This window comes from Populus alba, chromosome 11 (genome assembly GCF_005239225.2).
Source record: "Populus alba chromosome 11, ASM523922v2, whole genome shotgun sequence".
NCBI lineage: Eukaryota > Viridiplantae > Streptophyta > Magnoliopsida > Malpighiales > Salicaceae > Populus > Populus alba.
The window spans coordinates 15,450,867-15,522,955 of NC_133294.1; the positions used below are offsets into that span (position 1 = coordinate 15,450,867).

Sequence of the window (72,089 nt, forward strand, 5' to 3'; positions counted from 1 at the left end):
AGGAATAAATCATACAAATCAAAAGTTGAATGAGAATGAAATTGAAAAAATAAATATAATTTCATAAATTATCTCAAATAAAATAAATAATAATCAAAATAATAGAGATCAAATCTAAAAAATAAAAACATTAAAAGATGAAGAAATTAAAATAATAATAATTAACATTTCATAAATTATTTCAAATAAAATAAGTAACAATCAAAAGAATAAGGACCAAATTTGATAAATAAAAAATTTCAATTAAAAAATGATAAGGAAAATCAGATAACAATTATAAAAATAAAGACTAAAATTAATATAAAAATTAAATTCTAAGGGATGAAATTGAAAAGTAAAGCAAATATTCAAAACTATATATATATATATATATAACAAAAGTTTGAGGATCAAATTTGATATAATCAGCAAATAATATGATATTTTAAAATTTTCACAACTTTCAAAAAGTGTTTTCCGCCCAAAATAAAAGGAAAACACTTTCTTAGAAACCAAACCAAATTTTTCTTTGACTGGAAAGTGTTTTCTGTTAACCAGTTTTTCTAATGAAAAATAAATACATGAAAATTTGGAAAGTGATTTTCCAGAAACTAGTTTTTAAAAAATAAACACAACTTTAATCTTCTAATTTCTCTCGTTTTCAATTAAATCTTAATTTATTCAACATAGATGTTTCTCTCCATTATATTATTATAATAATTCAAATCTTATTTCATTTAAAAATACACATAGCTAAAAATCATTAATTAAATCGCTAAGTAATTTAAGCTATTACAGGATATTTCAAAAATGATATTATATTATTCTTAATCTCAGTAACTTGTTCAAGTGAAAAATCCTGTGTTTTATATCACTTAAAATCATTTGCATTAAAACGTCACATGATTACGTGGTATAGCTAAAACAGAGAGTTAGCCAACTGAGAATCAATTAAGGCTACGATGATTGTTTGCTAAAAAAAATATTTTTAAAAAATAAATTATTTTTTTGTTTGGTAATATAATAAAAAAATAAACTGAAAAATAACTTATTAATATTTTATTTTATTTTAAATTTATTAAAATAATAAGAATCAATTAAATCTAACAAATAAAAAACCTAAACGATAATGAAATAAAAAATATTAAATTTTATAAATTATTTTAAATAAAATAAAAAATAATAAAAAAAATAAAGACTAAATCTAAAAGATAAAAAAGTCAAAATATGATGAAATTAAAAAAAATCAATTTCATAAATTATTTCAAATAAATAGTGATTAAAAGAATGAAAATTAAATCTAATAAATAACAAATTTCAACTAACAAAAGGATTAAAAAAATAACGATAAAAAGAATAAGGATCAAAATTAATAAAAAAATAAATTAAATTAAATTTTAAAAAATAAAATTATAAAAAAATCAAAACAAAATATATAGTAATAAAAGTATTGATAATCAAATTTTATATAATCAACAAATAAGAAGATGCTTTTTAATTTCTCACAACTTCTAAAAAAGTATTTTGAACAAAAAAAATTTTTAAAAAATTAAAAGTATTTTTTATTAATTTTTTTAATTTTTTTAATGATAAAAGAAACATAATTTTTTTTTTTTTTCAAATAATCACTCCTCACGAAATAAACGACGGTGCCTAAGTTTTTTTCTTTTAACAACAACAATTAAATAGAGATGATGAAAGAGAATAAATGATGACGGATGATGAGAGGCGTCCACGTGTATAAAAGGAAATTGCGACTCGAAAGAGCTAGCCTACTGAGAATCGACCCTTTTAAGTGAAGTCGGCTTGGAGCCATGCACATGCTGAGGCTCTGTAGCAGAGTCAAATGCTCCAGGCAATACATCAGAACTGACACGTGGCAGTGACAGCCAGAAAGGCCCAAAGATAACGATCTTGTTTTTGTTCTTCTTCGGTTTCACACAACTGTTTTGGAATACGAGACAGCGAGAGAGACTGCTGGAGGGGGACCACTTTGAAAGAGCCAAGCACGTATTTTAAGCAATTTACGCTATGTCAAATCAACCACTGCCACGTCATGACTGAGTTCGCCGGCTCTTATTGGACCCCTTTCTCTCTTTTACCTTTATATGCTTTATTTTTTTTCTTCTCATTTTCCAAAAAATACCATTTTTATATTTGCTCTTATGTTTTAAAAATATTTTTGAAACAAATTAATTTTTTTTTATTTTTTTAGTATTTTTAAATATTTTGATGTACTGATGTTAAAAATAAATTTTAAAAAATAAAAAAATATTACTTTAATGAATTTCCAAACAAAAAATAAAAACAACAACTACCACAATACTAACTAGACTTTATATATTTACAATAAATTATTGTCTTACTCCCTCTATCTTGGTTATTTAACACAAAAATTAATTAATTATTATTTAATTTCCTCTAATCAATAATTACCTCCATTTATATAATTCTTATATGTTCTTAAAAAAATCCCAAAAGATTTCCTTGATGGAAAAATGTTGTAGTGTCTGATAAAAAGGATTGTTTTGTTCACTTGAGGTGATTTGGTAGCTAACAATACCAAAATGTGGAGGAAATGTTTAGAAAAATCTCAATTCAATCTTTATTTGTAAAAGAAATGCAATTTATTTTTAATTTTTAATTAATTGAGAAACATACTGTGAATTTTGATGTAAATCTTGTAAGTTTGAAATGTAGGACGTAAGCAACCAATAGGCACAAACACAGAATGTAAAAAGTCGATTTTTTTTTCCTTGCCATTGGAAGGACTATTAGCTTTAAAACTAGAAGTGAATTAACGTTTTTTTTTTTTTTTTTTTGAGATATTTATTCATAACAAGACACGTACATTCTATGCTGTAGAAAGACGGTACCGAATCCTTTTGACTTCTACAGCTGCTTTTGCTTCTCTTGCCTGAATTCTCTACTCTATATATTTACGCCCATGATTCTCTAACGGAGGAGGGCACTTGCATCACCTCTCCTTCTCCTCCCCCTCTTCCTCCCTCACACGCGAAATAGGCATTAATTCAGGGATTTGTGAGTTTACATGGGAAAATCTCCTTCTTGTGACAAAAATGGACTCAAGAAAGGTCCATGGACTGCAGAGGAAGATCAAAAATTGACCACTTACATTCAGAAACATGGGCATGGAAGATGGCGAATCCTACCCAAAAACGCAGGTATACAAGCTGATTCTCTGTTTTATTCAAGTAATGTTAGAACTACTTAGAACTATCTTCTTTTTTCTTCATCGCACTTCTGTTTTATATAACCTGTCTGATGTTTTTGCGATATTGTTTTCCATGTATAGGACTCAAAAGATGTGGAAAGAGTTGCCGTCTCCGGTGGACTAATTACCTGAGACCTGACATCAAGAGAGGAAAATTCTCGCATGAAGAAGAAGAGACAATAATTCAACTGCATGGTATTTTGGGAAATAAGTGAGTATATTTATTTTTTTCCGGGTTGTGCCCACTTTTTTGTTTTATCATTACTTTACTCCTGGCCATCTATTTGATAGTCAGCGTTCGATAGTTGGAAGTATTATAGTCGTTGTAATTGAAAATATTTTTTATTTAAAAATATATTAAAATAATTTTTTTTAAAAAAATTTTTTTTAATATTAAAATATCAAAATAACCTAAAAACATAATAAAATTAATTTTAATTTTTTTAAAATTATGATTTTTAACGTGTTTAAACACTACCTTTTTACGCTACAAAATATCGTGTACAATTTCTAAGTTGTCTTGTTTCTCTGGGACTCGTGTCCAAGTCAATTAACGTCACAATTTCTGCACTAATTGTTTGGTGACTCAGGTGGTCTACAATTGCTACTCGCTTGCCCGGAAGAACTGATAATGAAATCAAAAACTACTGGAACACCCACATCAAGAAAAGGCTATTGATGATGGGGATTGATCCTGCAACTCACCAGCCACGCCTCGATCTTCTTCAAGACTGCTCCGCTCTCAGTTCGTGCCTCCACAGCTCATCCCAGCTTAGTATTCCAAGTTTGCTTGGCATCGGACCCATTTTGAACCCAAATCTCTTAAATCTAGCCACTTCCTTCTTGTCTTGCCAAGGCAATATCAGCCAAGATGTTAGTCAAAGACATTTTCAAGAAACCCATCGTAGAAATAACCAAGTCAATGATCAATTTCAATGCTTACAGCCAAACGAGCTCCAAAACCAACAAGCCCAAGCTTGCACGAACACATCGGGTGCTCAATCTCTAAATGAAACCCAGATTAGTGAAGCCAATTTGGAGCAACTTATTTCTAGTGATCCCACCAACTTTAGCTGCCAAGATTCTTTACAAAGTTCGTGGCATACCATTGAAGAGACTCCCAACGTTAGTGGAAGTTTGATGTCAAACTATGTTTACCATGACTGTAATAATAAACCCATCATCAACGATATTTCCTTTGAGACACTACCAAGTCTGAGTTTTGGTTCGCTTCTATCTATGCCTTCATACAACACAACTCCCTTGCATTCTTCATCGACAACTTATGTCAATGTTAGCGATGAAGACGAAAAGAATATTTATTGCAGTGATATGTTGTCTTTTGATATCCCCAGTTGCTTGGATGGCAACAGGCTTGTATGAGCATAAATATTAGGGCATTGTTGATACCCAAAATAAATAAAAGGATGTTTGTATATTATTATCATGGTAAAATGTGGTGATGGGATTTTTGAAAAAGACTTATGTTGTGATCGAAGCAGATCTAAGGCTGGTGTTTTAGACAATGTAGTAGCTAGGGCTAGAACAACCAAAATCCTGAGGATGCTTGCTTGGGCTTAGAAGAAGACATCATAGACACTTGTTTTTCCTGAGTGTCCTTGTGGATAACCATTGGGAGTTTTTCCTGTCTAGGAATTATAGTCTTTCAAGCATTGGACACTTGTTTCCTAAGATGGAGTAAGAGTTAATGCTCAAATGAATGATTTTCTTGTTTAAGACTGACTCTGGATTGTTATTTTTTCTACCTAGTGGGAAAAAAATTAGATCTAAGAAATAGTTTAAAAGGATGTATTTATTATAATTCTTTGACCTACCCTTTACACAATTTCAATGTAATATATCTCTCTTGCAACTTAGCTTTCTTGTAATGTACTTTGTGAATTATTTACAACTTTATGTTTTATCTCTTATGTCATTTATTTCTTGATCTTATTGTTTTCTTTACAATTTATGTTTTTATTTATATATTATTTATTTACATGCTTTAAAATTATGTATTGCTCTTACTTTCAAAGCTATCTAATATTTATTCTTAGTCTTAGATATTATCACCTTGATGTAAACCTATAAAGTTTCTCGTAATAGATTTTTTTGGTTTATTACCATGTGAACCAACCAATAAATAGTTTGTTTCCAATATGTCAATTGAACCTATAACTTATATGTGAACTCTTCTAGTTTCACTATGATTAATTTGCATGATACTCAGTAAACCTTTTGGTTTCTTTTATTAATTAGTATATCTTAGTACTAGAGTAAACAATATTTAGTTTTGGGTTTGAATAATGCTTAAGAAATTGATCATTAATTTAAACATAATTGTTTAAGATTTAATAAAAACTTTTGATGCATAATCGATATGGGATTCATGATCAATTATTTGGTTAAACCCTATTATTCATTATTTAAACTTATATGAATTGATAATTATGGTTATTTCATACCTAATATGTATAACAATTGTTTAGGAATTGTAATAAACTTTTAATTCATGCTTATGCAAACCTATTTGGTACTAGTTTCCTGTAAAATCAACATCATATACCTTTTCACATGTAAAATTCTAAGTTTTTTTTTTTTTCTGACCTTAAAAGGAAAGAAGATATTTTATTGACAATATATAAATTGACATGCTTGGTAGGACATAGACATGGAGCTAAATTTGAAACCTGAAAAAGATACTCAACCCTACAAGCCAAAAACTAAGAATAACATCATGGATAAAATTGTCGTGGATTTTGTCCTTGAGTATCCAATTACTTTAAATGCATTAGTTAACATCAATATGGATGAAAATGTTGGAGAACTTAAACCTTTATATTCTCATCATTTCATCAAATCATTCTTGTAGGGGTGTTTGGGTTCAACTTACACTCCGGGCACACCAATACCATTATCGACAAGGATTTCCTATGGTCTTTATGGGTTCATTTAGCCAAAAGCAAACATGCTTAAAAAACAAAATATCAACTAGGAATTAGGGGTAGATTTAGTACTCCAGTTAGACAGTTATAACCTCTCAAGTAGTGGTTACTCAACTAGTTATGAGTAGTGCCTTTGACCGGTTACATCCATATTAGTTCCAGCTCTAGCTTAATATGAGACCATTAAACTTGAACTTGTGCTGATGATCGCTGGATATAGCCAATATGTAGGACATATTCCTATCCATAACAACTAAAAATAATATGCATATTTTCCTCACAATATGATGCATTAGCATACCACACCTTAACTTCTTCCATAGACTTATTTGTATGATTAGTACCTTTCAATATTACACCTAATGTTTAGGACTAGGCCAGATTTTAGCCACTCATGAAAAAGTGCACGATAACATAATTGGTAGGGTTATCATTTACAGGCGATGCGTATCAAAGTTAACGATGCTTTTAAAATAAAATACAACAAACCTTATCCTAATTAGATTGACTTAGCATTTTCTTTACCATGAGACATCAAGGTGAATGACCTTAAGCAATCTTTTAATGAGGACAATAAGGGCATAAAATAACATTTGGCCAAGTTTTTGGCTTAATATGTTAATGTTTCCCATAAACCATATTTAATATCATGAATGGTCGTGTTATCTTTAAGCAAGACCATTTTCCACTGGTATTTAATATTGCCATCAAACTCAATCCATAGTTGAAAAGAGATAAAAAAAAAAAAAAAGAATTTCATTAAGTATTTCTATCAAACAGAGCCAAAGCTAACCATTGCTAACATGGTTAACATTGTCCAACAACCTAGCAAAATGGTAGATGCATATGCATAAAGATTCAAATGAGAATTCACCTTTGACACCTTTATAATTAAAGACCTAATAACCATTCCTACTTGATGTCTATGTGTGAATGTGTTCTCTTTTTTAATTTATTGCATATGAACCAATGTTGGAAGTTAGACTACAATTCATAAAGTTCGAAACTTGGATTGAACTTTTGTATCATTAAGTTTTTCAAAATAATTGAGTTGGGTTGTCTTTAGGCTAGTCTTTAAAGTGTGCAACACTATTGATTTGTAAATTAAAATGATAATATAGTATTGTTGATTTGAAAATTAAAGTAGAAAAAGAAAAATACTATTTAATTTTCCTACCTTTTTATTTATACATTCTTTTCTTTGGAAATTACAAATGAAAAACCTTGAAAATCCTGATGCATCATCCATTAGCACTACCCCAACATTAACCAATGCCCCAACTTCAAACATTAATCCAACTTCAACCATTATAGGACCCACATTGGTAGTAAAGGTAAATAGTCTTAAGTCTTTACATCAAGGAAAAAACTGCTCATGATAGAAAAAAAAAATCATATATTTAAGACCACTTTATAGAACTTGATGTTGATCTTGAAGCCTATAAAGTTGAATGTAATTATTGTGGAAAATATTATGCATGTCATATTATCTTTAATGATTTAAGTAATATGTGGAGTCATTTAAGAGCATACAAAAAGTTTTCTTTTGTGGTTGATGAGAGCAAAAGTTTTGGTATTAGAACCTAAAAAAGAGAAAGATGAAATAGGAGACCAAAATATAAGAACTCTTAAGACAATAGATTATAATTATGATGAGTGTAGATAAGTACGAGCAAAATTATTATAATTAATTGGTTGCCTTTTTAATTTTATAGAGGGTTAAGGATTCAAATTATTTTCTAAAATTATGCAACTTAGATTTAATGTTCTTTCTATTATGAAAGATTGTTCAAAAGTTTAATTGGAAAATAAGGAAAAATTAAGTACTACTCTTAGGGGTTAATGATTGTACTGAACAACTAATATATGGACATCAATCCAAAACATTAACTATACGTGTTTGACAACTAATTGGATTGATAATGAGTGAAATATGTATAAAAAAATTCTTAATTTTTGTCTAGTTTCTAATCATATAGGTGAGATAATTGGTCAAGTTATTAAGAATTATTTTTTAGAATGGAGGATTGATATATTTTTTACTATTACAGTAGACAATACAAGTTCTAATAATATGACAATTTCATATTTAAATAATGTGGTGAAAGATTGGACAACTATTATATGTCAAATACGTATTTGCATGTTAGATGTTGTGCACACATTGTAAACCTCATTATTTGTGTGATGGATTGAAAGAAATTTAGTGTTTCAGTGGTTAAGATTCAAAATGCAATTAGGTTTGTGAGATTGTCATCTTCTAGGTAACTTGCATTTAAGAAATGTGTAGAGATTGTATACAAGATGTAAAAAATCAATGTGTTTGGATGTTACAACTTGATAGAATTTAACTAATCTTATGTTAGAAATTACTGAAAATTTTGAGGTCTTTACAAGGTTAAGTGAAAGCAAATCTAAATATATAAGTTACTTTATAGGGGTTGATTCAAAGAGGGGAAAAAAAATCATAGGGTCACCTAGTTTGGAGGATTGGGAAAATGCTTAATCTTTCGTAAAGTTCTTAAAGATCTTTTAAATTATTACATTGAGATTTTATGACACATTGAATGTTACATCAAATTTTTTCTTCCATAAATTGATTTACGTGCATATAAACTTGTTGTGACTATGTAAAAGTAAATATATTCTTTTAAGTGAAATGGTGATGAATATGATGTTAAAGTTTGAGAAGTAATAAGGTTATGATAAAAATAGATATAAAAAATTATTATATATGGTTATTGTCTTAAATCCACGCTTTAAGTTGAAATATGTGAAATTTTATTTTAGTAATTTATATGATGATGATAAAGCATAATTACTAACAAAGAAGGTGAAAAATACGTTGATGATCTTTTATGAATTTTATTTGTAAGTTAATGAAGTAGAGCATGATAATAGACATCAACATGATGTTAATGCTATTGATACCATAGAGGTAGATGATAAGTCAAACACTTTGACTTGATTCAAAATGCATTTATAAGAGGAAGCTAGTGTAGAGAGTAGAAATGAGACTGAGAGGTATTTAGTTTATGGTTGTAAGGATTCTACTAATAATAAGTTAGATATATTAAATTTGTGGAAGCATAATGCTTTGAAATATATATAGGAATAATTAAAAGTCACTATAGATATAGAAATAATTAACCCATGTTGTAAGATCCTCAAAAGTATCTTTTATATATATATATATATATATATATATATATATATATATATATATATATATAAAAGATACTTTTGAGGATCTTACAACATGGGTTAATTATTTCTATATCTATAGTGGCTTTTGAATCATGCTTTAGCATTGACGGGTCATATATACTTGACCAGTTCTAAAAAAATTTTATCTCTAGCATCAGCTTAAGTATTTATTTATTGTCAAAATTAGTTTGCATCATAAACCAATTACAATCGATATTAAAACCTTGATAGATGATATTAAAATTAGATGATTTTGAAGAAATAAAAAAAAATATAGGAGCGAAATTCTTTTCTAGAACATACGATAATTTGAAAAGTCAAAGTTAAATTACGTTGTCCATATAAACAAAACAAATTGACTGGCCATTATTGATAACTTTCGGAGATTATTCGGATGTTCAATGAATCAAATAATACGTAAAAACTCCCTGAGCCATGATATTGCCTTGTAATTTTTTTCTGCCGTAGTTGAATTGCATTATAATTTTTTTTTCCTAAGAGTGATGCCAAATGGGACTTTTAATTAGTAGTATGAATTATTTTTTAGTATAAGCTGTTAATAAAATGAAGTACACTGCCAAGATAATTATTTTTTACCCTCCGGTTCCTTTGATCCTTCTCAACACTAGTAAAAAAAATTGGACAATTAGAATAGACTTTTTACATCAATTACAAGGCTTTTAAAAACCCTTAAAAATCACTAAGAGCCTCGAAATAAAATGTGTTTTCCTGGTTTTTTATATAAACTAACGTAATCAAACTGGTTTTGATTCAGTTTTTATTTTAAATTTTAAAAAAATCAGATTTGTTTTTTAAGCAAAAATCAAACCAAACCAAACTGAAAATATTCACCCTCAAACACTGTTGAAAAATATTGCAACCCAAGTAAAAAAAGATATAACAAAAAACAAATATTGTCTAGATTATAGCCAAGCCAAGCCAATTTAGCTAAAAATATTATTGCCGCCACTCTTGACGATTCCCTTCGTCTTTCAAAGCAAAAACGTGAATTGGACAGTGGTTCTTCCCATTGCTTTCATGTAATCCAAAAGCATGGTCATCTTGAAGCTATCCAGCCTCAATCATATACCATATATAAACCCAATTATAAAAAGTAGGATGGGCTTGATTGTTAAAAGGCAAGCGAGTATACATCCTCAATGAGACAACACCTAGCTGCAGGAATAAAATGGACAGCAAATCTCCAGGTGGATTTGCAACAGACAGACAGTGTTCATCCTAAAATCGAACCCAAGAAAACAAAAATAAAGGAATGGGCTTCTTTCAAAATTCGTTTAAAACATTTACTGAATATTAAGAGCTTAAAAGGGTCAATTAGAAAATGTATTCTCTCTGTGAATTGCATAAAGTAGGGAGGCAGTATCAGTAAATAACAACAAAATAAAGTCTTTTTTGTTATCTGAATATGGAGATAACAAAAATCATGGATATTGACAGATAAAGGAGTAAGATGAAGGAGATGGCAGGTCATCACATGTTTCCACATTCAAATTCTAATACTTTTCACCCTCATATGTTCAATGATTTGATTTTTTCATATTATTTTGAAAAGAGGATCAAGTATATCTAGAATTAAAGTCACGTACATATGAAAATTGTTCTGGCCAAGAGGTAAGACTTGCTCCATCAAGCCACAATATGCAAGGCCAAGAACCCATGGATAGTCAACTGTCAGTGATCCAAAAGACTGAAATCTTGTTTCTTCTGCCTCTGAATCTCTCCCCCATCCAATGTCAAACCCCACACAATTCAGCTGTCAAGCCTCTCAAAGAAGTACAAATACCCCATGTCCTTGGGGGGGTTTATGGAGGCCGCAACCTTGTTGTCGTTGAAGATTACCCATCTGCCATCTTTCAGGACGTGAGCAACATAATGTCCACAGTGGGTAGAGGTTCCCATGTGGCTCACTATCCCAAAAAGCCCGTATCCTGCATTAAGGCACATAACCAACTACTTAATGCGAATGTCCAGCCGCTCAAAAGTGCTACCAAGATCAAATGCTAAACAGCTGGTCTTGATCTGAATGATCGATGTTATATGACTCAGATAAAGGAAACGATGCTATGTAGAGAAATGTATAATTTAACAGTTTTTAAGAAAATAACAGCAGATACTGGCAATCCATTGCAGATACATAACATTCCAATCAAATCTAAGCTTCTGAAAACTCTAGGAATAGAAATAAAAGCTCGAAAAGACTTAAGTAGCACAATTTGAAGAGAACACTATTGAACTAAAGAAAGTTGGGTTTTGCCTTGTCCTTCCAATAGTCAAAAGTCTTTTAACATTTCAGTATGGTAACCTATCTTTAAGTTGAACATTAAGTAGAACAGCAAATATTTAAGGGACCTCCATTAACGCCACTATAATGATTTCTAGTTGAAAAGAACGACCACGGAAGGGAAATGCAAATAGAAAATGTACCAGGCCACATAAGATAGATAGCATGTGCATGGGAACAATAAACATTCCATCGAAGCAGCCATGTAAGATTCAAAATATGTGAGCATTACAAAATGCTTATGATCAATGAAGTGAAGACAAGGGTTCAAAACTCACTCCCTCTTCCATCTGGTAATTCAGTGTCATCAGAAGTAGGTTTAGAGCTTGATGTGGAGGTGTCCATGTCAGATGAAACAGAAGCATCAGGATTGTTGAATATCCAATCTGTAGCTTTCTCAATGTCACCACCCTGGAGAGTTCCCACAAAAAATTCATGAAATAGTTTAAGTTTCACAGTTCTTTGTACAGCAATGTTGCCAAATGTAATCCTTAAGCCTAAAAGAACAAGAAGCATGTTGCCAAATGTAATCCTTAAGCCTAAAAGAACAAGAAGCATATCTTTACCGATGCCTTAAGTGCCTTTCGAGCAATTTCTTCTTGAAAACCAAATGATAGTAGAGTATCAACTTTCGATTGATCAACTTCATTACCATGTGCCCCTTGGGAAACAGGAACATCTATATCTGAAAGAAGGCATGTTACCATATCAATTACAGAAACTGTATTACTACCTCCTACATCACATCCGCCGAAGCTGGATCTCAGTAGAAGCTTAGTTCCCAGACAATGAAGCATACATTTTATATACCTGGGTCATCCATGTGAGCAAGCAACCAATTCATAGCCTCTTCTACTCCAACATTTGAGGTATTTATAGCAGCTTTCTGGCAAGGCAGATGATTGAACCCCATTGAGACAAGCTGGGCAACAATATCCTCATTGGCCACAGGGTTATTTGATTCCACCTCTGCCTCAGGGACTGTGCAGTATGAAAGCATGGAAGAAGAATTAAAATAAAACCACTCTAAATCTCTGCCCAAAACAAAAAACTGAGATAGATGACCATATACCACCATTAAATAGTGGTGACAACAACCCAAGAGCATAGGTTTCACAGATCAGAAACACAAGCATCAATCTATACAGCAATGCAACAATTTATTCTCAAAAAGAAAGATCAACAATTTAGTCTCTATGCCCAACAACTTCAATTTTGTTTCTTTTATTTGTTTGCTTGTTTATTTTTTGAGGGGGTTATTCAGCAGCAGAGGGACAAAAAATTGAAAAATAAAATTACTTGAGAAAACTTGTCAGTGGTTTTCTAATAATGGAAGAAATGATACAGGTCACCTTAATTCAGTTTACACATAGTGAGCAACTAACATGCAATCTCCTTGTGAACAGTTGATCAAATGATTAGTCGCACTGTCACCAGTGGAAATGCACCTCATAATTTGGTGGGAATTCTAGATCACTCATTAAGTTCAGCCACTCACCTCTTCCCCACACCTTCTCCCTAATTTGAGAATGGAAAAAAACAATTCAAGGCATAGGGTGACAAGTATGTAACGAGCAGAGCTGTTACAGCGTTGACAAATTGTGGCTCAGTTTGTGGCTCAGTGAGTGTTTGGGAATGCGGTAGCTTCTGTTTTTGGATGTCTTTCAAAAGAGCGTTTCACTTGAAAAAGCATGCAATCATTGATGCTTTTTTAGTACTTTTCAATGATTTTGATGTGATGATGTCAAAAATAAATAAATAAATTGAAAAAAAAAATCATTTTAATGTATTTTCAATTGAAAAACACCTTGCACCACAATACCAAATACCAAATACTTAGCATGTAGGATAACTTGAATGAATTAACCCATTACATATACAAAATTTATCCTAAATTTTCCATAGAAAAAAATCAAATAAAATAAACTTGGAAATTCCAAAGAGTATTGTGTACCCCCATCTGGTAACAACTCCTCCCCTGGTTGAAGGCCTTTGCTTCGCATGTAGCTGATATCTATGATATCAGGAACATCTATGTAGACATCTGAACAGATAAAAACAATCAACAATAATTATAAATCTGTATTTTAGAGACCAACAAAGTAAGAAAAGTGTTGAAGCCATCTAAAATTTACCAAGCTTTTTTGGCACCCAGCCTTCCTCCAATACAAATTTTCGCATGTGCAACACCAAATAATCAGGGAATGAAGTTAGACCAGCAGTCCTGCAGCATATATCCACAAAGGAAAAAAAAAAATAGCTTTGCATCAGGGTGTCTGAACACACTAATGACATCATCATAAACCAGAGAAATATCAAAAAGCTTACTTCAGTGCTGTTGTCTTAGCCTTCAAGGCAGTGCTATAGTAATCTTGTATCTCCTCTGGAGCTGAATAATTAGCAAGGCATGCTGCTAGGGGAACCCTTGGACGCACAATTTCATCACTGGACCTGAAACAACTCACTAAACTAAGACAAAATTTAAAGTAAAAACAGGATTGCTAAACATTTGTACTTACACATCCTTTCCTTCAGAAATCTTTTCTGCTTTCAATTTGTGGAAGGCTTCTAGTTCTTCTGAATTCCCACATACGTACACTGTTAACATATAACTCCAGGTATATGTTTCAGAGGAAGGAGATAGAACAAAGAAAAAACACCTTTATTGGTAGCTTCATGTAGGGGAATATTCAAAGAGAGAATATAGTCAAGCCTTTTATTGAACCCAACTTTTCCAGATGGACACAGGATACGTTCTTCAATTCCAAACTTGAAACTCCTTGAAGGATCCAACGCAGAACTCCCGCCATTAACACGTTCAACTTGATCAAGAAAGTGTAGGAAGAATTCCAATGCATCCTACAAATATGTGGGCATTATATTTCTCAAAATCAGTTCTTGAACAGAAATGGTTGTCTATTAGTCTCCCCACCCAACCGATATTTATTTATTTTTATTTTGCAGCTAAGTCGCAAAAATATTTAGTAAATTGTACCCTCTGCATGATTCTAAATATTTAATCACCAAATTGACTTCCTCTCTCCTAGATTTTTTAACAAGCCTCTTTATGCTAACTATGGCATATTTGGTGAAGGTTGAATGCATTTTTCATGGAAATGTTTCTACATGTATTTTCTTCTTTCCCAAGCATGAAAACCCATTTTTTCAAAACCTATTCTTTCATTTTAGGATCAGACAACAATGCAATGATCTATTTTGGATAGAGGTAGATTACACGAATCCCACACTCTACTCCCCCCCTCCAAAACAAAAAAGCAGCACACAAGAAAATTTATCTTCTTGCACCCAAAGAAAATGGTACAGATTTCTGTCAATTTATAAAATTACTGATGTCAAATATGATATGTACAAAACCCAGTTATACTATAACTAGAGCCTTCTTATTTCTTATTTTTGTCAACCAAAAAGGGGGGAAATTAATTCATAACCTCATAATTCAAGTTGAATGATTTTCAAATAGCTCGAAGGGAAGACTTTAGAAATTTCAGGATTCATATAGCTCCTTTATTATACAATTTAGAATGTTCATCTTCTAAAAGTAATTCATGCATGTGGAAAGCAACAAATTTGCAGTTTCCATTGATTCATACCTGTTGCCTCATGGAAGAAAACTCAGGATGGCTGGCAGCAATAACTGCTTTGAACATACGAGGGGGTATACCTTCCTGTTTCTATTATTAGAAAAAGGATAGAAGAAGATAAATGAGAGAGAAAATATAAGGGAAACAAAGTCATATAAGAAAAACAACTAAGGCATATTTCTAAGCAAAAAGACAATAGGGTGTGACATATACAAGAAAATCATACACATTGAGCTATAATCTGTGTTTTAAAAAAGGTTCCAACTTAACAAGTAGCTTATATAATTAGCTGAAAATTGCATTTGAAATGAAATAATTCAGAATTTGGTAACTATATCCATGACATTCAAAAACTTAAAATTCTATAAGAATTATAACAGATTATTCATCTCAAAATGCAATTTAAGATTTTTAAATCTCCAGCAACAAAATCCAGAGCTAATAAAAGAGGAAAAAGTTAAATAGAAAGCTTACGTTGGTTGTTGAGATAGCAGCATTCTCTTCATCATCCTTCTGGACAACAAATAAGAAAAATGTTTATCGGGAAGAAAAAAAAGTGATCTGTTGTATCAAGCACATCATATTGTCCCATTTTCCATACCTCGGGTGCTGGAACCGAGTATTTGCCGGACAGCATACCATGTGCCAGCTTTGTACTGCCACATAATGAACATTAGAGATGAGTAGCAGGAATTTCGTTTTATAATTATCAAGTGAAAAATTGCATAATATTTAATCTGCTTTATACTTACAGCTGCATATTTAAGTCTACAGTTGGATCAGCAGGAGCCATCTCAAATGCCATTTTTAAGCTTTGGTTAGTGTAGTATCTGATGACATTATTGCACCAAATAATGAACAAATAAGCACAATGTCCGACCTAAAAGTGATTGGTGGATGTTTGTTCACCACATGCATGTGAATGCAGAAACATTTATATACATATAAATATAGCTATCTATGAATATCTGCATTTTTACTCATATTTAATGTGGACTAACCGTGAATTGAAGGAACGTGTTGAGAACACAACTTGCATCGTTGCTGCCATGTAGCAGCTGCCAGGAAAAAGAAAATTAGTGAACATGAAAGCCAAACAAATGCATGGTTCAAGACATCACTTGATGAAGTCCAGGGTTACCTGTTTCCAAGATTCGCAAGTCCTGTATAACCAGGTCCATGAATGAGTTTCGAATCCTGTCCACTTTCCTGAATTCGGTTCCAATCAAAGTTGGTATTCTGGTCAAGTTCCCTCTCAGCAGTAGTCATTTCAGTCTGAAAACAAGAAATTGATACTGGTAGTTGGTCAAAACTGAAGGGTGAATCATTTTTGATGAGACATCATGGTATTAAATTATGTCAAAAACTGGCAACCTCAGCCAAAATGACAAAAAGATGTTGATAAATGAAAAATAATGCCTGCTCCTTAAAAGCAAGTGATGGATTGTGACAAAAATGCAGCAAACACAACGAAACATAAACCAATAGAAACACATTCCAAACCGCATATAAGACAAACCAGAGCTCTTCAGAGTTTAGTTTTACAAAGCTGCTCAAAACTTGACTAAAAATCAAAATCCTCCAACTTTGTTGATGGTTTCCAAACTACAGCTGCGAATGTGAAATATTGATGACCACTAAGACATGATATTGTCAAAACATATCATTGTGGCATAAAATATATAGACCAAAAACCGATCATGTCCCCATAATGCAAATGCATATAGATGGCCATCTTTACACCATTAGTTTTCTTATTCACTGTTATCAAAAACTCTACCAACTATGAATAACAAGAACTTCCCTGTAATACCCATATCAGCATCGAATAAATATAGGTATAAATTTCCTTAAGCTTCCAAATCAAGGTTAATGTCAAAAATAGTTCCATTTCATCCATCATCATAAAAGGATACAGAGAATGGCATGAAAATTGCTTGATAATAACATTAAAAAAAGGGTCAACCTAAATGTCAGATGTACCGCTTAATAGTTCACAGTAAACAGCACAGATGACTAACCTTTTGTAAGGCAGAAAAATCAATGCCGAAAAATGCCAAATGTTGTGCTAAAAGCGGGTCCACAACACTATCATCCTCTGGATATGAGAAAACATCTGAGCTACCACAATATGTACCCATGGTTAGTTCTGAGGTTGTGCAAAACAAATCCTTTAAGAAGAAACTGGAATGCATGGAATGTTCAACCAAAGACACCTTTTCTCTCTCTTCTTCAAATCAACAAGACAACACATCCATACAAGCAGAATTAACTATGGAAAGTCAGCAAAGCCCCAAGATTCCCAGGCTGTCTCTACCAGTCACTTGCACATTTGTGTATTGTCCATCTTAGTCTATGATTTTTATGTGTTCCCTTCAATGTTAAAGTTAGAACTCTTTCCTTTAACTAACCATTGGGCACCATTATAACATCGATTCAATAATAATAAGCCTTAATTTCATCCTTCAAGATTTTCCTAAGCTACTTAATTAAAAATAAAAAATTTGGCGTGGGGAAATTTCTTCCATATTCTTTGCATAATAATGTTTATTGCATTATTTCATTAATGGTTAAGATTTCTAGGTTTTGAAGAGTTTAAGAAGAGTCCAATATGCAATTTGATAAATCAAGCATAACTTTTAATCCATCCGTTGGATCGAGCTGAAATTTTAACAAAAGATTCTGAAGGCCCTGTTTTCTATTAGGTTAAAATTTCTTGATGATCAGAGAATGGAAAGGCATGCAAAAAAGGCTCAGAACTTACTGTCCGGGATTGTCCTTAATTACCTTGTTGTATTTGGATTCTTTTTAATATTTAACTTAGGACTTTTAATTTAATTTAATATTTTACTATTTAGAAATCCTAATTTTACATGGATTCTATTAATTAGGTAAGTTTTAATTAGAAATCTTTTTCTGTAAAGGATTTAGTTTTAATTAAGAATCATTTCCCATAAAGGATTTTAAGACTAATATAAATAGAGATGTCAAGTTTTCTTTAAATTTCTCTACAACGTCAAAATTAATGCTCGGTCGCTTGGCTGCTGCATTCTACAACATCCCATTTTGTTCACTTCTTTCAAATTTCATTAGAGACGTAACTGAGGAATACCTAGCAGCTTTTCATGAAGGCAAATAAATCCTCCAAACATGCTGCAAGTGCATGATTAGCATGTATCATCACAAAAAGTAAACTCCCCAGTTTCTGTTCTTTTAATGCTCCAACTTCCCAGTCTATGATTTCTAACTTTCCGCAGATTGCAATTGCATTTTGTAAATAAGCAATAATGCACCAACTACTTAAGGTAAAAGCTCATAACATCGAATTGTGGCAAAGATTTTACAGATAGATCCTATCATCTTCCCAAGATTACTGGACTAGGACATTTAACTTCTACAGATAAACCTTTTAGAAATCAGAAGCATAGATACACTGTAGAGATTGTGAGGTTTTATTCTAGCAGTACCCTTTGGTGCCTGTTAGAGTTGTCTGACAAAGATTTACGTATCACATACAATAGTGCACAATCATTAATCCACTTCATATTGTTCAATACATGCTATAATTTGTCCTCAGCAACCTTCAAATCACTCATGACACTCAATTAAAGAACATACATCAAGCAAATGGAAGGATGCACAAATTTTCATGTGGGCAGCTATCCTTTCGACCCAGCACCTAACTTCTTCCTCTTTTAGGAATCTACTCCTAGTTGAGAACACTCATCACATTGCTTAACAGTGTAGCATATACAATAACATTAAAAAAAATGGAACAATATAACTGCTTGTAATGGTGCAAGGAGTGAACAGATACAATTTTGACTTTGTACCCTTCATTCAAAAGATGCATGCTTTTGGCATTTATATGCAAGCACATAGCTAAGCAAAGAAAATTATTATATGGGAAATTTCAAACCCTTCACAATGCAAGCTGGCGTTACCTGCTGCTTCAAGATCAGAGGTTATTGTCCCAAGCTTCACAGCAAGAGGGTAGCTTGTCTCCTTGTAATGTTCAATGGCGTGGTTGTTGCCTCCAGTTCCATCAAAATTCTTTCGACCACAAAGAATCATTCCATCAGTAAGATTTAGCCACAAATTATCTTTTTTGTCACACTTGACACATTTCCATCCAGATGGTGGGACAATAACACCATTGTCAATCTGTGGTAGATTCATTGCATATGCACTAACTTGCTTCTTATCAGCTGTCCAGGCAGCGAGTTGCTCTTTCCTCTCTGCACCTTCAGCCATTATGATAGCATCAACAGCCAACCTTACCTGCGGTTTTAGGCAAACACTAGCCACAATAAGGTCTTCTTCTGGGTGGTAAAATTTTATTTATATTAAAAACTAAAAGAAATGACTAATGAACGATAATGCACCTTCTCTGGCAACTCCACTGAAGGGAATGGAAAAGTAACATAATCAGGTAATATAACTATATTGTGAGTTTCTTCATATTGAGGTTCATTGTTGTCAAATCCCCCTTCAACACCTACAAAAAGATAATTTATATATTTGTGAGAAACGTGGGGAAGCTATCTGATGGCAAGCAAAGAGGTGCTTTCAATGCTTGAAATTCTTTTTTTAAGCCAGTTCTTCTTATAAGCAATAGGGGGGTCAAAACAAAAGGATCTATACCAAAGCAGCACCACATCAAACCTGAAAGCTTAAATATTAGATTGTAAGCTTTCATTTCAATATAAATACACCTCTTACAAAATCACTCTCTAAACAATATAACAAATCCAATCAGATGCATGCTCTCGCTCTCGACAAGCTGTAGTCATTGGTGATTGCAACTCATAACCAAGTCTCAATATCGATTCCCACAATCTTCTCTAAGAACACCCCAGTGTATGATCATGAAAGCAGCAATAAAATTACATAAATATTTGATCACCTATAGCCAAAAGAGTTGGTTTCTTGGAAGGCCGATCTTCAGGGACCACCTTCCTGGTTTGCTTTATGTGTAAATAAACAGGGTTTCCAGTCTTCTCATAATTCCAATCCACATAATCTTTCCCAAAAGCAAGAAATGTGGTCATGTCGACAAACAACCCGCCTTCAGACCTCTGAAATTCATCAAAAAAAAAAAAAAAATATATATATATATATAAAGAATTCTAAAATTGCAACGAAATAACATAAAATTAAAAAAAATACAGAATAAAATGGAAATTTATTTCTCACTTTCTCGGGAACCAAATAATGAATGTTTGTTTGGCATTGTGATGCAGAGTGTTTTTTTCTTGAAAATACATTAAAATAATTTTTTTCAGAATTTTTTATCATTTTTCACATTAACACATCAAAATCATCAAAAAGCTTAAAAATTATGATTTTTCAAGGAAAACACACTTTTGAAAATCATCCAAAAATAAAAGCTATTGACGGGGTCTAAGTACATTTGAGTGAACCAAAACAACGTCACAGTAAGCAAGTAATGGGACTCAGTGAGTTATCATCTACATTAAGCAAATTTGCGGTCTTTTCGCTGAAAAATTGCAGTCTCTCGGAAAACAAGCGAAGAACAGATGAAAAGAATACCGGAGTTTCGAAGGAGACGCAGCACTCATGCTTGTAGATGCGATTAGTTGGTTCAGGGATCCGAACCCGAGAGAGATTCGATCGGAGCAGCTCCATAGGGTTTATCTTATCGAAACGTTAATTTTTGAAGAGAATTTCAGAGAGAGCTGTCTGTGTTTTCTATTATTTATGCCTCCATGAGGAGGCGGAGGAGGAGAGAAAAGAGGAGAATTTGTGCTTTGCCCTAAGAAAATGCAAGGTCTAGAGTTGATTTTGATTCTGATTTTGTGAGAGAGAAATAAGTAGTGAGCAGCAAGGAGAAGGGTTTTGTAGAGTTGAGAGCACACAGCACGTCTTTGAGGGTGTGAGAGTACTTGGTGACGTGGCTGTAATTGAATTTGGACGGGTGGGATCTTCGATTGGATTTTAACAATTGGGTCCATGATATTTGGTCCACTGTAACTATTATTATACTATGTCATTAAAACTTTCGGTGGAAACAACACTTTTTCTTTTTCGTTTTCTTTTTTCTTTTTTTTTTTGGTTGGGTACTTCAAACTTTTTTTTTTATCATCTCAATTTTATTTAATTTTTTTTTTGGTCTTTCAAACCTTTTTTCATTTGCTTTTTTTTTTTATCATGCCATTTGCTTCTTATTTAATAATTATTATTTGATTTTATAAAATTAACCCTTAATAAACTATGAAACAGTATTTAAAAATTTTAAATACACGAGTTCAAGTCAATATAAAATAAAAATATATTAAAAAAATAAAAAATATAATGAAGGAGAAAGACTTCATCTATTGTGGATTGCAATAGTTGATTCATAATGCTTTTTTTATAAAAAATTGATTATTTAACTTTTTTTATTTTCAAATTAATCATTTCACATTAAATTAATTTGTAATTGGATTTGATGTTTTATTTTGATTGATTTTACAAAGAGCTCTCACAATGCTATAATAGATTTTGATGTTGAGTTAATGCTCCATTTGGTATGATAAAATTTAATTTTATTGATTCAAATTAATTAAAAATTTAGAGATTTCATTTTAAATTGAAATAAATCTTTAGCATTTTTTCCCTAAAATATAATATTTTTATCTCAGATTCATGGCTTAGATTGAATTTAAAGAATTTATTGTTATTTATTAAAATATATAATTTTCAATTTATTTTATTAAATATATATATATAAACATTTGAGTTTACATTTAAAAAAATTATGATAAAAAGACATGTAAACAGTATCAACATGGTTTTTTTTTTACATTTCAGCTTTTTAATTTTATTATTTTCTTGTTTGTACTTTCACTTTTTATATCTTAAACCATATTTATTTTTTGCATTTCAAAAGTGTTTTTGAACCAATTTAAAAAAATATATTTTTTTAATTTAAATTAATAATTTTTGATATTTTTAGATTATTTTAATATGTTGATATTAAAAATAATTTTTAAAAAATAAAAATAAAAATAAAAATATTATTTTAATATATTTTCATATAAAATACACTTTAAAAAATAATTATAACTTCACTGCCAAGCACCCAAGACTTTCAATCCTGATTTAAGTAAAAGTAACTTGATGAAGCACAAATTTGTTTAAATTTGAGAGACATTTTCTTTTCTTTTTTCCTCAGCGGGGATAGAAACAAAAAGGTGGGCTCATATAGGAAATTTCCCTCTCATTGTACATTGTCTCACTTTTCTTTTCTTTTTTTCAATCTCGGATTTATTTGACCTTGTGGCTCAACATATATTTTTAAAAAATATATAGTTTTAAATTGATTTTTGTATATTTTTAAATCATTTTGCAATATTAATATTAAAAAAATTAAAAATAAACATTATTTTAATATATTTATAAACAACATACACTTTTAAAAAATTCTTTTACCTTTTTCTAATAAATCCTTCTAACTATTAAAAAAAATCCAATCACCTCAAATTTTTAATTCCTCCACTCTATCTTCTCTCACCACAATGTAAAAGTTTACCAGTAAAGTGTTTTAAAATGCTTTTTTTTTTTTTTTTTTTTGAGAAAAACGAGAGAAAAGAAAAGGGATGAAGGAAAAGGACAATCTTGAAATTTTTTTTTTTTTTTTACTCATTTATGAAAAAATGGGATGAAAGTGAAGGGATAAAAATTTTTAAAAAAAATTATTTTCATAAGCCAAAATAATTCGATTATAGAAAATTATTTATTTAATTCACTCTCATCACAAATCAAATAATTGTTTTTAATACACTAATATAAAAAAAATTAATATATTTTTAAATAAAAAATACCTTTTTAAAAGCACTTTATATATAATATCTTACACACTTTTAGTATACAATGAACTCTACTTATTTTAAACTAGTCTAATCACCATGCAGCACAATAATATCAACAATTCTATTGCATAAAGTATATACTTTAGATGGAATCCAATGACAATTTGAATGGGGTCTTAATAGAAAATTGATGAGACACAAACATAGGTTTTAGGTTTGGGAACCCTAAAAAAAATTAATTACTTTCTCTAACTTTATTTTTGTCCATTTCCACTAGAGTAACAAATCTTTTTAAAGCATTCATGATATTTTTTATTTTCCATTTATAGTCTATATGCTTTTTTAAAACAAATAAAATAAAAAATATGTTTGGTTGAATAATTATGTTTATTTTCTCCATGAATGATTTTAAAAAGCTAAAATAGATTTTTGCAAATAGTTTAAAATGGATTTCAATTTCAATTCTTTTTTATGTATAGATATCATGATATCTATATTATCACTACAAAACACTAATGATAACACGAGCACAATCATCAATGACACAAGATGGATTGAATTATTGAGGAGGGAAAATTAATAATATCTCAAGATGGAAACATTGCAAAATATTTTGAAAGATTTTGACAGGTCTAGTAATCATGGTTATCAAATTCGATCGACCCAAGGATTGACGTGGTTAAGAAGTCGGGTTCCATGTTACATGAGTTGACCCAGATCAACTCAAATCAACCCGGAAAAAATAAAATAAAAATTGAAGTTTTAATATTTTATATAAAAAAAAATAAAAAACAATTCATGTGAATACAGGTTATACATGTTATAAATAATTAAGTTTAAAAGATTATTTCAAAAGATTTTTTTATCTCACGTTGAAAAAACATAATTTTTTTCTTGTAAACATAGAGTATATATATTAAAAGGGTTTCAGATCCTACATTAAAAAAATACAATATTCTTCTAATATTTATATAGTGAATTTTGAAAATAGTTAAAAACCAAGCTAAAAAATATATTAAAAAAAAAGGGATCTCTGACTAGGAGAAAAAATACATTTGAAAAAAAAAAACATGTCTCAACAGGTTTTGACAGGTCACTCGGGTCACAGTTCAACTCGATAGGTCAACCAGGTTTTGTTGGGTTTTTGCTTATCACGGTCTTTTTTTTTTACCCAAACTGATCCAACTACCAAATTAATTAGGTCCCGAGTTAATTTGTTAGGTTGACCCAAGTTTAATAACTGTAGTAATAATAATTTTCAAGGATCTAACACAAAGACGTGCCTAAACTTCAAGGAATAAAATAACAAAGATGAAATTGTTTTGTTATGCATTGCTGCAATACCCACTAAAGAACAAACACTATTTATCATGTTAATATGAATGGAGGTTGGTGGGACCTCCGAACAATATATTGTAATTTGATGGAGAATGGTTGTTTTAAGAACATCCATTCTTGAAGGTTGTTTCTTGTTATGTTTTTTGGTTATGAAAGAATACTTATTAAAAGTAAAGAATATGATTGGAATATTTCTTATTTAAATATATATTTGTTGTTTTGTTTTTTTTTTTTTTCATATGCACAAGTAATGAGAGCATTGGGTTGGACAATAGGGTTAGTAATAATGAAATTCAAAGCTAACAATTTTCCAATGAATTACACACTTTTTTGCCTTGAAAAAAAGAAAAAAAAATCCCTAGAAATAGAAGATATGGAAAGAGTGGAAACTAGTGACAATGTTGTTTCAAAAGTACAAGCAATAATGCATAGGGTTTTTGTAAATTAATCATTAAAATGTTATGATTATCATTCATATCCATTATATTTATTTTTAGAATAACATTTTGAATATTTCATATTGCAAGCTTGAGCAAAGTTTTGAAGGAAGTTATTCTTTCTACTTCAAGTAAAATTACGATGCATTGTGATATGAGAAAAAATGTGGAATGTTATATTGGACCTGCTCGTTATACAATAAAATTAACAAAATTTGGTTTATGAGTTGAACCAATATTACATAAGAAAATGATGAGGTTTGAATTGAATGAAAGAAAAATTAGGATATAGAGTGGATATATTCCATGCTTGTAAGAGGAAAACCAATATGTGGAGTAATAAAAAAAAAAGCAGTTGAAGTTGTGTATCTTAAAAAAAAAGAAGAAAGAAGAAGATATGCTGCACATTTCCCTATTTAAAAAAGGCTATAGAAAGAAGAAGGATAATAAATAAAACAACAATAAATTAATAAATCAAATAACTCCAAATCAATTAAATTTGTAGAAACTTCAAAACTTGTTCATTAGTAGGCATCAACTAGTAAGCAAGTGACATATAGATGATAATTAATATGTTGGTAATTGTCAGACTTGCAATTTCTATTATAAAAACTAGAAACCAACAAAAATATTAATTTATGTTTTTTGTCAAGGCATTTTAGTACATGGTTGTAATCAAAATAAAAATCATCTAATGAATGTAATTTCTATAATCTTGAATTATTAAAGTCTTCATTTATATTTACAACATTATAGTATTTGATTATTTCTTGTGTATTGAGTTATATTATAGCATTGCTATAAATCTAGAATAATAAATCTAAAATAGTAGCGGAAAGTCTAGGATTTAAATCTAAAATACAAATTGCACACATTAAACTTAATAACTAACTTTAAAAAAAAAATCCTCTCAATTACGGCATATATAAAAGAACTCAAAATAATTAGCAATTATAATTAGAGTGTCATATTTGTTTTTCTAAAACTATGACACTAAAAAAAATCAAAATTACTAAAAAAGTAGGACAAAAAAAAGAAAAAAAAAAGAATTATTAGACGTCCATATTGAAGAAAAAAAATAGAAAATCAATCATTTAAAAGGAAGAAACATAAAAAAAATGTTTATAATTGTAGAAGAGAGATGTTTACTCTTTGAACGAATAGTGAAAGAAACTAATAAGATACTCAAAAAAAAGGTATAGGCTTCTTTCTAAAAAATATAAAGAGAAACATAAAATCAAAATAAAAATGATTGAAAATCATTACAATAAAATTGTAGGAGTGAATGAAAGATCAAATCGTGACATTCTATAGTCCAATATTATATACAAACATAATAGTAAAAGAAGTTTGGAGCATGAAATAACAAAATTTGAATAAGAAATCTTATAAGGGAATAATTAAGGTTATTAAAGATATCAATGCAAGATTATATGCCAAAAAAAAAAAAGGGAAATGATAAAGTGATATCTAATTTTAATTATACTATGTTAAAGACAATGAATAAGATTTTCAAATAAGTGGTAGTTGAGGTTAAAAACTATGTAGATAGAAAGCAAAAAATAAATCAAATCATAAGAGAAATGATCCTAAACAAAAAAGGAAAGATCCATAATGGCCAAAATAGTTCAATGTTAGGAATAAACCAAGAGCTAACCAAGGGAAGCCTTTAATGAAAAATGAAGCTCAGAGTAGTTTTTTTTTTTTTTTTGTTAATTACAAGAGTTCATCACCAAAAGATATGAACGAGAGAATAATTTCAAATAACCTAAAAATAAATGGACCTCCAAGTAGAGTTAATCTAGAGTACATTCTATGGATAATGAAAAAAACTTATAGATCCAGAATTCAATAAATACATAGGTCAACATATAGAATACCATGTATCCTTATCCTAATAATTTTAAGTTTTCAAACTTTACTTTGTTTAATAGTCGAGGAATTGTCTGTTATAAAACATATAGCAAGATTCATTTACTAATATAAAAAAGCATCTAATTTTAACTTTTCAAAACTAAGATTATTTTTAAATTTATTAACTGAAGATATTTTTACTTGATATATATAAATTTTCTACTTAATTCAATCTAGAGTTGAAATGATTTGTAAACTATATTTTAAGCTCAGTTCTCTGGGACAAAATCATAATTTGTATTGATTGATTCGGTGAAATTAAGCAATATCCTTAAAACTCTAATAGGTAATATGGTTGCCAAGCTATTTTGTTTAAAAATATACAAATAATTTATTATTGCATTATCTGTTTAGTAGTAATTATTTTTTAAAATATTTTTTATTTTTAAAATTTATTTTTAATTGATATTAAAATAATTTAAAAATATTAATTTTATTTTATTTTATTTTATAAAATTTAATTAAAAAAAGCATAGCAACGCCGAAGACAAACACGACCAAGTGTTGTCTTCGTTATGACTTGTGAGAACCGGTAAATCCTTTCTTTCTTGGGCTAAAAAAATGGTTAAAGCCAGAGACCCACTAAAAACCTTTCTCTATCCCCTCAATTTTACCACTTGGAACACCACTCATCCTGCTCTCAACAGCACATCCATTGTAAAAACAATGCTCACCAGACTCTTTCTCAGACCCAACTCAGTCATCCTCTCTCCAACTCACTTCTTTCTCTTCCCCAAACTCTCTCTTACAAAACCCACCATAGCCTCTAATGCCCTCCCATATGGACCCTCCCTTCGAAAGGGTAAAACCTCACTTAACTGCCCTCAACAGAAACAGCGGCGGCGGCAACAACAACAAGAATATCAATCTCTTTCTGGCCCAAAACCCCTTTATCAATGCAAAGAAGACCAGGAAGGTGAAAAAGAAGAGGAACCTGATGATGTTAATGTGATAAACGAGGATGACTTCACTCGGGTTTTTGATATAGCTGCACTTAGAGTTCCTGCAAAGGACTGTTTTTCTCTGGAGAGCAGAATTCGTGGCCATTTATTGAATTGGCCGCGGATTCGAAACATTGCCAGAGTACCTGGAGATGAAATGGAAGAAAGTATGGTTTCTTTGTTGGGAGAGAAAGGAAGTGAAGATGAAGAGAATTTTGATGCTTTTAATAGAAGGATTTATGGGAAAGCAGAAGGAGATGGTGAAGAACTAAGTCCTGTTTTGTTTAGGGAAAAATTGGCGAACGAGTTTAATTCAAGGGGGTTTATAAAGTTTAGGAATTTGGCAAAGATTTCGAGGCCGAAGAGGAAGAAGAAGAAGAAGATGGGAGGAAAAGGAGAAGAGGGGGAGGAAAATGAGAGGGAAAGGAGGGATGGATTTTCTGTCGTGGAGGTTGTGGAAGAGGAGGAAGGAGGGGATTGGAAGGGCTTGTTGGGGGATGAATTCAAGGGGAGGGGGAAATGGATGGGGTCGACGAGGTTGTTGCTTTTGGACGAGAGGTATGCGGAGAAGGGAGTGGATGAGTTGCCCCAAGCTATCAAGGTGGCTAGTCCAAATACTTAGTTGCTCTGTGAGTCAGTTTGAAGGTCTTTCATTTTTCCACACTGCAATATTATTGCTCTTGTTTTGTGTTTATTGTGTCTCGCCATGATTCGGGATTGTGATTTGCTTTTCTTGCGTAACTGACTCTTCAGAAGTACAATTAGCTGCCATGATACTTTGGTTGATGTTGGTTAGCATTTAGTTTTTTCCACTTCATGCTTGTCTTGTTCCGTGTTCTTTCCGTTAGCTCTTTTGATTTTGGCGATTTTGGCAGTCCTCTGATGCCTTCCTTACATTATTAATTGCGTGGCCTGTTCCTTTTCAGTTTCCTTGGCAAGCATAAAAAACAACTAATTGTTTCTCATTAAGATATAATTTGAATATCTTGTACTTAATGTGCTATTCTATGATTAGCTAGGGCATATACATTAGGAGAACAGTTGAACTTTATTAAGTATGATTATTTACCATTGTCACCTGGTCTATGCCCTAATTTTAGGACAGCTGATTCACTGGAGAAAAGTTTTTGCTGGTACTTAATTTGGGAAGCCAGTGAAACATGCTGTTTGATGATGGTTCTTTTTTGCCTTTTGTTAGTGTAGGATCTCAAAATTTTGTAGGATGCCATGTGGAAAAGAAGCAACAAGCGAAGAATTTAGCACAGAACATTCAGAAAATAGGGAAATAAGCATCTTATTTGCATGTATAGAAAAACATGTAACATTTTATGTGGATTGATTTTTGACGAGGCAGAAGAACCATGGTGTGGACTGTGGAGAGACCAATGCACTATGATCAAAGACAAGTAATTATATGTTTAGGCATGTTATCTGATGCCCCTGTCACACTGATTTCCATTTCTATGTGTGAAATGATTTTTGCAACGAAAACTTCTGTGATTGAACTATTGCAAAGAAAGCAATCTGCCATCTTCTCTCCCCATACCCTTTTTAGGAGTGGAAAATACTGCAGATTTATAAAGAAGGTATCTTGGAAAGGAGGAATATAAAACTTGCACCAAAGCAATGATGTGCGGTTGAATTGGTGCAAGAGTTGAGATGTGTCCACTTACATTAAAAGACAATTTTGTTGATTGAAATTGAACTGGTTATCCCACTCCCTGGTTTGTGGACCACTAGCACAGATGTTATTTCTTTTGGTTTTCACATTCAATCAGTAGGAAAGCATTATATTTAGCAACAAAAGTGGCAATCTGTAATGAGATGGTCAGTATTTGTTTTTGGTGAAACCCACACAGCAGATAATCAATCAAAAGCTGTGTTTCAAATCATAGGTTACTGGTTTGACTGACTAGGATCAGTGACGTGTTTCAAGATTGCCTGTATATTTCAACTGCTACAAGAGTTTTGCTTTCTTATTGTGTCGTAACCTACAGAAGTCAAAAGCATGCATCAAGATTCTGAGAATACATCAGAGTTGTCTAATTCTTGTGAAATATCGATAACAATCCCAGTGACCAATCCTGGAAGTTGATCATATTGATTCCAGGTGTGAAATATATGCAGCAGATATGCTGCGCCTTGATTGTTATATCTCCCTAAAATATTCATAGCATTATTGCTTTGGTGGGAGTTGTCTGACTGCTTCTTATGAGATAATTTCCTTTCCTCAGCCATTAGAATTTATGTCCTATCAATCTTCAATTTTCAGCTAACCTTAATGATGTATGCTTTTCATGTCACCTTTTACACAGAGCCCCCTACCTTGCAAATAGACTGTATGTAAATTGACAGTTTTTCTTTATAATTTTATTAGCTTTTCTAAATCAAATTTCTTTCCTTTCCAGCTTAGAAAATGTCTCATGCTTTCCTTTTCTCCCCTTCTTGTTTTATATGTGTACAACCTTGATATGGAAGTTTCAGACTGGAGTGTCTGGTGGCACTCCTTGTTCTGTTGCCTCAAAGGAATTTGCCCTATACAGCTAATTCTGCCAAACTGCAATGTGTCTATTCTTTTATTCATATAACATGCTCTATAGCATGACATAAGATTTATGCTTCAATGCAGTTTCAATTTTTTTTTTCCTCTTTGTTTTTGATTTACACCTAACATTCTCCTTCTTTACACCAGGCTGTGGCACAAGAAGCTATGAGAGGGAACTCAACTTCTACCTTTAATCTTGTTAGATGCAAGCTGACTTTGTTTTATGATTACTGGCAGATGAATGAGGTACAGAAAGGGTACCCACTTTTTTTGATGTGTTTGCTTGCTCTGTTTTGATGGCCAATCTCTTACACTTATATGATGTGAAGTAACTTAAGTGGATTTCCAACTCGGAGGATTTCTAGGTTGATTTTGTGTTTTTCTTTGAAAAAATACATCAGTGGGTATTTGTAAGTTATTCAGCAACCAAAAAAAGAGGTAAATAGCAGGTTTCCAGAAATGCATGTCCCATTGTTATTCAGGAAAAAAAACCAAAAGAAAAAAAGTAAGGAGTCCCTTTTGCAGAGCAGTAAATGGAACTGAGAAGTTTATGAACAACCCTCGCTTGGCTCAGCTTGTTCATTTAAAAGGGGACCAATTTCAAGCCTTATTTTAGAATCATTTAGCCCACATATTTTTATGCCTTATTGATTGGCTTGTGAACAGGTTTGATCAGGACACTGAAGATAGAGTTTTATATGCCATTCTATCTGTTTAATCTCTACACCCACCTTTTTTCTTTCCCTTTAGCTACTTTTATTCATAGTAATTTTGTTTATGTAAAACTATTTGCTTTGGTAATTAATGTTATTTTTAATTAAATAACCAAACTTGAACTTGCATGCTTAAAGAAGTCGAATCAAGCTGAGGTCATGTAGGATCCTAAGCTTGAGCTGAGTTGAAGTTTGACCATTGCTATTCTAATTCCAGCTGGGGTTGCATGCACTTAAACTTGGTTGACTGTGTACTGCCTTTTATAAGCTGTTGCCCATGAACGCACCATTCTCACACTGCACTGGGTTATTGGAGTGTTGCAAAATCATGTTGGTTTATAATAACTATAGTTTTACAGATCTTGGAGGCCTTACTGCCACGGGATATGATAATTCCATCAGCTTTTGAAACAGTTGGACATATTGCACATCTGAACCTGAGAGATGAACATCTGCCATACAAGAAGCTTATAGCGAAGGTTCATTCCAGGAACTTCTAGTCTTGCAATCTTGAAGATTAACCGAGGAATTGAAACGTATTTCCTGAACTACTTTTTTTAATGATTATATCTTCTCCTACAGGTAGTGCTGGATAAAAATAAGCCAAAGATACAAACAGTTGTAAATAAGATTGATGCCATACATAATGACTACAGAACAATGCAGCTTGAAGTTTTAGCAGGAAATCACTCCCTTGTTACCATGGTAGTCGAGAATGGATTACGGTTCCATGTTGATTTAGCAGCAGTGTATGTTCACTTTACTTGCAACATAATTGAGCATTCAACTGAAATATTTAGATGTTTGTTCTTCTCGAGTTTAGCAGAAAACCAACTTAAAAGGCACTTCTTTCTATTCCCTTCTCAGTCAGGAATCTGCATCATTCAGTTTTCTGTATTTATCATCTTATGTTTTTGAGGTCCATGTTTTGAACACCCAGTTGTCAGTATTGAACATTATTTTATAGTTGATACTCCCAAAAAACAGGCCTTAGCTGTATATATTGATAATCAATTAGGCCTGCTACATAATATGGAAGTGGTAAAGCTTTGACCATACAACAATTGTCCAGAAGCTGGTTTACAGGGTCTCAGGGGCTAACCCCCCCCCCCCAAAGCACCCAAATTTCCAAGGTTAAATTTCTCTGGCAGTCATCTAAAGTTTCTTTAACCTATACTGGATCTTATACCTCCCTCTCTCTCTACCTTCCACTGTCTCTCTATCTCTCTCTCAGCAGTTGCTGAATGATCTTTATGTTGTCCTGAGTGGCAGAGTCAGAAGTGGATGTAATTGAAAAACTATCTCCCAGAATTAATTTCAAATTTAATGTAACCAATAAAAGACATAAAGGCAGAAAGGACTTATGTTTTTCCCCCCTTGATGCAGCTATTGGAATTCCAGGCTTGCTAGTGAAAGGCAAAGACTTCTGAATGGCTTTACGCACAATGATGTCCTTTGTATGTTTTAATATTTACCTTTTTTTTTAACATACTTGCAGATTTTTCTTGTATGCTAAGGGTTGAAACTTGAGAGTTTTCAGGTCGTAGTTTTTTACCATTAGTCTGTATTTGAATGTAGCTGCTTGCTTGCTTGTATCTTCAAGTTTTTTGCTGCATCTCCATTGAATATTTTTATCAATGTACTAACCTGTTTCCGGCCATATTTATTACATGATTGATAGGTGATGTTTTTGCTGGAGTTGGGCCAATAGCTCTATCTGCTGCAAAGATAGTGAAACATGTATACGCCAATGATTTGAACCCCTGCGCAGTTCAATATATGGAGAAAAATAGTGTTCTCAACAAGCTTGAGAGGCATATTGAGGTATGATAGCGACTTCCATTTGTGGTTTCTGTAGTTTCCTTTTGCCTATATTATTTAGAGGATCATTCAGCTCCATTATAGCATTACTTCATAATTAACCTCTTGTTGGAAGTTTGAGCTGTTGAACGTAAATTCTCGTGAAATAAAGATGCATTAAGTTCAGTCAATTATGTTGCTCCCTAGTGAGCGAAGATACCATATAAAAAGCGGTTCTCATGCTGTCAAGCAGTGTTTTGTAGTCAGATTGTTTCATAAGTTATCTGACTTCCATATCTTTAATTCTATGGCATTAAGCTTGAGGTTAATTGTTGTAGGTATCTAGCTGCAATTGTTTCTTGTCAACATGCTTCATTATAAGGATATTACATGCCATTTTGTAGATCTTTAACATGGATGGAAGAAGGTTCATTGATGCTATGTATGCCAGTCGGAAAGCTCAGTCCATCACACAGGTGGTCATGAACTTGCCAAACGATGCAGTGGAGTATCTAGGTGTGCAAAGTTTTCCTGGACCAAACATTTAGATTCTAAAAATTGCATGCACAATCTGGTTGTTTCTATGCAATCATAATACATGCCATTAGTTTTCCAGTCACACTTTCTTTGATACAGACTTCTCTAAGAATGCAATAATTTTGTTTGTGGACATACAATAATGGGAAGCTACCCTTAAAAATACACTGCTGATCGAGTATTTCATTTTGTTTGAAGTGTACTTGCTGCTAAGAAACATGTACTTAATTTTCTTGGATAGCCTGTATGTGGCAATTGATGCTGTTGCTTGACAAGCAATTTCGTGCACCGAATTGAATTGAATAACCGGGATAGTTTTAAGCTAGAACCAGATTGTTTCTGAAATTGATGAATTCTGAGAATTACGTGATTCTTTTTATCTATGTTTTTTCCTCCTCTATTCACAGATGCATTCAGGGGGATATGCAAGGATAAACCCAAAGATAAAGAATATGCCTTGCCAATGATCCATGTTTATGGATTCTCCAAAGCTCGTGATCCAGAATTTGATTTCCACGAGGTCTGTAGCTAAAATCTCGAGGAATTGTACCATTTTTTCACCTTTGATAACTATATGCTGGACTTAGAGTGTGCAAGCCTGGTTTTTTACTTTGATTTTTCTTCAATTCCTGATTTTTTTTCACTTTTCCTGAACACTGTAAATGCAGCGGATAAGGATTGCACTGCAAGAGGTGGCAGTTAATGTAGAAATGCGTAGGGTACGGCAAGTTGCGCCTGGAAAATGGATGCTGTGTGCATCATTTAGGCTTCCTATAAGTGTAGCATATGCGCATACTATGTCAAGGATGCAAGCGCATCAAGTTAAATCCTTTTAGTTTTAATTTTCAAATTATTAACATTAAACTAAAAGGATGCTGTTTTTATTGTTCACTACATCACAAAATATTATTCATTTCAATAGATTTTTTTCCCCCAGACCCCCCCCCACCCCTAAATCTATGTTTCTTTCTCAAATTTGTTTCTCGGAGATTTCAACTTATCATTTATTGCAGTTTGCTTTACATGATCGGATTTGATGGATTAACTTGAGTTTTTTTTTAATTTTTTTAATTGATATATATATATATTTAACTCTAAGTTAATTCTGCATCATTTTTCAAGCTTAAAATTTCAAACGAAAGCATTTGCCGTGGATGGAAGTGCCTTGCTATTCACTTTTCTGTTTATTATTATTATTATTATTATTATGTTTGGATAGATTGGAAAATAAAACTGTAGAGTCCTTTTGCTCACCACGACCAGAGTCCAGACATTTCTCTGACATAACTTGCTTTAATGTCTGAGTTTTTGTTTTGTAATGTTCTTCTTTTGGCAGTACCAGCACAACTAACAAACAGGTGATAGCGACCCTTTTTACCTCCCAAAAATCTCCATGCCCCCTGATTTCTGTCCGGCCTCCCGTAAAATCTCAAATATTGTAAGACATGTAATGTACCCTATAACTATATGCTGTAAGGACTGCCCTGACCTGACGTGCTTCTGCTCTGTTCTGCCTCTGTTATATATTTTCATATCGATCCTGTTTATCTTCTGGGACAGAAGGGTCTTTGTGGAGTTGATCATGGGTGATGATGGGAGAGGAAACACAGGGAGGAAAATGGAGGCAAATCTCAGCTCAGTATCGAGATATAAATAATTACATGCATCCTCGTGGTCCCTGTTCAGGACTTTCTTTTCGGTATAGAAAATTGTGAAGAGGGGAAGGGTTTTATCCTGAAATAGTTAGATCGTTCGCAAGCTGCAGAAAGCCAAAACCAAGAGCTGCTCTAGCTTCAGGTTTCCTTATAGCAACCAGCAGGAAACAACAACGCTCACCGCCTACACACTCTGCCCCCAAGCTCCAAGCCCCATGCAATTATGGCGTTGAAGAAAAGAACCCATAAAAGTTCTTAACCACTGTTGTTCCCATGAAACTAGAATTTACCACTTCCTGGTTCGAATACTTTCAAGCTAATAAGGAATCAAAACTAGGGTGCTTGCGAAGACGAGTACAGCTACATGTGCGAAAGGGTTAGAAAAGAGCTCTCGTTTTGGTTTTCTTTGGTCTTCTCTGAACCTGCCGAGCTTACAATTTCTTGCCAAAATCTTATCTACAAGAAAGTTGGCATTATTTTGCTCTTCCTCAAAGTGTTTCTACGTCATGATCATGGTAATTAACAAGGTACGTAATTGAATCTGTATGAATCTTAAATTAGTATGGTTTCTATACAGGAAAAAAGATCTTCATATACGAATATATGATAGGATACCAAACTGATCGAAATTGAGATGACAGCAACCTTCTGTCACGCATGATACTGGTTATGCAATTGCAATTTTTTTCCCTTTTTTTTTAGAGGTTTAGTTCAAACAAGGTGATGCTAAAAGGTCTCTGAGATACATATATAGCAAGTAAATTGTAAAAAGGAGAGACAAAGAAACAGTGAAGACTGTTACAAGTTAGTAATCTGAGTTGATTTTTTCAAACGGAATCTCTTTAACAGCTGATGATCATGTGAAAATATTCTAACCAAGCAAAATCACCACTTTTATGTCTTATAGTAATATGTCAAAAGTATTTTTATTTTTGTGTTTAAAAATTATTTTTTGAAGTTTTTGAGTGTTTTTTTTTTAAATGAATTTTTTATTATGATTTTAAATTGTTTTGATAGGCTGCTATTAAAAATAAATTCTAAAAATATATAAAAAATTTATTTTAATATATTTTTAAATAAAAAATATTTTAAAAAATAATACTTTTCAATATCAAACAGTACCAAACTTTTCAATCTTTCACACCAAATCCAAAAAAAAAAACAAGAGAGATTTGTAAAAACATTAATCATAAACTCAAGGGATATAATTTAATTGGTTAGACTTTAAGTTGATTTAATAAAGATTATTAGTTCTAGTCTCATAAACCTTAAACCCACTAAAAACTTACATGGTCGTTAATTTTAAGGCTTGTGGAACTAGTTAATATATATATATAAATTGATCTGGATACCTATATTAATTAAAAAAACAAAAACATTAACCATAACATGTAATATATAACAAGTGTAATGTGGCACTTATAATACATTATTTTGATATATTAATTTAAAATTTTTTTAGATAAAAAATAATTTTTAAAAGAAAAAAGAATTGAACGGAAGCATGAGTCCTTGTCCTGGCCGTATAACTATCTATCAATCGCACCGGTATAATTTATCTCTTCCCAGCTAGCTACGTACAAAGTACAACCTATACTAGATAGTATAAAAGACCTAGCCAGTTCCAAAAGTGGGGCCATTTGCCACGTGGAATGGGACCATAAGCAAGCAATCTTCCAAGATTCTTCTTCTTTAATAATTTTATGGTCTGATGACGTTCATGTCCATGTGATATCGTGGGCTTGATGGCCTGAAATTGTAGAGATAGCACAAGGTTCCTCTCCGTAAATGGAAAAGGAGAGAGCCCTCCTTACATGGCCAAATAAGGGTGGTTCTTCTCACTTATTAGGGCGGCGCTCCGCCCACCCTATAGCTGAGTTTCTCAAGCTTCACCAGAATCCTATCAACCTTAGGTTGTTGGTTTGGTCATGCGGTTTGGATTCCTTGAAGACATACCTTTATTCATGTTATATGAATGTTTATATCACACCTTAAGAATTGAATCCGTCCTTCCAAAGAGGCTTACGTCTATTTAAGATGGAGTGATTAATCATTATTGTTCAAAATATTTTTTATTTAAAAATATATTAAAATAATAATTATTTTATTTTTTAAAAAATAATTTTTAATAAAAAACAAATTTTAAAATTTGAGGGGACGTGGTTTGTACTGTATTTCCAAATAGACTTTAAGAGCCCGTTTTGACACCCGGTGCAATCAAATTTTCATGAAATTTTAATTTTTTTTTGTTTTAAATTATTTTTTTTAGTTTTTTAAATCGTTTTGATATGCTGATATTAAAAATAAAATTTTAAAAATAAAAAAACATTTTAAAAACTTACAACCACTATTGTCCCGAACACTGTTGTAAATTGTTCTATATCTAAGTTATTAGGTCTTTTTAAAACACGGGGCAAACCGCGTTATTTTAAATTTTAATGTTTTTAGTATAAAATTATTTTTTTAATATTTTCAGATCATTTTGATATGCTGATTTAAAAATATTTTTTTAAAATTAAAAAAAATATTATTTTAATATATTTCTAAATAAAAAACACTTTAAACCGCAAACAGAACTACAAACCCAAAAACACTCATAACCAATATGATCACGTGGGGCGGCGTTACGCTTGTGAACCTGGCTTCATGCGTGATATGTATTTGACATCTTTTTACCGCAACATTTTTGTGTGTCTAGCTAGCAAGATTCTTTAAAGTGGATTTATACAGATGTTTTCATTATGATAAAATTTCTTCATATCCCTTTAATCATAGGGCATGATATATAGGCCTGCTCTTACTTAGATACTTTCAATTAGGAGATGTAAATTATTCATTTACGAAAGATAAACATTCAATATGATTTTAGCATTCAATTGTTGAGATTGGAAGTTTCAATTTATTTTATTTACAATAATGTACATTCATGGAAAAAAACACGGATATGGTCTGTGTTTTGAAGCAATTTCTATGTACTGATCTGGAAGAATAGGGTTTATATATATAAAATAGAAATTAATAGAAAAGGATGATTATAAAAGGAATGAATCTGGCATGGGTTAATTCAGTGAAAGCTGGTCAATTAATTTGTTAATTTTTTATAAAATGATATAATTTTATTTTGTTTTTAATTTATTTTTTTCAAAATTAATTTAAAATGATTTTCTCAATTTATGAATTTATGAATCGAGGTTGGGTTTTATAACCTTAAAAAAGAAGACTAATAAAAAATTGACTTACAATATCAAGTTCTAGGTAAATATAAAGAGTTTTAGGAGAAAATAAATTAAACAAGAAAAATACATAATATTTTCTTTTAAAGAGAAAAGAACTCGTCAATATTTTCTGTACTTGTTGATGTTTCATTTATTTCTCTAGTGAACTTTGGTTTAATTATTATGGATATGATTTTGGATGGATGCAATATAATTAATTCTATTAAAAAAGAAGAAAATATTAATGTTATGTGGCAAATTAATTCATGGCAGTTATTAATTGCAGGGCATGCGTTTCTAACGATGATGATGAGATAGAGACATATTTTTTTTTTTAAAAAAATTAATCTTATAGGCCCTAAAGTATTTTGACTAATCTTATAGGCCCTAAAGTTAACGATAATATAAGCCTTTAATGATCATGAGGTTTGTGAGACTCAAACTAGTGATTTATAGAAAATAAATCTAGAATTTGAATAATTGAATTACATCCCTTAGAGTTTCATAGAGACATATTTTTTTTAATTAATGTGGGTGTTCAGGTTAGTTTGCGCGTATCTCAACTAATCTTATAAGTTTTGAAATTAATAATCAAATAAGTTTCAAATAACTATTATATTAATAATTATATGGCTTGAATTTGAAATTATAGAGAAAAAATAACAATAGATAGAAACATATTCTTCACTAGCTAGCTAGGTGTTCTAGTACTAGTTGAGGCATTTGATTTGGATTTCGATTTTTTTTTTAATTGCTCTCGAACAGTTTCTCCATGAATTTCAAAAGATATATAGGAAAATGTGGTTGATGACATATATAAATTTCATACCTTTATTTATGTTGGTGAATTAAAAAAAAAAAAAACATTGTTAAAGATAATGATTAAATTTTTGTACCATACCTAATGATGAATATTACACAATAAAAAACAAGAAAAATATAAAAAAAATTAACATTGTTCAGTAATATATTTATATTCACAGGAAAAAAAACTTTATTTCATTATATGTCAAATTAGAATTACATAATATATATTTACAATAAACCTTAGTCACCCTCAGAATATTGATATAATATCTGTCTATAAGCTACAAATTACAACATCTTCAGTAATCAAACATGAATTAAAGATACTTAAAGAAGCATTATTAATTGCTATAAAAAGTGATTATTCATTAGTTAAACTTAAACATCATCAGAAGGCAGTAAATATTGATATTTGTTCAAAAGAATATATAGTTTTACGATAATAGAAGCTAGCACATGGAGTCAGCTTTATGATATTTCCAAATATGAAGGAGGCATCATTGCAAGGCTATATCATAGGCAAACTCTGTGTATTCATGACCAAATCAAATCTTACTCTGTATGATTGCCAAAAGACTGCTCCTTTGGTGTTCTTGATCGGTGGACCAAATAAGATTTTTTAAGGACACAGCTCCGTCACCTGGCGAGTCCAAACCCTAGCCAGCTACCCCATGATCAGAAGATCGTGCCCGGTGAAGTGAAGGATAGCAGTGCAAAAACTAAAGGTGACACAAAAACAACGAACCATTTTTTTGTTTTTTCTTACAAAGGCAGTAATGGTGTTTTGCTATTTTTGACAAAACTGACATTTGGGCAGCAGCATCCACCTGTTTTGCTTGTCTTAGCATCTGCTCCACAGGATAAATACCCTTCACCTCCGACCATGCCTGATGCCAATCTGGCCAAGCTTTCTCTTATCTTAACACGTTTCAGTGGGACCATATTATTCACATAACTTTATGTTAATTCCACACTATAAATTCTTGCTTGTACTTTGTATTTTGAAATTGCATGATATATCTATCCTTATATCTTACAATTAATTAACATTTACTACAAGGAAAATCTTTACTGCAGCAATGCAATGAACGGTGAAAGCAAAGTTTTTTTTTTTTTTCTATCTTGGTATTTAAAATTTCAAATATTTTTAAAATTTATTTTTAATTTTATTCTTTAATATTAAATACACTAGATATTGAGCGCAATATTATATAAATATATTTATAAAATATTTAATTTTTTTAATATAATATGATATATATACATATTTTAATATTGATATAAAACTCACATATATAAATAATATTTATTATTTTATTATTTAATATATACATACATACATATATATATATATAAATATATTTCAAATTAATATGTGTATATATATATATATTAACTATTTTATTTTTTATTCATTAATAAATAATAGCAGATATATAATAAAAACTCAAAACTTAATAAATAATTTATAAATATTTAAATTTTGTATGATAAAATATAAACATCAAGAAATACAACTAGCTTGACTAATTTCTAATTTTCCAAGGAGTATGCATCGACTTGGGTGGCTTGTTGGATCAATTAGGGCAATGCTCTCTCTCTCTCTCTCTCTAAAATCACTACACAAATAAGACAAATGACAAACCCAGCAAACACCCATATATTACATAGACATGGCCATGTCCTTTTGGCATTTCACTCTGCTTCATACTGCTACTTCTCTTCTCTCTTGATCACTTCTCTGTAACAAAACAACAAAACACATATCCAACATTCTCTTAAACCCCAAATCCTCTCCATCATCTCCACGAGAAGCTATCTAGCTACCTAGCTCTTACTCTACTCTTTAAAAAACCAGCTTCCTTTCCTTCTCTACAGTACACTTCTCTTTGGTCTAAGCTCTCAATGTAACACGGTGCCTTTTCTCCTTAATTCTTATCTTTTAAAACCCATCATCCATTCCTAAATCTTTTTTCAACTCATTTTTTTTTTTTGCTTTGATCTTTCCTCTCCATGGCTACTCCACTTTCGCTATTTCACATGCCTAACAATGATAACAAACAAGAACCTACCCAGACCATGGCCATAAGCACCAAACCAGCTGAACCGGCAAGAAGAAGTACTGCTACTTATCAGAGCAAAAGGCCTACCACCAGCAAAAGTCAAACTCGCAAGAAACAATGCCAAAGAGGCATGGGAGTAGCTCAACTTGAAAGTTTAAGGATTCAAGAAAGATGGAAGGCTATTACAGAAGCGAACCAGAATATTGGTGCTCTCAATCTCCAACCAACCCAGCAGTTACATGATCACTACCCGTCTAATTATAATACTGATAGTAATAATCAAATGCTGCAGTATGGTACTACAGTTAACTGTGGTGTGCCAATGAGTAGTAATGGTGGTGTTTTTAATGGTTTCTTGGGTTGGGATCACCAGGGTGGTGTGGTGGTTAAGAGGGTTGATGGGTTTAATGAGAATAATAATGATGGGTTTGGGTCGGGTCAGGTTTTCCTTAACCCGTATTTGGTTGGATCAGTTCCGGTTCATCAGGTTGGGGCTCCTGCTCCTGCTCCTGTATTTGAGGCTTCGAAAGAGCTCTCTTCAATCCCAAAAGTAATGCAGCATCAGCAATACGAGCCTTCTCGTTGTGATCTTTGCTTTAAGGTTTGTGTTTTAAGGGGTTCTTGATTTTCTCGATGCTATATGCATGTTAGTCCTTTTTCTTTCCTGTTTGTTTCTTGAGAAATTTTATGAGAAGGAAAAAATTTTATAAGCAACAAGATTTTCAAGCAGTCTTGGATTAATTTTCAATTCCTTTTTAACTCTGTGTTAAAAATCATTTTTGCTATTTTAACGTCTATGGACAGATGGGTGGATTCAGTGCCAGAGCTGCAAGGAGTGCTCCCTACGCCAATCACAACCACAACAACAACAATGAGGTTATAAATCTCCTTCATCTTTCTTTCAAGTGATATATTATTTTGTAACTATGCTTCTTAACTATATTTGATCAATAGAAGAACACAAAAAAAGGGGGTAATATTATTGATTTAATTTCAATGGAAATACTAATATTCATTTGTGTTTTGATTTATTAGAGTACTATTGATTGGTTGGTAATTTAATTATGAGGGCTCTGTAGGGTACTTCAGAGGTGATGGCAGTTCACAGCAAGGGCAATAACCCATTGGGCAGAAATGTTATCATGGAATATGAGTTTTTCCCTGGAAAAAATGGTAAAAACACTTGTTTCAAGGAGATGGAATTCCCCTCTCCAGAAGCTTCAGTTGCAGTGGGTACTGGTGAAGCTTTTTGTGTTACAACTTACTCTGATTACAGTGGTTACAGTGCATCTAATGCTTCTAATTCTGTTGACTTGTCTCTGAAGCTTTCGTATTAGATTCAAAGAAACATGTCTAGTTATGGTTAATATTTTATGTTTTTTCAATATCTGTGTGATTACCCTAACCTAAACACAGCTTATAATTTCCCTCTTGTTCTTAAACTAATCAACAGCAACGCCAAAAACAGTGCTCTACATATTCTTGTTTTGCTTAATCTCTCTCTCTCTCACTCTCTCTGATCAGTACTGTCAGTTCTTTAACATTTCCATGCTTTATGATCCTGACTTGTTTCGCTTGTGATCTATGTTGTTCCTTGTGAAGAACTGAGTAACATATATAGCCCAAAAAGAATTGGGTTTTTTTTGAGGCATTTGTTCAGTACTATAACGAACATACAATTTTGCAGTGGTCATACTTTGTTGGCTTGTTCTACCTCTGCAATCAAGTGGGACAGACCACGATCTATAAATTATGATCAGGATCTTGCATATTGTTTGATATGCTTCACTTCTAACAAGTTCTATAATGTTTATAAAACTGCCATATAGAAATTTACAGCTCTTCTTTTATTTTGGGTTTGATTGCACATTTCCCCTTCAATACATTAAGAAAAATATTAAAACTTTTGTATAACCTGGTAAAAGGACCTCACAGGGAGGCTCAAAACCCTAGCAAGCATCAACTCTCTCTCTCTCTCTCTTCTCTTTATTGTTTATGCTAGAAGACAGGTGAGGGATTTCTCTTCTAGACATACCTTACATCTTTTATGTGCTGAAACACAAGGAGGGCATATCTGCTTTACTGTTTATGGGAATCAAGCAAGCTTTTAGGGTGTTCTTGAAAAAAAAGTGAAAAAGATAGATTAAAAGCAAGCTATAGAAAAACTAGCCTTCTTTCCTCCCTAACAGACACACTGTGGTCACTGCTGTGTACATATGAGGTCAGTGAGTGGCTGCTAGTGTGTACAGATACAGCTACAACACAATATATTTTACAGCAGTACAAAATCTGCAACAAGTATATAAATGTAGAGAAGGAGACTGTTAGTCTCAGTATAAGTGCTAAGTTCCTTTTGATTCGTCGATCATCAGTGATCTCCTTCTTCCTAGCTGCTGCTAATTAACCAGCTTTTCCTTTTTCTTTCTCTCCTTCTTGTTTTTTCATTTAGGGCAAAAACTCTCCTTTTCCAGTAATTACACCACCACCACCACCACCACCACCACCACCACCACCACCACCACCATTTAATTAATTTGATGGTTTCTATGTCCATTGCATGATTAATTTGGAAAAAAAAAAAAAACTTTCTGATGCTCGCTCTGATTTTTCAGCTGCACAACGCAGCTAGCATATAATGCATGAGAGAGATTTTATGTTTTTGTTGTTAGAGAATCAATGAAAGTTCAACTATGTGGATTGAGTTCAAAATATGTAAGAATCTGATTTAATCTGAGGGGAAAACAATATTTTTCTTGATTAATATGGAAATAAAGAATTAAGGTAGAGTACTTAATTTATTTATTTATTTATGATAACCTAGGAATATACTGAGATAGTCATTTTGTTTCTTCTCAGGGAGCATATTTAATGCATGTGAAGTATTAACTAAATGCGTATATAACTATATATATATATTTATTGAAAAATACTTTCATTAAACTGTCACTGATAAGAAGCCGTCACACAGTTATATGGCAGTCTTAGAATATGTTTTGGTATTATAATGTGGAATGTTTTTTTTGTTTAAAAATATATTAAAATGTATATTTTTTTAATTTTTAATTTTAGCATGTTAAAATTATTAAAAAAATCACTAAAAAATTATTAATTTAATAATTTTTCAGAACAAATATAATTTTAATTAAAATATATCTAAACACAATTGTAAACATAACCAAATAATCACTTAAATCCTATTTATTTTTACGTTTAAAAAATATTTTTAAAAATAATTAATTTTTTTATTTCAAATTAAAATGATCTGAAAAATATAAAAAAATATATTTTAAAATAAAAAATATTTTAAAAAATAATAAACTACTATACTTACAACCATCCTCCAGTAAGCTATTTGAATCCCTCATGAATCTGAAAACTCCATACTTAAGCTTTAATTTTTATTTCAGCCCACATGCTTTCTAGTCATGCCCGAAACCACTCCGGCACGTCCGCCACTTTGTTGCCGATAAAAACCTATTATGAATGTATATTTTTAGCCACCAATAAAAGGGAATTTCCAAGGCATTGTAATATTTAGCATCTTAATTATCACTTATTAATTTATATCTTCCATTGATTTTTCATTTATAAAAAACAAGAAAAACACTTTCAATTGCTGATTCTTCATTAAAGATGGCGATGAAAATCCCAACTATTATGAGTATTACTTAATAAATAATTCTTTTTGCTTGCATGACTTTGAGGCCTCGTTTTTTTTTTTTTTTTTTATGAAAACAATTCACTTTTTATCCCTCTCTTTTTTTTTAATTGACAGATTACTTTAAATCACAATTTCACTACAAACTTAATGTAAAACATTGAAGGTTGTATAGATATAACCTTGACACAATAAAAACTTTAAAATTTAGTGCTTTATTCTTTCTTCTTGCATAACCTTCGATTCCATTTGTAAAATTGCATGGACCAAGCATTCATGTTATTACAAATCATAAGTTTACATGGAACACAACTTAGCTTTAAAAAAATTTAAGATTTATTGTAAAATTCATGAGATTAGTTAAAATACAAGTAAGTTAATCTAAATATTCATATTATTCTAATAAAAAAAAAGTTTAAGACCCCTCAAGAGATAACATATCATCATCATTGTCTGAAGGAAATATTATTTTTAGGTGCAGCTGGAGTTTTCCCCCTTGTTAAAGCCTTAGCAATCAGAGTTATAATGTAAAGGGAAAATCGCAAAGCTAGAAAGTTTTTATAATAAAAACAAATTCTCTTGATAGATAAAATTTGAAAATAGAAAAATATTCTATATTTTAGATAATTTTTTTTTACAAAATATTTTTATTTTAAAATTTTATTTTTATTCTAAACTCGTTAATCTAATATAAATAAATACTAAAAATAATAAATGTTGATAAAGTCGAAAAAAATTTAGATAGAATTTAAGCTTTTTATATCGTGTCCAAAGTTAGTGATTTGATGGACTTGAATTTAGACTTTGTTTTTGGCTTGTTCAATAGCTCTTGTTTTGTATTAGGTGACTGAGTGTATTTTATACAACATTAAAAAGGAAAAACTAGCATATCATTGGTGATGAAGATGGAGCTTAGCATTAGTGGTGGAGCTCGTAATCAATTAAAGAAAAAAAGGATGCTTGTAAATGCTATCTAGTGCTATTTGTGTAGAGAAATATCATTAACTAGCTAGTGAACCAAAAGTACTATTGAAATGTGCGACTTGCTTGTTATTGGTGAGATGTGACAATATTTTTTTTAAAAATTAACTCATAATTAATAGTTATGCCATGTATATTATTAATAAATGTGCGAATAATAGACAAGTGCCATTGACAAAGAAAAAAGCACATGCTCTACGTAGAAAAAGTTGTGTGTGCACTTAAAAAAATGCATAGAGGGAGGTGCTCAGATAATATTTTGATAGTTTGGGACCTAAAATACCTGAATTGTGGCTGTTCAAGGCCAAATAACCATGATTTCTAGCTATCTCTGGGTCACAACTTAATGTTTGGAATGTTGGAGTGTACAGTGTATGTGACACCTATATGTTTTTTTTTTTTTTTATATACATATAAAAATTTAATCAAATAGTTTTATTAATAATAAATATATTTTGCAAAAATAAATTTAACATTATATATAACAAAATAATTAGCTATAAGACATATCCAATAACAAATTAAAAATCTATATATTTATGCCAGTACAAAAATTCTACGCATTTAATTTCATACATCATAATCCACTTTATTTATTTATAGAAGGTTATTGTCCTCGTCTAAGAGAATATACTCTCCCATAACTCCCACCCCCTCCCCCAACCTCATCATTTCCTCTCCATTGAAACCATCTTCTAAAAGAAATCAAGGCCTAGTGGATAGATAATCTGATGGTATAATAATATCCAGCTGGGATGGGCTTTCCTTTATTTCCAGCCCAGCCCAACCGACATACCTTTATTCCACAAATCTTTTTTCAATGGCAAACACTTTGTGTCCCTACCATTACTTTTGCTGTCCCCACCGCCCTCTCCGCCTTCCTTACTAGACCCCCGAACTTGTCACCCTCTCCCTTCTCTCTCCAAACCAAAACACAAGACAAAGACAAAACCAAAAACAAAGTCCCATCTCTCTCTCTCTAAGGAATCAGAAACTTGTTATAAAGCAAACGAAGAAAACATCTAAATCTTAAAATAAAAGCACATCAAACCTTATCAGAAGCGATGAATCCTCAACAGAAACAACAAAATCCAGTAGATCCAGACCACCCACAACTCCCAACAATCAAGATCCACCACCCTTCTTCCCCACGCCACTCTCACCACCACTCTCACCTATCCGCCGCTACTCCCACCGCTGGTGCCCGCCGCAAGATCGGCGTTGCCGTTGACCTCTCCGATGAATCTGCCTACGCTGTCAGCTGGGCTGTCGACCACTACATCCGTCCCGGGGATGCTGTCATTCTTCTCCACGTCAGCCCTACATCCGTTCTCTTCGGTGCTGACTGGGGCCCGCTCCCACTCTCCACTCCCACGCAATCGCAACTCGATCTTTTGAACAACACTAGCAAATTTAATAATGAAATTGACAGTAAAAATGAGAGTTGTGAGAAGCCGCAGCAACAGAACGAGGACGATGTGGATGCTTTCACTGCGTCGAAAGCGGCCGATCTTGCAAGGCCTTTAAAGGAAGCGCAGATCCCGTATAAGATTCATATTGTGAAAGATCATGATATGAAGGAGAGGCTGTGTCTTGAAGTTGAGAGGTTAGGGTTGAGTGCGGTTATTATGGGGAGTAGAGGGTTTGGTGCGGAGAAAAGAGGGAGTGATGAGAGATTGGGTAGTGTAAGTGATTATTGTGTCCATCACTGTGTATGTCCAGTCGTGGTTGTTAGATATCCTGAGGATAAGGATGGCGGTGTGGCTGACCTGGAGGCGGTTGTTAATGTGCCAGAGGATGTGGAGGCTGCAGAGGGAAAACCTAAAGGTTAGGATTTGTAACGTGGTTGTGAATTTTGTTATTGCGATCTTGATTTTATTTGGTTTATGATGCTATAAATCTGTTAGTGTATGCAAATGCTGGCGATGTATAGGAAGATTAGGTCGTGGAGCAATTTTCTTATTGTGAGATTCTTAGCTGTCCTCCGAAGGAAAACGTGGAGATAATTATGCACATGATTAGGATGCGTTATCTAAATGAAATGTTCTGGATTGTATCATCATTTTATAGCTAAGATGGATGTACTAGAAATGTTACATTGTGTTTTAGGTCAGAGTTCATTTTTTGAGAGATCAAAGTTGCATATAAATAGGACAGAATGGAGTAATTTTGATTTAGGATGTTGATGTTCTCGCGGGTAACTTGTGATCCTGGAATCGTTGGGAGCGTTCCTGAAATATTGCAATGATGAGGTGTTAAATAGTTGGCTTGTTTTATGAATCTGGAGCACAAAATTTGAATGGTGCCTGTAGGATAACAATCTGTGGTGATGAAAGTAGGGTTGATTTGAGTTGGAGTTGGCATCTAAAAGGTGCAGGATCTTTTGATGTTATAAAATGTAATGGGTACTGGCCTTTTCACTACTATAGAAAGCATATTCCGCTTATTTGGCTTCATTGTGGTATTCTCATGCTAATCTACATTGAGTAGTAGGAAATTTTTTACTTCAAATAGCTGATTTGATTGTTGTTTGTGTTTTGTTATTTTGTTATATGGTTGCCGTTACTGGTATTGATTATATATGATTGGAATTTTTTTCTTAATATATTATGAGATCGCTGGCACAGATTATGGTTCATGTGAATAGGACACATCATCCTAAATTTTACATCATCTGCTGAGTGAATTAGTCAAACATAGTTAAATTTATATGTAAGAGCTTACACGGCAATAGAAATTTCAGAACTACAATTATTTTCTTGTATTCTTTAGTGTTTGATGTTGTGTATAAATAGCACAAAATTTATTACTTGTGGATTTGTGAGATTTGTCTTCTCATGGGTGACGTGATGTTTACATGGCTGGATATTAGAGAATTGCTGCGATATTGCCTTGAAGATGTATTAAATAGTTGAAATGCTTTCTGAATTATAAGCATGACTTTGGACCTTTAGGTACTTGTAAAATTTGGTTAAAGATGCGGTTGATTTGTGCTAGAGATGTATATGTCATATCAGATGAAACGTGTAGCAGGCGAGAGTGTGTTGCAACTGAGAATCCTTTTGTTTTGTATTTCCACTGAGCTAGATGGTGCCTTGATATTATTGCTCTGTAGAGAAATTAAATATCAGCAAGTTATTGATGGCAACTGATAAGGCTTATTGATGACAATTAAGCACCAAAGTCATATATAATGCTTGGTGAAGCACCACTGTATCTCATTAATGCAATGTGATAAGGTTTTTTGGGCTTTGGATTGATGGCGATTTGATATTGTTGCTCTGTAGAGAAAATAAATATCAGCAAGGAATTGATGGCAATTGATAAGGCTTATCAATGACAATTAAGCACCGAAGTTCATGTATAATGCTTGGTGAAGCACCTCTGTATCTCATTAATGCAATGTGATGATGGTTTCTTGGGCTTTGGATTGATGGATAAGTTTAGTTTTTTCTTTCAATTTTGCTGGTCTTACGACAGCAGATGCAGTAGCAATATACACAATCATTCTAGTATTAGGTGTTTTAATCAGATTTATAGTATTAGTCTTTATCACTCGTTTTAAGTTTTTCTTGATTGCTTCACAGGAGAGTGTTGTTGTGACTATACTTAGGCTTTTGTTGGCCTTGCATGGCTTTTGCTGGTGCATGAACACAACAATTTGTAAATTGACTGTCTCGGAGACTGTCTTCTTCTCCTTGTTGATTCTATTTAATGATCCTCCCTTGGCTCAGGGAGGTCATAGTCTAGCTGCTCAATGGTGGTTGGAATAAGATCCATTGCTGTGATTTGCATTTTTTTTTTTACCTGTACATAATAGGTATTATAACACTTATCTGTCGTCACAATTGAGAAATTCTTTGTTTCATAGTGTCGTATTTAAAATAGCTGAAAGAAGAAAGGTAAATTGTATTTGGATCGCCGTCTTTACATTCATTTTAGATTGGATGCAACATAAAGACATTTAATCTGTTTGTTGAAGCTTCTGCACTGCTGTTATATCATATTGTTCTTTTAATGAAACTTCAGTAACTTCATCCTAATTGTTGGTAGCAAATCCTTTTATCTGAGTGATTATGTTAGCTGTGCTGTTTCTGTTCAAGAAGTGATTTCTTTGGACTGGATGCTGATGGTTGAATTGCTGTTATTGCTATTATCGCTTGGTTGTGTTTGTTTCATAAATGTTTTGGATTTTTAATGTTGGTTTTCAATACAGAAACATTTTAACTGATTTACTGTTGGTTGCTTGTGCCTGACAGATGCCTAGTTTGAACTACCTTATCGCGACTAGTTCATCTACATAGCAGGTATGCACTTTAGGCTGGAATCACGGTTTTTTTTTTTTCCTTGCATGTATCTAAGCAATCTTGTCTCGTCTTGCTCCTCCCATCCCCCCCTGCTCAGTGCATGCAACTTTTGTCTTGTTTATTTGGCCACATGTATACTATACACATGGCACTACAAGGATGGACCCCATCATTGACCTTTCCCTTTTTGTTTTGGGCGAGCATTTTCCCCTGATGTCTCTCTCTACTACACTTAGATTGTCGTGTAGATATAATTTTGATATTTGGTTGTCTGTCTTTGTAGATATAATGGAGTTGTCGCTGTCAGCAGAGATTAGGTGAAGAAGCCGAGGAGTTAATAAGATGATCTTGTTTGGGTCTCTACTGTTTTGTAATAGACAGATTGTAGAAGAATGCTCTATCTCCCGTGTGACTCTTGTCCAATGTTTCTCACATTTGAAACTTGGGAGGGAGGATTTGTAATATTTGTACGGCTGATCATTGATGTGAGGTTTCTGGATATTCATGTGGGCTTCTGGAAATGTGTTTCAATGGATTGTAATTTTCATCATTTTGGTGTTGAAGATTGCTTCTCTTTACTTCTTTTGTTCCCACTTGGGAAGTTGTTGTTTGCGTTTTATTAACGAGTTGCTTAATCATGGCTGAACCTGTAATTTGAATAAGCAACCCCCTGATATTAAAAATAAATTTTAAAAAATAAAAAAAATATTATTTTAATATATTTTTAATGAATAATCATACTTAAACTTCCTTTAAACTAAAAACACATATCTTTGTGTTTAAGGAATTGGGCCCAGGTTTTGAATCTTTTCCCAAATATAGCTGGGATCTGTGCCATTTTGTAGGCTTCACTCGCTTACTGGGCCCAAAGATCTTGATGAATGACTGGTAATGAGAGTATAACATGATTGTTATTTATTCAGGTGAGTTTTTAGAAATGTGATTGAAATTAATTTTTTTTTTTAAATTAATTTTTTTTTATTTTTTTATATTTTTTGATATACTCATATTAAAAATAAATTTTTAATAAATTATCAAATAAAAAATATTTAAAAAAACATTACCCCTTACCGGAATATGCTATTTGTGCAGCAACTTTTGGTAGTCCTTGTGGTATTTTTATCATCTAGCGCAGCACAAGATTGACGAGTTCCGCCGGGATTGGGAATAGTGACATTGTTGGACAGTTGCTGGGTTGACAGAACCGGTTGACTTAGCTTTGCTAAGTGTTTGCAATGATGGAATGTATCTCGCTAATCTTTGAAATCTTGACAGGGATTCTTGCTTCCTGGAAACTTGTCGTGTTCGTCCTAGAAACTGAGTTTAAATGAGTATCTCTTTTTGTTTAAATTGAAATTTTTTTGTTTAAATTAATATTTTTTAATGTATTTAGATTATTTTGATATGATAATATTAAAAATAAATTTTAAAAATTTTATTTTAATATATTTATAAATAAAAAATATTTTAAAAAATAACAATATTTATATTTTTAAACATGCTTGTAGATATAGAGTATGTTTGACAGGTGATAGTTGTTGTTTTTCAAATAATTTTTTGTGCTGAAATGAATGTCAATAATTTTTTTTTTTTTTTTAATACTTTTAACATCATCACTTATTAAAACAATCCAAAACATACAAATCATATTAAATTTTAATAAAAAAAATTAAATTTTTTAAAAATACGATTTCAATCATATTTTCCAAAGGGTTATATAAATCCCTCTAGTGAAAGACAGGGAGATAGTCAGTCAATCTATTAATACAAACAACGAAATCGCAGAGAAGTTCCTAAGGATTAAGGAATATAGTTCACTTTCAATGGTGGCTAAACTTTTAAGACTTTATTTCCTCACAGAGATTCCTTTTCCTACAGAGGCGACGGAAATCGTTGAAATCGTGCTTTTCGATCTTAATCTTTCTTGTTTATCTGGTATCGTATGGTCAAACTTGATGGTCCTTTGGGGACCGTTAAAAAAATTAAATCGGCTTGGTCTATACCAAGCTTGTAAAATCCGTTCCATTCTTTTCAAAATAATTTGTATATCTTGTAATTTATAATTTTATTCATAAATGTTATTTTATTGTGTTTTTTTTAAATTAAATTTTTTAATTTAATCATTCAACAATAAATTTATTGGTAATTAAACTTCACAATTTATTTTGATTTGTTTTATTTAGTTATCATGATCTTATTATTTGGATTACAAATTTAAAAAATTAATTCAGATTGACCTGAATTAATATAATATATTGTCGTCTAATGATTTTTTTTTATAAAAAAAATTATCTTGAATTTTTTTTAGTTAAACAATTTTTTACCATTCGTTTAGGTTATCTTTGGATCTGTCAAGTTTATTCAGTCATATCGGTTCAACTCTCACCTTTTTACTTGTGTTGAAATTTGAATTATATAATTTCAAGTTATTTTATTTTTAATTTAAATTGAAATTATATTTCATCATTACATAGTTTTTTGTTGTAAAAATAAAAAAACACTCATCTAAAAAGTTCAAGATTTATCAACCTTCTAGTAAAAATAGTTTCTTCTTCAATTACTCTTCGTAGGGTTTTTATTCCAATTGTTTCTTCCTTCATTTAGTTTTATATTGTTTAATATTTTATTTTTCATTTATTAAAAGTTTGCTTTTTTATCTGTTATACACGTGATTTTTAATTATTTTTTTAAATATATCTATCAACAAAAATATAATAAAAAGGATATAAATCCAAACACGCAACAATTCAACTATCACAATAAAAAAACTAATCTTCGGGTGATGTCACAGAGCAATTGATTAGGGAGTTTATTTTAATTCTTTTCTTTGCTGTGCACATGATTCTCAAGTGCTTTCAACATATTCATTAACATATTCTAAAAATCTAAACGAGTATATATATATAGAAAATGCAAGGAGATTTTTTTCTTCAATAATTGAGTTTTTTTTAATTATTATTATTTACATAATGGCCTTGAATCGGTCTATAAAATTCATAGGTAGAATGCATTATGCATCATATTGTAGGACAATATACCTTGCTTCCTCGACTCAACTTGATGGGATGGGCCACATGCTCTAATTTGTCCTTCTTGTTAAGATAAAATCTTCATTAAATATAATTAGTACTTTAATCTTATTCAAGCGAGATAAAATAATAAGTATAAAGATTATTTTTTAAAATATTTTTTTATTTTAAAATATTTTTTTATTTTTTTATTTTTTAAAAAATTATTTTTATATTAATATATTAAAATCATTTGAAAACATTAAAAAAATATTAATTTAAAACAATATATAAAATAAAAAATTTTTTTTTAATTTGTTTTAAAAGTATTTTCAAAATGCAGTGTCACATATTTTTTTAAGTAAAACCTAAATGTTAGCTTGCATCCACTGCAATGGAGATAAGAAATCAAAGCCCTTTATTAAGTAAAGCATATTTATCACCAAAACCATAGAGACCCACAACAAATGGATTTCTTTTTACTTATTTTATGCTATAGATTTAGTAGGGTTTTGCTTTCTATAAACCATACAACACACTCTCTTTCCTTTTGTAGCCAATACTCATTGCTCACTGGCACCAAAACGACAAGTTGTCTACTGCAAATACACATGGCACCCTCAGAACCACATTTGAAGTTTCTCCTTTCTAGGTATCTTGCTAATATGTTGAAATTTTGAAAGGGATTTTAGCGTGATGGAAACTTGTCCTGTTCGTGCTAGAAACTTAGTTTAATGAGTGTCTTTTTTAAAGTTATTGCTTTGCTTTTGTTTTCAGAGATTTTGGTGTCTTGCAAGGCCTTCAAAAAACTTGTAAATTATCAATTATAAAAAAAATCTAAGCCCCCAGTCTTTCACTATAGATTGTGAGGGAAAGCACGGTTTATTATTTGAACAGTTTTTTTTTTTTTTTTTTTTCTATAAGCTTTTACACTTTGATCTCTCAAAATATTCTGGAGCAAGGTTTATTTTTGGTTCGGCAGAGCATAACTCAATTTAATTAAGATAATTAAAGTTTCATGGACCAAATTTGAGGCTTAACAAAATGTTCCCCCCCCCCCCCCCCAACATTAGGGACTGATTTTTGGGGAAGTTTATGTTCCTTTTTTAATTTTAGCCCCTCAACTTTTTTTTTTCTTTTAATTTGATTTTTTTGCACTGATTTTATTTGGTGATATGACTTAATAGTTTGTTTTTGTTGCCTTGATACTAGAATCTTGTATTATCGAGGGAAATCTCTTGTGCTCAGTTGATACTTTTTTTTTCAAAATAAAACAAAATTATGATAATTTAAAACATGTATGTATTAAGGAATGAAAATAAAAAATAAAAAATATGGGGTATGTGATAAACAGACAAGGCTTATATATTGGTGTGTGTAATGCATATACCAATATACAAGAGACAACTACTATGTTTAGGTGATACGTGAGGTGTCACTTGACAACCAAACAATGATTTCCGTAGTGGTATTTCAAAGTGGCTTGCAATACTCTTCTTGATGTCCAACACGTGCCAACATGAGTGATTGCAGGGACCCAATAATTTTTTTTTTTCTTCTCCTCCCTCTTTTCCTTAAGATTCATGTTAGTCTGTTAAAATTGAAAGGTGTATTGACATTTTATTTTGTATCAAATTCGATCCTCATCTTTTTTATTGTTATTTATTTTTTTTTGAATCCTTCTTGTATTGATTTTTTTTTTAATTTGATCCCTCGATTTTTTTTTTTATATCAAGTTTGGCCTTCATTGTTTATATTGCTATTTGTTTTTAATCCTTTTTTTATTTGACTTTTTTTTCAATTTTTCCTCTAGCATTTGATTTCAGATTATTTTTATATCAAATTCGATTCTTATTTTTTTTATATATTTTTTTATCCTTTTTTAATTAGCTATTTTTTTAATTTCACCTCTTAATATTTTGTTGATTGAAAATTTAGCTTTGTGATTCTTTTTAGGTTTACCTTTTATAGAGCTAGTCCCGAACTTATGACTTAGGATCACGAGTTTTGAAATCCCATGAAATCAAGTGTAGCCGTGTAGAGAAGATTAAAAAAAGAATAAACATTTAAGCTAAGGATTTGGGAGAGGGATTTAGAGAGGGAAAGTAAGGGTTTTAAAGAGGGAAGAATAAGAATTCAAAGGAGAAAGAAGGAGAGTGTCAATAACCTTAACTGGTTGCATTTCAAAATTCAAATTATCATTAGAAAATAATAAGAATTCATTCAATTGAACCTTTACCCATTCATTATTTACCCATATTATCATCATTCATCCATACTTTCCACAATCCTAACACTTTAACATAGAAATCCTAACATACCTCTACACTAAACATTTCAATAATTCATTCTACATAAAACCACACAAAATAACTAGTTTGCAAGAGTTTATTACCTTTCAATCTAAAGAAAATGAAAGGTTAAAAAGCTTAGGAAATATTTTTTTTTATCACTTCTCTTCCTCCCCTCTTTTACCTCTCAAAACCATGCCTTTCTTAAAAAAACAACGCTTGAATTTTTCAATTTTCCTTGCCCAAATCTTCTTCTAACACCCTTTGATCACTTAATCTAGTTTTCTTTTATGTTTTTAGGATGCAATTTCAAGGTTTTTTCATAGGTTTTTCTCTCATCTTCCCTTTGTCATTTGGCCGACCATTTATGTCCTTGTAATCACTATTCATCTATTTATAATTTCAATTTCATTCATTACATAATAAGTCAAAGTTTTTTTATTTGCACTTTAGACCCCACATGCTTCCTTTCATTTAACTTAATGCTAACTTGGTTAACTTATAGTTTTTTTTTTTTTTACTGAGGCTTTACACTAGTATATATGTCAATTTTTAGAGCTTCACTCCACAAAAATAACAGGAGATTAGAGTTACTAACTATACTCCTCACCAATCCATTGATGTTTGAGTTTATCCTTTCAATCACACAATTTTAAGATGGCAAGCCTGGCATTGTGTATTGTGCCACAATACCTTGTTCCTTAAAAAAACTTTTAAATAGACTTAACAATTGTCTTTTTTCAGTATACATGCCAAAGTACTCATCATTTTTATCTAACATCATAATCTTAATTTATTTGCCTAATTGTTTCTCTATTTATGCTTTATAGACTTAAAAGCATCTCATGCTTTACTTTTATCATAAGAAAAATAGAGATACATATATCATGTATAATCCTTAACAAAGATAATGAAATATCTTCATCCATTAAAACACACATCACAAACACCTGAAAATATCAATATGTATAATATCTAAAACATCAAAAGTCATCTTATCGCTTTTTTGAACTTGTTTGTTTGCTTTTCTTTAATGTAATGTACATAAATACTAAAATGAGTAAAGTCAAGAGCCTCAAGGGCTATATTTACAAATATCTTAATTCTATCAATGAAGATAGGACCTAATCTTTTATGCCATAACATAGAGGATCTATCATTTATAACTCTAAGCTTAATGCCAATATTATTACCATGCATAATCATTAGGCTACAATTAAATGTATGATTCAAATGATGTTTGAATAATCCATCATTCATATTACCTTTGCCAATAAAAACATTATCTTTATACAAATGAAAGGACTTACCGATGAATTTGAAACTGAAGGTGGGTAAAAGTCTTGAAACTGAAATAAGGTTTCTCAACATAAAAAGGTTATTTCAAGGTTTAAGATAAAAGTCAGAACTAAAGACAAGTTTGTAGGTCTTAATTGCCTTTACACATGAAGCCATCTTGTTTCTTGAATAGATTACACATTAACTTTTTATTGGTTTTCTTAGGTTTAAGAAGCCTCGCATTGTATTGACAATATAAATTATAGAATTAAAATTAATCCAACAACTGCTATGAGCAATATGAATGTTATTAAATTCAAAACACTCTAAAAAGATGGGATTACCTTTTTATCCCCAAAAAAATGTATGAATTTAGGACAAGTATTTGATACTTGTCCATTCTTCTTGCAAAAAAAAAAGCTTTTAACATTGCCACACATACTTGTCCTTTTTTTTTTTTATGCAAAAGAAGCATTTAACATTGCCCTTATTTACTTGATTTAGAGATTTTTTTTCCTTTTCTTATATAGATGGTTTCTTTTTATGAGTCGTTAAATACACACTTCAATCCTTTTTTTAATTCATCATTTTTTTTTCCACACATCTGATCACAAGTTTATTTATTAATTATTTTTTATTATGTGTGTTGTAAGAAATCTTGAAGGATTCATATTCATATGAGTAGGAGTAAAAAATAAAATAAACTAGAAATGACTTAGAAAACTTAATCTCCAATTATTTAAATCTAGCAACTATGTCCCTAGCAAAGCAAAACCTATATATTAATTCTCTTCAAAGTAACCACTCAACACCAAAATATCTGCCACAGTAACGAAGATAAGCAATCAAAGTTTGTGCAATCAACATCACAGTTGAAATCAAATCCCTTTATAAATAAAGCAAATTTATCACCAAAACCATATAGACCAAAAGCAAGTGGATTTCTTTTTACTTATTTTATGATAAATTTAATGGGATTTGTTTTATATCAACCATACCACACTCTTTTCCCATCCGTGACCAATCTTCATTGCTTGCTGCCACCAAAACCACAAGCTGTTAGCTTCAACTTCATCTGGGTCCACTCAGTCCCACTTAGAACTTTCTTTTTTCTGGGCATCTTCCCTTGTTCGTGTTCATTTCATCTATCTATAATGTCATATCATTTATATTCAAAGAGGGCAGCTATGTCAGTATGGACTCTACCAGTTGATATGTGACAGTTAACCTTATTTACTAGCCATGTAACAATATGTGGTCGAAAGGAAAGGAAGTCCACAGTATAGGCGAGACTTTAGGTCATCGATATATCCCATATTATGTTATTTTTGTAACTTGAAAGTTCATATGAATCTGAAACATGTTTTTCTTAAAGAATACAAAAGATTAACTAAGCTTTTACAGGGAGACCAAAGTGTTACTAGTATTTACATCTACCCTACCACCCACCTTAGTCAATAATCAGCATTACCCCTCTGTATGCGGTTAGAACTCGAGGCTTGAATTCAAGAATCAGGGATGAACCTTTTTTTTTTCTTTTATCTACAGTGAAGAGTAATGTATTATTGAAACAAGAGTAGCTGTTGTATTATTGAAACAAGAGTAGCTATAATAATAGGTTTGCTTTCTATGTGGTCTCAGGTTTGAGCTCTAGGTTGCTCATATGATGGCCATTGAGGCTTACATGGTAGTTAATTTTAGGGTCCGTTGGATTAGTTGAGGTGCGTGCAAGCTGACCCGGACACCCACGCTAAAAAAAAAAAAAAAAAAAGAAAGTAGGTGTAACAATGGGGAATGGCAAATCAACTATCATTTCCACACCAAATAAAATTCGTAACCCACTCTTTCATAATTGACCATTAGCAACTTGAGGATGTTTTTACAGGCACATATACACTTTTTCCATGGTGAGAAAAACAATAATGAAAATAGCATAAAGTAAATAATCAAATAAAACGACCAAATTCTATACACACCCGGCCTTGGATCGATCACCGAGTCTTAAAACTATGATTTTATGTACAAACTATGCAAATAGAAAAAGAAAAAGAAAGAAAGAAAGAAAGAAAGCAAGCTTGTGTCAGCAACAGAAAATGACATAATAATTAATTATGATTCAAAAACTATGACAAAACGTATGGTTATTAATTAATCGTAAGAGGAAAGTTAGTTGGGACTGAAATCAAAGGCTCTGATCTCTACTCAAATCTGCAGATCCCAAGAATAGGAGCAGACGCGTTTTCCCCATTCGTGACCATGTTCTCTTTGCAGTCTCTTATTGGTGTCTATAATAGCCTTTGATCTTGACCCTGCTTAACTATCTTCCTCAACATTAACACTTGTTCTTGCTTTCTTCCATGGCCTCAATGAATTCAAAGAATTCCCGTCCTCATTGCTCAATCTTCCACCTCCTATAGTATGAGAAGAGGAACATCCAATTTCATCCTGCATTCATCGATATTAAATTTATTAAACAAACCAAAGCTTGTAACCTAAGAGGGTAAAAAAAGAAAAGGAAGAAAAAAAACTCAGTATTTCCTAAGAAGCACCAATTCTTTAAATAATTTGCCTCTAAAATTTAATACCAAAGCTAAACACAAGAAAAAGATCAAAGAAGAAAGAGACTAACATCAGAATCAAGATCAACATTACTCTCTCGCATCCGTTTCAAGAATCCATTTCTACCAGCACAAGAAGTCTCCTCTTCACTACTAGAACTAGCCACAGGTGGCACAGGTGATGGCGACGACGACGCAGTAGGACCTGACCATGGCACCACCTGGTTGTCTCCATCCTCATCTTCTTCCCCCTCATCTTCTTCCCCCTCATCCTCATCAGTATCATCGTCGTCATCAGATTGTTGATCATTTTCAGACTCATCCAAATCATTTCCTCCTCCTTGACTTTCTTGATCACTAGCCATGACGTTTTCAGATTGGAAATGTCGTTTATTTTTAGGAATAGCAAAACAAGATTCACATACGGAAACAGTAGGAGCAAATTTAGACCCCGAGGCTTTCCAAGGAGTCGGAGACTGACAGACTTGACAAAGAAGGGTTCTACAATGTTTAGCAACAAGAAAGTTGGCAGTGTGCACTTTCTCATCACAATCCCAACATAAACTAGCTTCGTCTGATTCACAATACATTCTTGCTGAACTCCCACAAAGCTCACAACCTTTCACTCTCTCTTCTGTTTCTTTTGTCTTGTTAGGGATAGTAAAACAAGATTCACATATGGATACAGTAGGAGCAAATTTAGACACCGAGGCTTTCCAAGGAGTTGGAGATTGACAGACTTGACAAAGAAGGGTTCTACAGTGTTTAGCAACAAGAAAGTTCGCAGAGTGTACTTTCTCATCACAATCCCAACACAAACTAGCTTCGTCTGATTCACAGAACATTCTTGCTGAACTCCCACAAAGCTCACAACCTTTCATTCTCTCTTCTGTTTTGTTTTGTTTTGTTGGGTTTGGTGAGGAACGGGGTTTTGAGAGAGGAGAGGAGAGGAGAGGAAGGATAGGTGGACAAGTTATCGTGAATAATGGAAAAACTACCCCTAATTTCTCGCATTTATTTATTTGATTTTTTTTATTTTTTTTTGCGAGGGATGTTTTGGGAAGTTCAGGATTGTTGTGAGAAAAGATTTCACCGTTTCAGACTTCCTACGATTCCATTGAGGAAGAGGGAGAGAAGGGAGGGTTTGGTTTTGCTTACTGGTTCGTGAAATTTCCTGGAACCATCCATTCTTTCAAATTAAAAGCATTTTAGAATTATGGTTAGGTTATTTTTTAAAACATTTTTTTATTTAAAAATATGTATAAAAAATATTTTTTATTTTAAAAAAATTTATTTTTAATTATAGCATATCAAAAGAATTAAATTTATTTTTGACCTGTCACTTTATTTGAGTTATGTTTTATATTAAATTTGGTGGTAATTATTCAATCAAACTAGTAAATTAAAAAGGTCAAAATTAAGGGGTTACCTCATGACCCAATTATCCATATCAAAAATGCAGGTAAAATCATTTTTTTGAAAATATTTTTTAAAAACAACACCATTTTAAATTAATCTCCTCAATTTATAACCCCCTTGTAAACCAAATCATGTACGGAATTGGGTTTTATAAATGTAGCTGAGGGAGTATAGAGAACGGATGAGACATCTTAAGTGCTTGTTTTTCAGTGGGGGAGGTTAAGTTTGAAAACAAAAATAAAATTATTTAATTATGCATAATTAAATTGTATTTAATTCCAAACTCAACCATAAAAAACTAAAACAAATATTTTTTAATATATTTTTATTTTGAAGGGTTTTTTTTTTTCTATCTCTAATCCAAAAGCTGATGTTTACTTGTAATTTATAATAACTTGTTTGTTTTTATATTTAAAAAAAAATTTAATTTTTTTTTTACTTTGAATTAATATTTTTTTAGTGTTTTCAAATCATTCTGATATATTAATAATAAAAATTATTTTAAAAAAAATAAAAAAAATATTATTTTAATATATTTTCAAATAAAAAACACCTTTAAAAATAACCATACAACTATACTTCTTAAAAAGATTTCTTTTCGTTAAAAAAGAAAGGTTACAAAATATATTACTTTAAAGATACAAAAGAAAAATTGCTAACAGAGAACTTAACTTTCATCTTGAATTGACTCGAATAAAATTTTGCAAAATTCAAATTCAAATCCCCACTAAGTTTTAACATAAAGTTTGATTTGATTGCCAACTTGCCTTAAAAAAATATATATGTAGAAACATTAAAATTAGTCTTTCCTTTCAGGATCTACCGGCCCCTGAAGGAAGATTGCCAAATTTGTCCAATTATTTCTTATAACGTACCACATTCAGAATTAGTTCTCAAAGCTCTATCTTAAACTAGATATGGCAAGCCTACTTATAATCTGCCACGTGTCCCATGAATTATGATGGAGCTGATAATATACCTTTCTCTTTTCGGTGGGATTAATTAAGAGAATTAATTTAGCTGAGCTCTCCAAGATGCTTTCCTGGTTTCTATGGATGGACGCAGGCGTCTAGGGCTCTAGGCTCGAGCACTGCAGGAGTAGGAGCCGGCAGAGACTAACCTAACATATTTCCTCATGCTACATGCACAGATCTGGTCCATGATGGTTAATAACCCGCGTGATGCCCACCTGCCATCTTCATTAGCCATGGCTTTAAGTGTCCTGTGTGCTAATCCATGGCATGCTCATCCAACCCTCCTTCCCTTTCTCATTAATCGAGTAAATGTATATTTCTTTGCTCCTTGAAACCTAGTCCTGCTCTAAAAAAAAACACCAGCTCCTGAAATATTTCCTAGAAGTCAGTAATGATATGTATATGAATATAATTATTGTTGTTTTTTAAAATATTTTTTTATTTAAAAATATATTAAAAAATATTTTTCATATTTTAAAAATATCTAAAACACATTAAAATAATATAAAAATATTAATTTAAAATAAAAAAATAAAAATTTTAAATTTTTTTAAAACCTAAAAACAAATATTTTAAGTTAAAATTATTGCAATACTCCCGAAGATATTCAATAAATATAAAAAATATATAAAATTAGGGATGAATAATTTTTTTCCATTAAATACTAACATTATTCAATTTGATTGAATGAAGTTTTTATACGGTTTCGGCAGGACTCAAATCAAAATAAATTATATGTATAATTATAATTCATCCTGTCTGACAATTTTTACGGTATTAAATTTTTTTTTTTGTTAATGAAAATCATTTTAAATCTTATAGAACAAACCTAATCATCCGATCTTTAGTTTTTAACTAAATATTTTTCTTAATAAATGCAAAAGTTCATTTATTTAATCTTTTCATTATGTATAATAAATACTATTACTTTATTATATTAATTCAAAGTAGGATAACTTTTTAGCATTGAGTGTTGTTTGCTTTCCATTTATTAAACACATTTTGTAACGAATATCAAGCACATTTTAAAAACTTTCTCTGAACCCTATTTGCTACCATAAGTTTTCGATATAACTTGTCGATTGAATCCTGTTTTCCTATAGTCATGATGAACACACTTGTTTTGGATAAAATAAAATAAAATAAAATAAAATGTAGAGCCCAAGAACTGTATGGGCAGGAAGAGATTTTACGCGACATCATTGGTGGTCGTGGGACAACGATGACCATGTCCGATAAAGTATCCATACACTTTTTTATTTCTTAAATTCTTTCGTTAATTTAAAACCCTTTTTAAAATGAAAAAATTTGCGAGGCTGTGCTGACATGGCAAAGCCCACGTGAAGTATCCAGCGTGGCACATGGTGGAGCGACGGGAATCTGTGTGGCTTTTTGCTGACTTGCGACCACTAGTGTTGGAATATGTGGAAGAGAGAGAAATGATTGTGTGGAGGAGAAAGCAAGGATTAGGATTCTCTGCATCAAGACTAATTGTTTGCTTTGGGGAGACTATCCAGCCATCCGAATCTCAGTAAAGGAGGCGAGGGAGAAGGTGACGGTTCCAGTGATGTGCTGTGAGCCCCACATAGCAGCCCTTATCAAAATGTGTCCGTAAGAACTAGAGTAGTAGGAATCTGTGGGGGGAGGAGGTATCCAAAGCAATCAATTTAATGGATGGCGTTGTTTCCGGACCATGCTATTAAAAGATTTTCAATTTTTTTATTTATTTCTAGATTTGATATAAATAAAGAATGATTATTGATAAATATATTTAAAGATTTATCTCAAAAGTTGTGAATAATAGATTATTATTATAAAGAGATTTAAGATTTTATTAATTATATTAATTATACACTATCTAATCTAAAAAATATTAGTCGATGAAGTTTTATATGTTCATATAAAAAATGTAAAAATAAAAAAAAAAATTTCTTAATTCTAATGTTGTAATGATGCATCTTTTATATATATAAAAAAAAAATTCATGGAGATATACTTGTATTGGTATACATATATAAGAACTATATGTTCCTCACGATATCATAGTAGAAAGGATGGTTGGGTCAAGTTCTAATTTTAACAATGTGCATGAAGTTGTAAGATGATAATAATAATAATTATAGATAGGAAAATGGTTATTGATGTGATGAGAATGAATTCAGGATCATGGTGGTCAATTTTCAATCATAGATGAAGAACCTAATGTAGACACAACCAAGTTTTATTTTATTTTATTTTATTTTATGAAATATTCTAATAAACTATTATAGAATGGTTGCAAAAATCACAGTAAATTACCGGCATTTATACAGGTGTTCAATATCAAATCAGATTATGGATTAAGTGAGAACAATTATGACATAATTGTTGGATGGGTGATAAACATTTTATCTGATGGAAACAGATTGAAAAATAACTTTTATGCTGCTAAGTTCATGATAAAACCCCTAGGTCTAAGATACCAGAAAATTGACATGTGTCCAAACTTCTGCATGTTGTACTACATTGAAAATGCAGAGTTGATCAATGCAAAACATGCGAGAATTCTCATTATAAACCTATGACTGGCAAGGGAAGGTCTTTTATCGAATACAGAAAACTTAGATACTTTTCAATCATCAAAGACTACAGAGCACACATAGACTATAAAGGTTATTCATATCACCAAAGACTACAGAGCACATGACATGACATCAATCACATGATGCGGTGGATGAAGTGATTGTGCACCTTTTTTATGGTGAAGCCTGGAAACAATTTAATAACATACATCTTTAATTTTTAGTGGAGACAAGGAATATGTGTCTTAGGTTATGTACATATAAATTCAATCTATTCAGGTCATTTGCTGCTCCTTATTTTTATTGGTCGGTGATACTCACAGCTTATAACTTGCAACTAAGAATGTGTATAAGGCTGGAGTTTATGTTTTTATCTACGGTCATACACAATCCTAATAGTCCATGTTGAAATATACATGTTTTTTTTCAATCGTTGATTGAAGAGTTGAAGCAATTGTGGTCATCCGAGGCTTTGGCTTAAGATGTATTGAGGAAACACAATTTTTTGATCAAGAAAACTTTAATGTGGACAATTAATAATTTTCTAGCTTATAGAATGGTTTTTAGTTGGAGCATACATGAAAAATTAGCATGTCCATACTATATGGAAAATAACAAGGCATTCACGCTAACAAACGGTGGTAAACACATCTTTTTTTAACTGCCACCAACAACTCTTGCCAACGGATCATTGGTTCAAAAAGAATAGAAATGATGTTTTTGTTTGTAGAGTTGAAAGAGATGTTGCACCATTATTTATCTACATGTTGACACCCCCTACACCTTTCTAGCAGCGTGTGAGGGATCATCTAGTGATTTATGTTGCTTTCCATGATGACATTTTAGTCATCTTGGTGGCCCTTCCATTATACGACGTCGTGTATGGCCAGCAAGTCTTGGATTTTACGTGGATGTCTTCTTCTTCTTCTTCTTCTTCTATTTCTTCCCCTTTTCTACCTCAAATTTCATGCCCAACCCCTCAAAATTTCATGGCAACCCTTCAATTATTTATTAGTTTTTTCCTTTAAAATTGATTTTTATTCTTTTGATTTCTATTTGTTTTATATGAAATGATTTATCAAATTGATTTTTTTTTCAATTTCATCCTCCTTTTGTTTTTTTATGTGTCAGTTCTAGTCTCTTTTCTTTTGATTGATACTTATTTTGCTTGAGATAGATTTTAAAATTGAATTTGTTTTGTGATTTCATCCTTCTGTCATTTACTTTCTTGTCAGATTTGATCCTTATTCTTTTGATTGTTATTTTTTTCTTGATTTTATTTTTCACTATTAAATTGGTTGGAAATTGAACTTCTTAATTGAGTTCATGTTTGAGATTTAATGGATTGCGAGTTTAGAAGATTAACTTAAGTTTAAAAGATTCACTCAGTTTTTTTTCTTCTTTAAGCTCATGCTTTTTCGATTTCATCATTTAATATTTTTTTTATTTAGATTGAGCTTCATTATTTTTTTAATTTTCTTTTTATTGATTTTTCTCACTAATTTTAAAATTTATCCTAATCATCTTGCCCTTCAAAATTAGGTTGTTTGGTTATTAAGCTTCATAGTTTTAATCAATTTGCTTTTATAAGGATTACCTTGTTTAGCAAAAATGTTTATTATTGTCAATGTTTTTGTCAATTTATTTATTTTCATTGTATTTTTTATTCATATTATTAAATTGAATAAAGTTATTAAACCTAGTCTAGTCAACAAATTCAAGTCTCATATTTTATTTTTACGTTTTAGCAATGTTTGTGTTGCATTAGTATTTTTTTTTTTTTTATGTTGGAAAGAAATTAGACTAGTCGTGTTATGACATAACACGAGTCATCAATCTTGTCATATCCAAGTTATTTCACAATATAGAAGGTTGTATACAAAAAACATTATTTCCTCCCCTCTTTTTCAATTCAAATTAAAATCAATAACAAGGAGGATGAATTTACCATTTAAACCTACATCTCAAAAATGTGTTTTGTTGAATAATTTAAATCATCATGTATCACACTTACTAACAAAACTAGGAAAGCTTCAAATGAATCTGGACCTTTTTATGACTATTTAACGAGCTTTGAATATATACTAGTTACATGACTCGCGTGATGCCGTGGATTAATTTTTTATATATATAAAAAAAATACCAAGAAAAAGCTAATATCTAAAAGTATTAGGTCTTTCTGCAATGTTATATTTAAGAATCTTGGATTTGGCTGTAACGCCTAATTCAAAAGTAATATTTATAATTTAATAATAACATTAAACTTGCATGACCCAGTAGGTTTAGCTGCAATACCAGAGCCAATAGCCTTGGATGCAGGTTTGGCTGCAAAGTCATGTCATAAAAGTGTGATAATTAAATAAATTAATTAAAAAGAAAAAAAACAATAGAAAGAAAAAAACTAATGAAGAAAAAGAAAAAAAATCTAAATTAACTAGGTTAACCCTTTAAACCAGGTTAACCCGTCAAACCTTGGATTCGTGTCGTGAAAGTTTGATAACTTAATATAAAAAAAAATTGATGGGTTAACCCAAAATTAACTGGGTTAACCCGTCAAACCAAGTTACCTGTCAAACCCGAGATCCGTGTCATGAAAGTTTAATAACTAAATAGAAAAAAATTAAACATTAACAACCTAAATTAAACAAAAAAAAATTAATTAAAAAGATAAAAAACAAAAACAAAAACAAAAACAAAAACAAACAAAAGATATACACCTATTACTAATGAGGAAAAGGAAAAAAAAAATCTAAATCAACTGAGTTAACATGTCAAATCAGGTTAACCTGTCAAACTTGAGATTCGCGTCATGAAAGTTTGATAACTAAAAAAAAATAAAAATCAACGGGTTAAACGAAAAACAATTAATAAACTAAACTAAACAAAAAAAAAATTGATTAAAAAGGAAAAAAGCAAAAAAAAAAATTTGGATTAACCCGTCAAACTCGAGAGCCGTATTATGAAAATCTGATAACTAAAATTTTTTTTCACATTAACAAACTAAATTAAACAAAAGAAAATTCACTAAAAGAGAAAAAACACAAAGAAAAAAACCATAAAGTCATGAAAAACAAAAAACAAAAAAAAAAACAAAATAGTTGAATCAATATTGATATATAAAGAAGAAGAAGAAGAAGAAGAAGAAGTCAATTTTGGGTAAAAAAAAAAAGGAAAAAAAGACATGTAAAAAAAAAAAACAAAAACAAAAACAAAAAAAAAGAAGAAGAAAAAATATGGGGAAAGCACTCTTATAGTGTTTTACCTACACGTTTTAGAGTATTGATTAATTATTTTTTTGGAGTTGAATTAAGTTTGGATTGGTGGTTTACTTACTCTTGCAAAATAAGTCTTCTATTCAAGACACATGCCATTTGATACTTAAGTTAACAAAATATTTGAGGAATATAAGGCATGGAAGAAAAAGAATAATATATAGGAGAGAGTGTTCTTCCATGTCGTTGTGTGAGTTGTTCAGTTAATTATGTTTTATACCTGGAGCTAGAACCTTTTATATTTATATTCCTTAAAAGCACATATATTTATATGGTAACATCTTAGTAGTAAATTTTTAATTAAATCAAAAGTCTTAATTTAAATAGAAAATAGATCCAAAAAAAATATGAAAATTAAAAATAATAACTTCTCGATCTAATTTAGACTTAAAAACTAACCAAGCTATCTTTATATAATTAGACTATTAGAACGATTTAGTAAGATTTTAACTGATCTAATAATTTAATAAAAAAATATGCTCATTTTTATTTGATTATTCAACTTGTTTAAAACTCTTTAAAATCTCAGAAATTAAAGAAATTAATATCATAAAAATAATTATAAAAAGAATAATGAGAAAAGTGCCCTATTCCCTCTACTTAAAAAAAACTTGTCATTTGAGTTAATTACTAGGTATTGAACTCAACCATACTAAAGAAATTGATATTTCAACTACAATATTTTTGTAAGCCTTTTCATGAGATAGCATGTCCTTGAATTATAAACTCTAAAATTTAATTTATAGTGTTTACAGGTTTCTTCGCACATTCTTTTATTTCAAATTTAACCTCCATATTTATTATAATTTTCAGCACATTAACCATTGTATGTAAATAAAAAATCAAAGACAATCTTTCATAATATTTTCAAAAGACTTGTCATAAATCACTATATCCCATGTACTAATCACTTTTTACCACTATTTTTTCCAACTTAATGTCAAAATGATTTATGTTGTTTTTCGTCTTACCTTTAACACAATTAATGTCTAACTTTGAAATTTCAAAAGTTGATACTTTCATATCTACTATTCTTTCATTGGGACTGGTACTGTCTCTAATTAATGTTCTAAATTATGGTTTAAGTTCTACCATTTTTTTTCAAGAAGTGAAATGCAGTCGATGGTGTATATTGTGCTCTTTTAATTTTTTTTTTTTTTTTTTTTTTGGGGATTGTCTGACATAAGTAATTCTTTCTTTTAGTCCTACAAGACTTTTAGAATCGGGAAAAAAATGACAACTGCACTGTTCATGAACAAAAAAACAAAATCAAATTACATAGTTGACATGAATAGTGCAATAAAGTAAAAGAAGAGAATAAGAAAAGGCAACCAAGAAAAAAAAAAAAAAAAAAAAAAAAGCAACCAAGAAAAATCACCCATCTCGAGGGCTATCCTTTGTTAGAAAGGAAAAAGAAAAGAGACAATTTCGCGGGTAGAGAATAAAACACTTATTATGTCATGTCAAATGGGGTTTGCTGTGCCCTAGGGAAAGAACATTGAGAACGAAATGGGACCCATGATGTTTGCAACCCGTTGGCGATGCTTTCTACAAGAACTATTGGGCCTTGACTTTTCCCTCGGCCGAGCGGTCGAGCTATCTATAACTTCTCTGTGTTGTCGTTTTTTCTCAAATTAACAAAAACATTGAAAAAGGTATTTTTATGGTAAAAGAGACACTGTCAATTATAATAATGTTTTTTTTAGTTATTTAAGTTTTCTACTCTGAGATCATCAAAGTATTTTTAAATTTTTTTTTTATATATATCATGTTGATTAGAATTTAGATTTAATAATTTATTTTGATTTTTAATATGATTATCATAATGTTAATACTTGATTTAAAAAAAAAAACAAATTTAGTTTCAGTGCTTTAAAAAAAATAATTAAAATTCAGGGATCAAGATTGACAAGGGGTTGGATATTGACTCTTTTATTTTCTGATACTGTTCATTTAACATCTTTTCAAATATTATTTCCTTTTGGATTTTTTTTTTATTTTTTTTCTTGATCCCTTTAGTTTTAAACTTTACAATTTAGTTCAAAAATTTAATTTGTTCATTTTTGTTTCTAAGTTTGTGAGAAGAAGAGAGAAAATTATCAAAAAAACAGCGAAATAAAAAAGAGAAAATTATTGATTAGCAACAAAATAAATTCTATTGAGATAATTTTGAACCCTTATTTTGTTAGAAAAAGAAGATTACAGTTGAATTTTTTTTTTCAATTTTGTGTTTTTTGTTCGATTCAGAGCTGTTTTGAGTTGATAGATGAGTTAATTACGGTAATAAGGATGTTAATATATTTTTTAGGTTAAAATATGTTAAAAATAATTTTTCAAGTCTAAAAAACCATAGCTCAATTTTCCGGACTACCTTTTCAATTGCCAAGAAAGTAGACAACATGTCATCTATTTTTTTGTTTTTAAAAAGATGGACAATATATCATCCACCTTTTAATAAAAAAACTGCTAGCCATGTGGGCTTAGCCCATAGGCCCATGCACTTTTGACATTATTCATGTTGGATTTATGTTTGGAAAACAATTCTTTCAATTAAAAAATATGTTTTCATTGAAACAATAGAGAGATGCATTAATAAGGAGAAATGGATGAGATTGGAGAAATAATTTTTTTTTACTTATTTCAAACAACTGAAACTTAAAAACAAAAACCTTTATTTTTATTGTCGTTGTTTTTCATTAAAAAAAACACTTCTAATAAAAAATCATAATGTTGTTTTTAAAAAGATCATGATTTTTTCATGATACTGTTATTGATTGTTTTATGGATAATTATGAGTTAGCTCTATAAGAAAATTAATACTATAATTTCTAGCTAATATTGAGTGAGAATATAATTTTTTTTTCTTGATTTTTCATTATAGATTTTTTTTTGAAAATTTTTATTCTCATTCTTTTATGTAGTTGTGGAGAGATGATCTATTTATGTTTTTTTTTTTTTTTGTCTGAAGCTTGCTTTCACAATGGAGATTTTGCTTAAACTACAAAATGCTCCTCGTAAAAAAATCGTTTTCATCAAAAGTAAAAAAATGCATGAATAAAAAAAAATAGTTTTTTTTTTAAAAAAAAAATATGTATTTTCCTTCTTATCTAAAATTGATATAGTTTCTTCAAATTGTTTTTTTTTATTGAAGTTGTTTTTATTCAATAAACTATGCTACTATTAATAACAACTTTTGTTGTAAGAAAAAAATCACATGAATTAAAAAAGACAATTTAGATGAAAAAAAATTTTATTTTTAATAATTTTATTCATTATCTTTCTTGTAAATCCTGAAAATATCTATGTTTACAATCATTTAATTGATTAAAAATATAAATTTTAGAAAACAAAGTTATTAAATCCGATTAGAGTCGACAATTTACTAGTGCTAAAACTATCTTGTATCTATAATTTAATAGTAATTAAAAACAAATATTTATGGTTACATGCTACTAAATATGAGCTATTCTATAACAAAATTATTAGATATTTTATCAACTGATTTAAATTCGAATTTTAAGTTCTTGGCATGAATTGAAAAAAAAAAAAAAAATCTTCTGTTGTGTAAACTTGAATAAGCCTCCCAATGAAACACCCCAATAAAACATGAGGACTGTGTGAAAGAAAATATTTTCTTACGTAGATAAATTGATCAAATTTACTAGAAAATATGCATGGAATGCACTTCGATTTTTTGAAAATTCCATTAATTTATTTTGGCCTTTTTTTTTAGATGGAGTGCTATCCTTTTCTAATAACACGGATTTTAATTTGTTCATGCAACCTTGTACTTATGACCATCTCAGGGGAAAAAAAAAAAAAAATGCTGTTGTCACCTCCGACCCTTGGTGTGACAAGTGATAGCCCATTCATTACTTGAGCAAGTTATGCCTATCTTCTCAAGGACTTGTACTCTAGGACTGAGGGCAACCCTTTAGCTTCCTCGTTTGGTCATTTGCATGTTCTTGACTAGTATAAAAGATGACCAAGAACAACTTACTTTATATAATTGCACGGAGTTGAAACAAGGTTTATGATTAATTTAAAAAGTTTACGCAATGCAATAGCTATTTTTTATATTTACATTAATATAAAAGAATATAATAGTTCTCGTGTAACACATTGCACAATATAACTATATACAAGAAAAACACAATCTTTCTTAAACTACAATATATTCCATAATACACCCTCTCAAACTGGAGGTGAGTTGTCCACTTAAAGCTTGAACCGTAAATAGACAAAGGCAGTGTGAGAGAGCAGCTTAGTTAGAACATTAGTTAATTGGTCTTTGGAGGATATGAAGCAAATCTGTTTTTTATTTTTAGCAACTTTACTACAAACAAAGTGATAATCAACCTCAACATGTTTTGTACGTGCATTGAACATTGGATTAGCAAACAAATAAGTAGCACCAAAATTATTACACTAAATGATGGTAATAAAAATGGGAGAGAAGCATAAATCTGAAAGCAGATAACGGAGCAAAAAAACCTCTACAGTACCATCAACTAAGGCCTTATATTCTGCATCAATGGAGGAGCAAGCAATATTGCGTTGTTTACAAGATTTTCATGAGATAGGAGTGGTGCCAAGAAAGACGATGTAGCCACTAGTAGATTTTTTATTATCAATACTCCTCGCCCAGTTAGCATTAGTAAAACAATGAAGTGATAAAGAGGAGCCTTAAGTAAGGTGAAGGCTGAAAGAAGATGTACTTTTCAAGTACCGTA

The 72,089-nt window shown here is 31.1% G+C and overlaps 5 protein-coding genes across 8 annotated transcripts; 3 read left to right on the forward strand and 2 right to left on the reverse strand.

The window, feature by feature from the left end:
• Positions 1-2,851: 2,851 nt before the first annotated feature.
• Positions 2,852-4,655, forward strand: LOC118047527 (transcription factor MYB74). The gene is made up of 3 exons (XM_035056849.2): positions 2,852-3,164; positions 3,296-3,425; positions 3,805-4,655. The coding sequence occupies exons 1-3, from the start codon at positions 3,032-3,034 to the stop codon at positions 4,595-4,597; spliced, it is 1,056 nt and encodes a 351-aa protein (XP_034912740.1). The 5' UTR covers positions 2,852-3,031; the 3' UTR covers positions 4,598-4,655.
• A 6,102-nt stretch (positions 4,656-10,757) lies between these two features.
• Positions 10,758-21,156, reverse strand: LOC118047526 (ubiquitin carboxyl-terminal hydrolase 14). Of its 4 annotated transcripts, none has more exons than XM_035056847.2 (20): positions 20,824-21,145; positions 20,177-20,348; positions 19,656-19,768; positions 19,215-19,551; positions 17,292-17,386; positions 16,412-16,545; positions 16,272-16,328; positions 16,023-16,100; positions 15,872-15,926; positions 15,745-15,780; positions 15,280-15,360; positions 14,329-14,527; positions 14,188-14,245; positions 13,997-14,119; positions 13,804-13,892; positions 13,623-13,712; positions 12,479-12,649; positions 12,235-12,353; positions 11,947-12,079; positions 10,758-11,315 (listed from the first exon to the last, which is right to left on the reverse strand). In XM_035056847.2, exons 1-20 carry the CDS (start codon positions 20,917-20,919, stop codon positions 11,137-11,139), a joined length of 2,415 nt encoding a protein of 804 aa, XP_034912738.1. In that variant the 5' UTR covers positions 20,920-21,145; the 3' UTR covers positions 10,758-11,136. The 4 variants fall into 4 exon arrangements, with proteins under 4 accessions (XP_034912738.1, XP_073268692.1, XP_034912737.1 ...); XM_073412591.1 differs by having other exon boundaries at positions 13,997-14,113; positions 15,745-15,783; XM_035056846.2 differs by having other exon boundaries at positions 15,745-15,783; positions 20,824-21,144.
• A 6,148-nt stretch (positions 21,157-27,304) lies between these two features.
• LOC118047525 (tRNA (guanine(37)-N(1))-methyltransferase 1) lies at positions 27,305-34,241 on the forward strand. Its single transcript, XM_035056845.2, has 9 exons — positions 27,305-28,315; positions 30,407-30,505; positions 31,332-31,451; positions 31,555-31,721; positions 32,359-32,429; positions 32,654-32,796; positions 33,177-33,288; positions 33,717-33,829; positions 33,978-34,241. Exons 1-9 carry the CDS (start codon positions 27,335-27,337, stop codon positions 34,143-34,145), a joined length of 1,974 nt encoding a protein of 657 aa, XP_034912736.1. The 5' UTR covers positions 27,305-27,334; the 3' UTR covers positions 34,146-34,241.
• Positions 34,242-46,607: 12,366 nt separating this feature from the next.
• On the forward strand, positions 46,608-50,545 carry LOC118047524 (universal stress protein PHOS32). The gene is made up of 3 exons (XM_035056844.2): positions 46,608-47,515; positions 49,948-49,995; positions 50,279-50,545. The coding sequence occupies exons 1-2, from the start codon at positions 46,753-46,755 to the stop codon at positions 49,953-49,955; spliced, it is 771 nt and encodes a 256-aa protein (XP_034912735.1). The 5' UTR covers positions 46,608-46,752; the 3' UTR covers positions 49,956-49,995; positions 50,279-50,545.
• Positions 50,546-58,647: 8,102 nt separating this feature from the next.
• On the reverse strand, positions 58,648-60,201 carry LOC118047523 (uncharacterized). Its single transcript, XM_035056843.2, has 2 exons — positions 59,202-60,201; positions 58,648-59,017 (listed from the first exon to the last, which is right to left on the reverse strand). The coding sequence occupies exons 1-2, from the start codon at positions 60,009-60,011 to the stop codon at positions 58,886-58,888; spliced, it is 942 nt and encodes a 313-aa protein (XP_034912734.1). The 5' UTR covers positions 60,012-60,201; the 3' UTR covers positions 58,648-58,885.
• Between the last annotated feature and the right edge of the window lie 11,888 nt (positions 60,202-72,089).

Excerpts from the sequence above, each read along its gene's own strand:
- LOC118047523 (XM_035056843.2), bottom strand. The coding sequence starts at position 60,011 with ATGAAAGGTTGTGAGCTTTGTGGGAGTTCAGCAAGAATGTTCTGTGAA. Across the intron at positions 59,018-59,201 it reads ATGTTGATCTTGATTCTGAT|GATGAAATTGGATGTTCCTC; the intron begins GTTAGTCTCTTT and ends CGATGAATGCAG.
- LOC118047526 (XM_035056846.2), bottom strand. The coding sequence starts at position 20,919 with ATGGAGCTGCTCCGATCGAATCTCTCTCGGGTTCGGATCCCTGAACCA. Across the intron at positions 17,387-19,214 it reads CTCTGATCTTGAAGCAGCAG|ATGTTTTCTCATATCCAGAG; the intron begins GTAACGCCAGCT and ends GTGGTAGCTCAG. Across the intron at positions 16,101-16,271 it reads ACACGTTCCTTCAATTCACG|ATACTACACTAACCAAAGCT; the intron begins GTTAGTCCACAT and ends TAATGTCATCAG.
- LOC118047527 (XM_035056849.2), top strand. The coding sequence starts at position 3,032 with ATGGGAAAATCTCCTTCTTGTGACAAAAATGGACTCAAGAAAGGTCCA. Across the intron at positions 3,165-3,295 it reads AATCCTACCCAAAAACGCAG|GACTCAAAAGATGTGGAAAG; the intron begins GTATACAAGCTG and ends TTCCATGTATAG. Across the intron at positions 3,426-3,804 it reads CATGGTATTTTGGGAAATAA|GTGGTCTACAATTGCTACTC; the intron begins GTGAGTATATTT and ends TTGGTGACTCAG.
- LOC118047524 (XM_035056844.2), top strand. The coding sequence starts at position 46,753 with ATGAATCCTCAACAGAAACAACAAAATCCAGTAGATCCAGACCACCCA.
- LOC118047525 (XM_035056845.2), top strand. The coding sequence starts at position 27,335 with ATGGTTAAAGCCAGAGACCCACTAAAAACCTTTCTCTATCCCCTCAAT. Across the intron at positions 32,430-32,653 it reads TACGCACAATGATGTCCTTT|GTGATGTTTTTGCTGGAGTT; the intron begins GTATGTTTTAAT and ends CATGATTGATAG. Across the intron at positions 33,830-33,977 it reads CAGAATTTGATTTCCACGAG|CGGATAAGGATTGCACTGCA; the intron begins GTCTGTAGCTAA and ends CTGTAAATGCAG.